Raw genomic sequence first — 62,530 nt, forward strand, 5'->3', positions numbered from 1 at the left:
ATGTGAAATAAATGAGTCTTCAACGAGTAATTGGACCGTGCCTATTAGAATTTACAACAACGTCATTGATTTTAAAGTAGATACAGGAGCGGATGTTACAGTTATACCAAAAACCTTAATTAAAGATTTCCAAAAGCTTAAATTGGTAAAACCTGACCAAAGGTTAGAAGGACCCGATGGACAAACATTGAACATTGTCGGATACTTCGACTACTACGTATCCTACAAAAAACGTGCGGCATGGCAAAAAATTTATGTTACATATTCAGGTAGCAGAGCCTTGCTCGGAAAACCTGCCATAGAGGAATTAAATGTAGTTAAATTTGTGGATAATCTCGACCTAGAGTCAGATAAATACAAAAAGGCATTCCCATACTTGTTCGGAAAATTGGGATATCTCGAGGGGGAGTACAACATAAAAATTTGTGACAATGCCGAACCTTACCAAGTGTCCGTAGCGAGAAGAGTCGCTATCCCTCTACTTCCAAAAGTTAAAGGTGAAATTGATCAAATGGTAAAAGATGGTGTCATATCGGAAGTTAATGAACCAACGGATTGGTGTTCAGGGATGGTCGTCGTCCCAAAGAAAAACGGCAAACTACGCATATGTGTCGATTACACTCAACTCAACAAATGTGTGAAACGTGAAAAACACCCGTTACCCTATGTAGATCAAGTTTTAGGCCAACTGGCAGGTGCAAAATATTTTTCTAAGTTAGATGCAAAATCGGGTTTCTGGCAAATCAAACTATCAACGCAGTCAAAACTGTTGACAACGTTTATTACACCGTTCGGACGATTCTTCTTTAATCGTTTGCCATTCGGGATATCAAGTGCCCCAGAGTATTTCCAACGACGAATGTCCCAAATCGTTGGAGATATTGAGGAAGTGGTTTGTGAAATGGACGATATTTTAGTTTTTGGAACCACCAAGAACGAACTTGACGACAGGCTGCGCAAAACAATGAGTAGAATACAAAAGTGTGGATTAACATTAAACGAAAAATGCGAGTTTTGTAAAACGTCGATAAAGTTTCTAGGTCACGTCATCGACAGCGAAGGAAACCGTGCCGATCCAGACAAGGTGAAAGCCATACGCGATATGGGTGCTCCAAAGAACGTAAGCGAAGTTCGAAGATTCCTCGGTATGGTCAATCAATTAGGGAAGTTTTCCTCAGAAATTTCAGAAGCAGCTAAGCCGCTGAGAGAATTACTTACCAAGAATTCTGTGTGGGCTTGGACAGAGGAGCAAGAGAAGTCCTTTGTTAAAGTGAAGCAGTTGTGCTGTTCCACAAAAGTATTGTGTTTTTACGATCCAACAAGAGAAACAATTGTTTCAGCAGATGCTAGTTCATTTGGATTAGGGGCAGTTTTGCTTCAGAAACAACAGAATGGTGATTGGCGCCCTGTATGCTTTGCTTCGCGTTCTTTGAGTACCACAGAACAGAACTATGCTCAAATCGAAAAGGAGGCCCTAGGTGTCACTTGGGCATGTGAGAGGTTTTCTGATTACGTCATAGGACTGAAGTTTGTTGTCCAAACTGATCACAAGCCATTAGTTGCAATCTTAGGAGCAAAGTCGTTAGCAGAATTGACGCCACGACTGCAACGGTTTCGGATTCGCCTAATGCGTTTTTTTTTATTCTGTTTTGCACATTCCAAGAAAAGACCTAATCCTTGCAGACGCACTCTCCAGAGCTCCGGTAGAGCCACCTTCCAAAACAGACGAAGATGACTGTCAGCAGGTCCACGCTTCCGTCTGTTCTCTTGTTGAATCGCTGCCAGCTACGGAGAGTCGTCTACAACAAATCAAAGAACGTCTGGCTGATGACCCAGTGTGCTGTGAGATTATGCATTATTGCACAAATGAATGGCCAACCTTAAGTAAGTTAGGCCCAAAAATAAAAGTATTTTATCCCTTTAGAAGCGAATTGTCCGTACACGATGGATTGCTACTTCGAGGAACAAGACTAGTGATTCCCGTTTCATTACGATTGGATATCCTGGAGAAAATCCACGAAGGCCACATGGGAATCGTCAAGTGTCGCCAACGAGCTCGCGATTCAATTTGGTGGCCAGGAATGAGTAAACAAGTCGAGGAAATGGTGAGGAGTTGTGTTTGTTGCGCGGAACATTCCCGCAATCGGTGTGAACCAATGCTGCCCGTGGAAAGACCGAGCAGCCATGGCAAAAAATAGCGAGTGATCTATTTGAGTTCAAAGGTAAGAAGTATCTTTTGCTGATAGACTATTTTTCGAGATGGATTGAATTATCCTTGTTATCGAGTACAACATCTCCTTCCATCATTAATCACATGAAGTCTATGTTTTCTCGTTATGGCATTCCCGAGATACTGGTTTCTGACAACGGCCCGCAGTATAAGAGCCGAGACTTTTCAAACTTTGTAGAAGATTTTAGCATAACTCATGTTACGTCTAGTCCTAGATATCCACAATCTAATGGCGAAGCCGAAAGAGCCGTCAGAACCATGAAGACATTTCTTGACAAATGTAAAGATCCGTACTTGGCAATGTTGGCTTATCGTTCGACGCCATTGAGGAATGGATTTTCTCCATCAGAGTTGATGATGGGCCGCAAGCTCCGGACAAAACTTCCATGTTTTCCCGACAACTTGCTGCCAAATTGGCCAGATTTTGCACTTGTTCGTAAACTTGACCTTGAGGATCAAATCAAACAAAAAAAAGACTTTGACCGTCACCATGGAGCGAGACCGCTACCCACCCTCCATCCAGGTGATGAGGTGTTTGTTAGAGACAGCAGTGACACGCAGAAGGGGGTCGTGAGAAACGAGTATGACGCCAAACGGTCATACATCATAGACACCAATCAAGGAACATCAGTTCGTAGAAACCGCAGAGCATTGGTAAAAATACCACAGGCTGGTGAATTTGATATAAGTAGTAGGCCTAGCGTGAAATGTGAAATCTCTCATCCTATTGACAATCACTTAGTTAACAACGAAGCAAATACGGAGACCAGCGACGTCCAATCTACAAGAACAAGATCCGGCAGGATCTCAAAACCACCTGAACGCTTGGCATATTAACTGCTTACGTCTTGTGTTTTTTTTTGGGGGGAGATAATGTAGGACTATAGTTGTGTCTTACTAGTGCATATTGTTTTGATTTACCATATTTCCTTGAAAGTGTCTTACGATAGGAAAGTTGACAACGTTCCGCGAAGTTTCATGATTGTTTAACTTGCATACATGAGACTTGCTCACAAAAGCTTAACTGATCTTATTTAATACCGTACCCTATTATCTTCCCATGAACCGTGTGAAAACTTATTCTGTTTATTGTACTGTATTTGCAATGTGTGGTTATTAGGCTGTACCAAATTTTGGTGACTTTCTCTGATTTCTTAGCAACTCTGCCAAAAGTTGTGGCTCAACCACCAAATCAAAATGCCATAATTATTTTTTGGTTAGATTTTGGTTTTGGGCCTCCTCAATGCTCGTTTCCATGACAACGTGTAAAAAATCACGAAATTGTTATAACTTCACAACCGCTTAAGCTAGATCTAAAATTTTTTTTTAAAAGCTGCAGAACAGCCAAGTTCCTATCTGTTGTCAATACATTATAAGAGCCTAACTATTGAATTTTTCAAGTAAAATGAAAAAAACATGTTTTTGCCTATTTTTACATTGAAAGGTGTTTGTGCAATGACAAAAATGCTATTAAGGTCAGTTTATATTCTTGATGCAATCATGAATAACACAAAAGCAGTTATACAACTTCCAAGACAATGACAGTTTTACATTATATGATAGTAAACAGATAAGACTTTTAAATTCATGTACTGTTGTCTACATGCTATAGCATGTTTTAACTATCATTCAATATGCATTAAAATAAATATTGCAATTACTTTAGACATGACTAACCACCTTGTGACAATCAAACCACTCACGCATGTATATCAACAATATGTTTACAACAGTGTCACAGCAATTTTTAATTTCAACACTTGGATATTGCTTTAATCTTGAAGAGACTCTTCTTCGTTACTCTTTCACTAGATGTGGCTGCATCACGTTGAGAACCTCTCTGTTCGGAAACCATTTTGAACAATATCTGTCGTTGTTGTGGATCTAAAGTGATTCTGCCAATGTTGAAGGTAGTCAATAACCCCAATGCACGTTCTGCTGCATCATTTACCACATTGAGGGATTGAACCAAGGCTTGAGCATGCTTGTATGGTGCGCTCAAGTACCAGCTGCTTGGATCGTTTTTCAAAAATGAACAGTCAACGTTTAAGAGATCAGATAGTGTCCAGGAATCAGGACCTATCAAGTCAGCCAATGTTGCCTTGTTGGAAAGTATTGGCATTTGCTGTAACGAAAGCTTGCTGTTGCTGTTCTTTTTGCATTTTAGAAGACCTTTTGCCATTGCATTTTTGTCGCTGATTGGGACAGCATTGCTGAAAAGAGCTAGAACAACAAGCCTCTCAGACAGATACCATAAATGGCAGTCTAATTTTTCTAGGTATGCTACTAACATTGGTGTCATCTGTGTACTAGCCAGTTTTGTAGAAGACCTTGCTTGCAGTGTGGCTAGGTCAGCCTTTAGGGTATGGTGCAATTCCAAATCCACTACTGGGACAAAAGTGGGATCTATAGAAGTAAACCAGGGCTTCAAATGGTACATAACAAGAAACAAAGCCAAACATCGAATCAGTTGCAAAATTTCCTTACCAAGTAAGTTATTGATGCATAGGGAAGAGGAAAACAAAGCAATTTTCAAAGTATAGATTACTTTGGACATCCAGCGTGCATGCGAGATGGCACCTGGAGCATTGACTGAAAATGACATGCTTGTAGGCAAGGATCCTCCTAAGAAAATAATACTTAAGCACAAGAATTCTTTGTAATCTTTCCTGACTAGGCGTGAGTGTTCACCACTTTTAAAATAATCTTCACCAAACTGTGACACCTGTTCACAACGGCGCTGTAAATTACGTGGCAATTTACTGATGTCGAAGAGGTCAAACTGGTGAACGTTAATTTTGTGCCAATTCATCTGCAACAGAGTGAAAGCCTTTTCAGAAGGAGATGTTGTTTCACCAAATACTTTTCTGCATGCTGCACCACGTCCACAGCACAATTCATACACATAATGTCTACATGCCAGCAAAAGTAGTTTCCTTCCCAGATATTGCTGAAGCCTGACTATAACACCGTTTCGAAGACCAGTGTTAACTGCAGTGGTATCAAAACAAAATCCAACTATTTTTTTTCAATCGCTGGATAATTCTGGAGTTCAGCTTGAATGAGTGAGGCCTCATTCTCAGCTGTACTTGCTTTTGATTGAGTTTCGCTTTTAGCAGCATGATCGTTGCTTACTTCACAAGGTAGATTTAAACGATCTGTCTTAGCCTGATGCTGCGAGTTTGCTGTGTCAATAGTAAGTTGCGCTAGCTTTCGGAACACAGTTCCCTGGTCATGTGCTATGATGAATGGTGTTGAAGTCAGTGAGTGTACTTGCTTTGTTATACATTCCTGTTATATAGTGTCATTGGTGGGATTGAGAAGTGAATGAAGGATGATAGCAACATGCTCATCACTTTTATTGACATGCTGAACACCTTCAAGCATTTTGCCATCCCACTGGAGCAAAAACAAAGAATTGGGATCCTCAGTTGATTGCTTAATGTTCTGTTGTATTTTAGAACCAGCAGCAGACCGCACAGCATCTCTTTGGCGTTTGCATGTCATAACTGAAAGAGTTACTTGATTTGAGTTTTCATGCAGCACTTTATTAGCAAATACAATTTCTGTTAGAGCTCTGTGGCTTACTTGATATTTGTCTGCTACTTAACTACTTAACCTTTAGTCTAGATGTTACTTGATCTTGACAGATGCTCATGCTGGAAACAGCACTTTGCACAATCTAGAAATCCATTACATGGCTGAATACTGATAATTCAGCTGTCCTTAAGTTTAAATAAACAAAGGCTATTATGACTCGTATCTTAATAGAAATTTACCAAACAAAACTGTAAAATTCCATGTACAAGAAATGCTATGACAGAGATTATGTTAACAGAAAAATGGGCAAAAACATGTTTTTTTCATTTTACTTGAAAAATTCAATAGTTAGGCTCTTATAATGTATTGACAACAGATAGGAACTTGGCTGTTCTGCAGCCTTTAAAAAAAAAATTTTAGATCTAGCTTAAGCGGTTGTGAAGTTATAACAATTTCGTGATTTTTTACACGTTGTCATGGAAACGAGCATTGAGGAGGCCCAAAACCAAAATCTGACCAAAAAATAATTATGAATGAAAGTCACCAAAATTTGGTACAGCCTAGTGGTTATACACCTGTTTCTGTATGATGTCTTTACAGTACCTCGATGCTTGGGCGGAGATGTAGTGTAAAGGCATAACACATGTTATGCCCTGAGACGCCACGCAATGGTAATTACGCAGCACTGTGCGCGTACCTGCCGTTGGGCGACGCAAGGACTGCTACGTGAGCGATGACTGAGGTTTTTGTGGTCATTCGAGACTAACACAACAGAAAGTGGTGGCCAAACTTGGCCGACTGAAGAGGAAGCACCGGCGGTCATTCAAGCACTACTTAGCGGTGCCGCTGGTTGTTTTAAGGCTTGCTTGCGATCACATTATTTGGACTATGGCATTAAGTCGCATGCCATTTTGCACATGTATTATGGCATAAACAGCTCACCATGAGATAAACAACAATTATTTTTTCAGATGGCTCAAAGTAATTCTGACAAATCAATGCTAGGTGGTTGTTGTATTTGCCTGGATGAGAGGGGCTGGGATGAAAACCCTCTTGTGTATTGTGATGGCCAGGGTTGTCCTATAGCTGTGCACCAAGCCTGTTATGGGATTGTTACTGTTCCATCTGGTCCCTGGTTTTGTCGGAGATGTGAAGTTTTTAAAAGGCCAGTTACTGTGCAGTGTGATCTATGTCCACATCAAGATGGTGCTTTGAAAAAAACTGATAGTAACAGTTGGGCACATGTTGTTTGTGCTTTGTACATTCCAGAAGTTGAATTTGGAAATGTTTCTACAATGGAACCAATAGTTTTGCAGAAAATTCCAGAAGATAGTTACAATAAGCCTTGTTGTGTGTGTGATGAAAGTGAAAAAAATGAAAAGAAACGAGGAGCTTGCATGACTTGTGCGAAGACTGGATGCTCCAAGAGTTTTCATGTTACATGTGCTCAAATGTCTGGTTTATTGTGTGAAGAGGCTGGAGGTAGCAATACCACTAAGTACTGTGGGTATTGCAGCCAGCATTTATCCAAGCATAAGAAAGCTAACCCTTTCAAAAACTTGACATTTTCAAAAGTGTACAAGTTGTCTTCAACAACATCTCAAGTAGTTTTAAATCAACCTAATTCTTCAATTCCAACAGATGATTCTGAATCACCTCATATATGTGCTGAAATTGAACACAGTGAAAACCATGAGAATAGTAAAAGATCTGAAGCCAACAAGAATGAAATACCTGTGAGCAAATTGGAAGAAGAGTCCAAAGCACATACCATGGTTCAAGAAAAATTAAGGGAAAAACCAGTTCCTTCAGCTTTGTGTTCTTTGGCTGAAGTGGCTTCATCAGCACTTAAAAAGGCACAGCAAACAATTGTGGATGATGAAGATAAACAGAAATCTCTATCTCAAAAGGAAGAAGGAAGCAAAAAAAACAAAAGAAAAAATATAAAAGCTAGTGACAAGGAAGGAAAAAAAATTAAACCTAAAAAAATGAAACTTGTCTCCCCCAACCACCCAATAAAAGCAGAAAAACCTAGACATGGTGTTGATTCATCTCTGCTTGAGGATGTTGGTTACGCAATGGCTCCTAAACATAGTGTTGTGTCTTTATCTTCATTTGGTGTTTCTAGCATTGAACCATCTCACCCTTCCGACATAGGTGAAACTAAGCCTGTTCCAACGACTCACTTTAAAAAGTGTGATGGATTGACAGCTATAGAAGAAATGATCGACCACCAAAAAAGAGATCTCATGAAATTTTTTCAAGATTTTGGAACTTCTCCTGATGTATCGCAGCTTTTACATTCTCTCCAAGATATGAAAGAGAAGAATAGCCAGTTAGAAAAAGCTGTGGAAAAAATGACACATCGTCGAGATCAGTTGCTTGCAATAAAGGCTCGTCTGTCTGTTCCACTTTAATCAGCTCAGTTTAATACAGTGTGCCAAAACACTTCAGACTCCAGCATGCCTGAAATAAGGCAGTTTGTTTCTTCTACCCATGATCAACAGTACTCTTCAACATACCCATATTTTCAAAACAATCAGTAAATTATGTTTTTTTAAAGACCTGTGTGCTGCGTTTAACACTAATCAAAAACACATTGGCCTAAAAGTATTCATATTTTTTTGATTAGATATATACAATATACATAGGCGTCGATTTTTTCTTAGAAGAGAGGAATTTTGGGTGGGCGAGAGTTTTCAAACAGATTTCATTGAATGTGTATCGATGTGGAGGCAGGGTGTGAAGACGATTGCGGCACTTGGAGGTGAATCCGGCCACCCTCGGTAACGGGGACATCACCGGATTAAAACTGGACTACTACTACTACTGTATGTTCACAAATTTGCAATGGCCAGTCTTTCTCACAAAGACTGCGTTTAGCGTCGCTGCAGCAATTAAGCTTTAATAGATTTGATGTTTGCTTTCTTGCGCCTTGCGATCTTATGAGCGCTGCTAAACTAAACAAACTTATTTTATGTTTTCCTTTGCTACCTAAAAAGCGTGACCTGTTATCTTTAAAGTGACGCTTTTGAATTTGCCGCAAAATGTTCGGACAGGTGACTGCTGACTGTGCGGATATTGCTGCTGTATAACTTCCGTTGGTCTGTGGCAGATAACTGATTGTTTTCCTAGGCCCACAAACAGCAGCTACAGTAACAAGTACCATCAGGGTTAAGACGCATCCACTGGAATTCGGAAAAAAGCTTCCTTTGCAACACACGACCTTCCCGAGCCGGAAGCTGATCTGGCAGCATGCTAACGTCAAATGGAGCAGGTAGAAATCCATGGCTCATGCTGTCTTCTGCAAACTACTGGACCGGTACATTGCCTGAGACATTGGCTTCACCACTGTCCATCCTTGAAGCACTGCTTTCTTCATCCTGGGTTTTTTTTCGGTCATTTATCGATCATTGACCAATTTTTTAGAAAAATGTCCGAAAAAAATATAGTCAATTCGGCCAAAATGTACGAAAAAAAAACAACCTTTCTCAGCGAAACTTAATGTTGTAGCTAGTCAGGAAGTGCAAATTTTGGTTTGTATCAGCTACTTGAAAGAAAATATTTTCATCAGAAACAATGACCAAAATTAATAAAAAATGACCGAATTTTTTCAAGTCATTTCGGACAAATGATGGAAAAGTCTCAGCGAAAAAAACAACAGTCTTCATCGATGTCATCTCTACGTTCATTCGTGCCGGACGTGGATTTTTCAGCGTTATCAGCTTGATGCCTTTTGGAAGCTGGTTTTAAGAATGCATGAATAGATATTTGACTTTGCTTCATGTTTAACTTTTCAAAATAAAATGACAACATCACGCCGTGCCCCAATTTGTACCCAGCAACAAGTTTGTGAGGAAAGATTTCATTTGTAAAAAGCAATTGTTTCAGTACGTCTTTAGTTTGTATCGGTGATTTTATTGTCATGTTCATTATGATGTCATATTCCCTTACGCTGATTCCGAACTGAAGTTTAATTGTGACGTAACCAAAGTGAAACCATTTGGAGAAAAGATGAAACGTGGCTTTCTCTCACCAGGAGTTGCCAGCGTGTGGCAGTTGCCGTAGCAACAACAATGCAGTGATTACCGCCTTTTTTTCAACGCAGCGTGTTGTGGAATTGCTTTGTTCTGACGGATACCTAGACATACATAGAGAGACATAGCATAAAACAAGAAGTTGCACTGCAGTTGGTTGGATAATTCAGCATTTAATAAAAACGGAAATATTTGTAACAACCACTTCATAAGTGTCATGAAAACAGGGTGGGCGAAACATATTTTGCCCACCCTCGTTTCATGGCAGGGCGGGCGCCGCCCACCCTATTTCGACGCCTATGGATATATACATACTGTATGATACTTTACATGTGAAGTTATGTTTTTACTTTGAAATCTGTTTTGTTCTGAGTCAAATTTATGTCATCACAAAACAGTTGTTTATAATGTTGTACAATATCTTTTAAATTCCTGTTTTGTCTCTGAAGCATATTTATCATAAAATACACATTACAACGTTAAAACACCTGATCCCCACGAATGGTGAGGAATCTATGCATGCACATTATTTAATTGTATGCAAGTGAGATGGGGTTCTTTTTCAGTTTGAATGCTTTTACTTTAGAAATAACATTTGTGAAGTTGTTAGACCATAAATACCGTTAAAAATATATTATATATACTACAAAAAAGTGCTCAACGCCAAGCAAAAAGTGAAGCAGAGCAAATTAATACATCAAATGCAGTTATTAGTCTTTAAAAACTTGTTTCATCTTTATTTGGGATTATCAGAAGGTTCTTATTTAAATAGAATTAAATATTTTCTATTTGATCAAAGAGATTCCATTTGAATAAAAAGCCATTGATGTTACTGAGGGACTTAGGATGAAACAGCCTGGAAAGGTTTTTAGAAACTATTAACTGCTTTTGAAATTATAAGAGAAGATAGGCATATCTGTTATTTTAAAGTTCTCACTCATAGTCATGACTCCTGTGTGATACCAGTATGTGATGTTGGGATAGGCAATTTAACATGATTAATGTCAATATGTCATCAAAAATTGGATGAGACTGTCAGTGTCACATGTCATTGAATTTAAAACCATAATACACTCTTCTGGTGTAAAGTAACCTGTTCGTACGACTGATCCATGTTGTTTCACCAGTCAAACGTGGCAAACTTATATAAGGACCTTGTTCATGTGATGACTATTAATGTAGAGGGAATCTCCTGCAACAAATCAGCTGTTCTGAAATGTCATAGACCTTGTTTTTGTGCGTTGTATTTTTGTGATGAATTTTAAAAGAGTTTATGCAGGATACAAAGTTATGTTTCTGCATGTTTCAGAAAGCTTACTTGAGATAATTTCAGCAGTACAAATTCTTCAAAAAGTACTTTCAAAAAGGGTAATTTTGGTATTTTTGCTAGTCAAAAAGTGTAATTTTCAATAAATCTCAATGTTAATTTTTTCTAAATTTTGTGTTACCTCTGTTAAAAGTAATTGATCTTGCTTTATCCCTGTTATATATAAGCCTAGTTCTCTACTTGTATATATAATTATTATTGACCAAATACGGTACTCAACACAATGAAGTCATAAATTTTCAAGCTTTTATTTCATGAATTCTCTATCTCTGGAGTTCACATTGATTGTTGATCATCAAGTTATCAAATTCGCTAAGCAAGATATCATTTTTTTATCATTTATTATTGTAATACTTTGCACCTGTGTTGATAACTAAGTTATGATAAACATTCAACATTTGCGTGAAAAAAATATCAAAGTTATAAATATATCAAAGAAATATGAACCATTTTGATATTTTATTGTGGAATGTCTAACATGATTCCATAACAGGCTACTGCTTACAAGTACTTGGTGTTTATTACAATTGTTTTTAAAGATTTAAAACTTGTATGTTGCAGATCAAATTTTTTATGTGTGCATTATTTTGGTAATTCTGTTGTAGACTGCAAATTTTTTTCTGTCATGGCTTCTGATGATCCTGTGGGTTTTAAACCGGAATTTATTGTAAAGTTATTACAAAGACATTTCAAAGACTCTGCATCTTTAAAGTTTTCAAGCAAAGACATATCAGCTAAAATGTGTGCAGAGCTATTACGTCTATTTGTGGCTGAAGCAGCTTCAAGAGCAGCCGAGCAAACTTTAAATGAAGATGCTTCTGTTTGCGAAGTTGAACACATTGAAAAAATATTACCTCAACTTTTGCTTGACTTTTAGAGTTATTTCAATCTATCTAAATTAGTGCTTGTATTTAGTCGACCTATCTTACACTTCCCTAATGTTTCACTAGTCATGCCAGGCCTCTAAGCTCCAGGTGGCCATGGTTGCCGAGAAGTCATTAAATGGCCTCCGAAACTACCACGCCGTAGGCTATGTTTAGTCACCAGCTTCTAGAAGCCAATACTTCTCCACTCCATCTGTATTATAGTTGAAACTTTTTGCTCTACACTTGAATTTGCAACCTTTTTTCATGAACAAAGCAAAGCCTCTCACATGTCGATGGGACATAATTGCTTCATAAATATTTTGCAAAAAGATTGAGCGTCGAACTATAAAAATTCAAAGACTAGCTCTACACCTACTTGGAAGCCATGCATTTAAACACAACTGTAAATAATGTTTCAGGGTTTTGTTTATGTTGTTCTTACCTTAGTGAACACAAAAACATGACATTAATTAACAAACTTTTGAAAACATGATTTTACTTTGGTTTTTTATTTATTCCCTTGTTACAATTAATAATATATTATAAACACTTTTTGTTCTGTCTTATCTTCTTTCATTGGTGTTGTTTGTAGTGGCCACTTAATTCATTCTCTAGCCCATATTAATCTTGACTTGTCTGAGCGTCTGTGTTGTCATTAGTCAGATTTCTATTTTATTATTGGGACTCACCATTGAGGAGGACACAACGTGAGTCCCAACTGGATTTCTTAAAAGTGTAAACGTGGTATGGAGAAGCATTATGTTGACAATTAGTGTCCTATGTGTAAGACATGAAATGTATGGCATTGCAGCACTGCCAGGGTACACAACATTCAACCAGGTGACAGACACAAGACGATGACGTTTCTTAACTAAAACTACGGTTCTAGCATCTCTTCGAGGGCATCACACATGCTTATTTTTGAACAGTTTCTAACCTACGTAAAGTACGTAGGCTATTAGCCACTGAGCGTATTGACCATTGTATCAACACAGTATATACATAGGCAATATTGCGACATCATTTTACTTTGAGTTGTATGTTGTTGTTTTTTATTTGTTGGTAGTTTGTTGTGTCTAATAAAAGTTGGATAACTTTTATACCACAAATAAAAAACAACAACATACAGCTCAAAGTAAAATGATGTCGCAAATGCAAGTGAAGAAAAAATAAATTTCACGCACAAACGCTAGTGGAAAAAAAGGGTTTCAAATGCTAACAGAGTGAAAAAATGTTGGCTTGAGGAAGCCGGCGACCAAATACCGTACAGTATGATGCAAAATTGTTGATGGCTAGTGTGGAGGCTACACCAGTAACAATACTTGTTGTTCTATAGTGAGTAGTCAGGTAGTTCTGACGTCAGCAAGATCGCTCCTTCTCAATAGTGACTGAACTGTTGTTGCATAAAACTTGCGTCCTTGACTTTTTGTTTTTAATCTGCCACTAGACTCGAAAAGTATTGCAATGAGGCATAGTATACGTTTAATTAACTTACGTGTGTACCATATTTTCGAAATTGACTTGTACTTGCTGTTACAACAAAATCTGGCACTGTCCATAGTGTCCAATTTCATACAATTTTTCAGAAAGTACGCTATAGTTCACCAGTATATTGCTTTCTCAATGTTTTGGTACTGTGAGATGAAAATTTCAAGAAGTTTAAGAATTCAACTGCTAATGGTTTTATACCTATATATAAGTTATATATACACAGTAATACCTTCTTGTGTTTTTGAGACTGACATACTTTCAACTATTTCCTTTAGTTGTGTTTCTGTCTAATACCGTATGATGTGACTTTAGCTGAATTAATTGAAGTGAAATTTACATCATTGCAAAAATAATGGCTAAAGTTCAGATTTTGCAAACTGGATATAACCGAGAAAACAAAGACGGAAAAACCTTCATTGCAGATTGCACTGTTTCCTTAATCACTGGAGATAATATTCCTACAATCCTTGTAGATACAAGCGGGCCTTGGAATGCTGAAAAATTACTTAAAGATTTGAAAGTCGTAGGCATGGAGACAAAAGACATTGACACAGTTGTTTGCACACATGGTCACTCTGATCATATAGGTAATTTAAATCTGTTTGTCAATGCTAAATTTGTTGTGGGAGAAGATATATTTCAAAGTAATGTTTATAAAAACTTCAATTTTCATGGTACTGGTCCCCATGGAAAGTGCAGATATTATTTGTCAGATAATCCTTCTGAGTCTACTCCCTATGTTGTTTCAACTCCAGGTCATACTTGCTCAGATGTGTCTGTAGTTGTCAGTGACCCTTCCAAAAACGAAGTGACAGTGATAGCTGGAGATATATTTGAAAATGATCATGATATGAAAGACCCTTCCATATGGCAAGACATTAGCTCAAACATTGTACAACAACAACATAGTCGTAACTATATACTTTCTATTGCTGATTGGATTATTCCTGGCCACGGGAATAAATTTCCTGTCACAAAAAAAATGAAATCATAGTGTACTGAATGAAACAAACCTACTTAGGTAGGTAGTATGTTATGTAGGCTATCTACCTCCAATGCGATCACTGGTGCAATATTTTAAAGTGTTTTGTGTTTTTGTTTGAATTTTGTTTTAGGTTTTACAGCAGCCGGGTTCTGAATATCTAGTAGGTTGATCAATTTTGATGTGTATCATAACTAATATGCCTAATTGCCTAACAAAATATTTGCTTATAACCAGGGCTGGATTTCAGCCCAAACGGCGTTCCGAAATCTCAAATATTTTAAGCTCTTATTATGCTTTTCCCTGTTCAGAGTAGCTTTAAGATGGTGTTCGTAATTTGTATCATTCATTTAATCCGTTATTGTGCAACCTTGAGGCAGCTTGACTGTCCTAGCGCCACACCCTGATGTTTACATTCCAATATTTTATAATTGCAGTAAATATAAACAACTGCAGAAATAGCCCGCCAATCAATCCCCACATCTTCTATCATCACTTAGGAAGTTCCATCCAAGATCGCTTGTTGAATTCAACAGACTCGTCATTTATTAACGCCTGCAAAATACTTGATCCACCTACTTGGCCAGAGGACACAGTAATGACACACGGAGAAAACGAAATCATTGAAGTGGCAAAGAGATTGAGCTTAGTAGGATTGCGAAGCTGTGAGGGGACTTTGTGAATATGTCATTACGAAAAAAATATTCCAGAGTCTTCAAAATTTGATACCTCACTAAAATCCAATGCAATTTCATTGAGCGAGTGTGAGCGTGGATTTTCACAAATGAATGTTTTTTATTTATGAAGGTTGAAGGGGTATGCTTTTTATGTAACGAGTACGATGGTTGTCTCTATTTTCTAGTCTGATGGTAACAAAACGTTGCTTACTCGAATTGCAGTTTTTCACAGAACAAGAATTAAGCAAAAATGCTGATCAATCTGCACAAAGGTCATTTGTGACTGGTTTGAAGAATGAAGAGTTTCTTGTGACCACATGAGATCCTTTTTTGCAGTGATCATCGAACCATTTATGTTGGTCACTTTGTAAGGATGCAATCCATAAGGGAGTGATATTTTACTTTCTCTTTAAACTTTTAACAAAACCAAGTCACCAATTGAAATATCACATTTTTTAGCATGTGTACGTTTGTCTGCATATTTTTGCATTTTGCACGAGTGTCTTTCTCAACGATTGGTCATTTACAGTAGTGAGCGCTTGAGGAATAGTAATATGAGCTTTCCTCTCAAACAAGAGTTCGGCGAGACTTGTTCTGATCGTGCAGTGTGGCGTAGCTCGATAATTTCTTAAAAGATTATTCAAGTTAGATTGCCATGAATTGTGTTGAACATTTGAAATGTGAACAGATTTGCTAAGCGTTCAGCTTCGCTGTTGCTTTTCGGCCACAAGGAAATTCGATGTTTGAAACCTAAGCGTTGGGCAAATTGCTTAAAATCGAAACTATTGAATGGCGGGCCATTATCTGATTTAAGCACAAGTGGAATTCCAAACATAGAGAAAATTTGTCTGTATCTGATGATTTATCTGTATCACAGATGAAGGTTTGGGAGAATTGACGAATTCTACAACAGGAAATCGCAAATACTCATCGACAATGACTAGCAAGTATTTACCAGTATTATACGATCCAGAAAATCAATACACAGTTCAGTCCATGGTGCAGTGACGGTCTTAGGGTATTTCGGGCCCTGTGCAGAATATACTTTGCGGGCCCCAATGACAATGATCCAATTCAGTAGCGTAGCTAGGTATTTTGAAAGGGGAAAGGGGGGTGGTTTAACGGTCGGCGGGCGAACTCTGGCAGTGTGTTTGTCAAAGGCGACCACTAGCGGCAGAGGGTCTGGGGGTCTCCACCAGAAAAATTACTTTGATTTTGGGGCATTTTGAGAGCATGTTCAACAAAAATTTGGGTATGAATATTACTGTAAAATGGTGCTGTCCGGTGGCATAGCAAAAGGATAAGATCATGTTTTTTTTGGCATTTTTCGGAAATAAAGCTATGTCTGTATGTCTATGTTGAGTCTGGATGCAACCTATTTCGTCCCCTGAACAATTCGCACCTCGATTTCGTACCCTAACCCTGGTACGAAATAGGTTGAATCCTTAAAGGGGTAGGCTACTAAAGGAAAAACCTGACTTGGCGATTTTCCACGTTCTTTGTATTTAACATGTTACCATAAAACAATTTTCAATAAAATTTTGCCCCATTGCGGTCTGACCACCATTGTGCGCGTGCTTTTGTCAGAGCTTTCAAAACGAGATTGAGCCTGAGCAACAAAGCGTGCGACTGTACAGTCTACGTCACAAAAGACTCGCAATCTGCTGATCACGCAATAATTGTTACTGCCGGCGATTTGACTGTAGGCTAAGTATGTATGTACATCAAAACAGCACATTTCAACGTCAAAACAGCAGACAGTTTGCTCAAAACATCAGATGTGGTATCGTGGCTTTTGTTATTGCTGTCTTTTGTTACGTATTCTCGAGCAGTGTTTGCACGTTTTGGTCATTTTGAAAATAAATGAAAGACTGGACTTTGGGCCTTGCCAGCGCCATTGAAAACAATTTTTTTTCGGTAATTGTTTTTGAAATTGTATTCTTGAATGTTCAGTTTACTCATTTTAATGCTTTATTCCGATTTGAAATTTTCATTTAGTAGGCCTTCAAACATTTCTAACCCTGACGTGATTGCATAGCACGAACAATTGTTGAGAGAATGTAATTTCCAGCACATTCTAGGGTGCATCTAGAAAATGTTAATACTGTATCCCTTAGCTTCCATTTAAGCAGAAAAGCTTTGGATTTTTAGGTTGCTTCAACGTTTGATGACATTAAATCAGCATAAAACGGTGAATTCTTCGCTAAGAATGGATGAGAGTAGGCCTACCTACTTCTACACTAATCAGCGCAATTTAGTTCAAGTTGCATCGCAATGTCTGTCTTTGATCTCCGAGTAATATTGATAAGGCAAGGTTGGTTACAAATCGAGGGTTAAATGACAGAACGAGCCAAGTCACCCAAAAGTAGTTTTGAGAAAATGGCATTTTAAATTTGAAGTCAAACCACTCTTTTACTGTGTGACTATATTTTGGACCTGTGACGGCAATGATGACAAAATGAGCTATGTCACATTAGCTCATTTTGTCAATAGAGATGGTATAGATGCAGAAGCGGCACAATGAGCTATGTAGCAGTAGCTCATTGTGTCGTATAGCCCTCTGGACTTAGTTTAAAATGAGCAGTCAGTTCTGAGAAACCTGTTCAGGCTAGAACTTAGCTCTTTCTGTCAGTAAAAATACGGGCTTGAGAAACACTTTTCAGTATCTAACCACAAAAAATGCAAAATGGACTTAGCTCGTTCTGTTATTTAGCCCTCGAAATTATACGAGTACCGGTAGGCTAAGTTTTGGTATTACAGTAAGAAAGAAAAGGCCCAGGAAAAATTTTATAAGTGAGAATGAATACGAGTGCGTTAGTGCAGAAGTTTTCCGACTCCTGCCCAGAGCATTGTGACGCAAGAAGCCACACGACCTCGTTCGGTGGAAGTTAATCAGTTATGTTGTGTATTGGGCAGCTACAGGACGCTTTGACTCTTTAATGGTTCAATGAAGGCCTTTCAGAGTGAAGAATTATCAACATAAAGTGATTAAACATGACGATCGAAGTTAAATCTCGTGTGTTCGCCGAGATAGCTGCTCAGACTGGACACGTTTATCCGCTGTCAACAAAATCGAATTCCAACCTATTTCGTCCCCTGAAAAGATCGAGAGAAATTTGAAATGTTTGCGGCAACTCCGATCAGCGATTTCGGCTAAAAGTTGTTCTTTTCTTGATCTTGTCAGGGGACGAAATAGGTTGTTTTTCTATGTTTTCTTGTTGCTAATTCCTTCGTTGAATTCACTTGTTGAATTTTTCCATTGCAAATGACAAAAATTACTGCATTTTCTGAGTAAATTGCGGGCCCCCTAATTTGCAGGCCCTGTGCGATCGCACGGTTCGCACACCCCAAAGACCGGCACTGCATGGTGCGTTAGGTAATGGTGACATTTTTAATGGTTCTACAGTGTTTTAAACAGTTGCAGCTTGGCAATAAATGCATTTTTAACAGCGTTTTCAACAGTTTTGTCAATGCCAGGAAACCAAACTTTTTCTCGAATCAATGCTTTTGTTTTCACGATGTCCTTGGTGTGCAACAGTTATGGCTTGTTTTTCCAACACTCGCGGCATAACAATTTTGTTTTGTTTAAGAAGTAAGTCTGAGTTTGTTAATGCCAGCTCGTTCCTGATGGGAATGTGTGGCTTGATGTCTTGATCTGGGTTCTTTATAGCTGATCTCCATGTGTTGCTTTTGATGATGTTAATGATTTTCTGCATTGTGTCGTCACCTTTGACAACATTTGTGACATCATCAATTGTCATTGCTAGTGGAATTGCTGATTGAGAAATAAAGTTCACAATCACATATTGTTCAATGTTCAGTCGCATCACACAATGGAGTGCAATGCGTGCTTCCCGCGGGATGTTGAGAGATGTAGTCAGCAGGGTTGTCTTTTTCCGGTTTATACGTCACAACGAAATTGTAGGGTTGCAATCTTAAATTCCAACGCTCAATTCTTGCTGGAGGCTTGGATGATGTACATCATCATGATGTACTTTATCAATCTTCATGTACAGCAGTCCATTTCCACTCTGTGTTCTGATGTGTCAACTCTCGGAACGGTTGAGGGATTGTTGAAAAGTTTCTGATTACCCTTGCACAATAGTTTTGTAATCCTAGTGGACTTGCCAAGAGCAAAAGAGCTGGTAAACATGAGTGCGCAGGACTTGTGGGCTTCATTTCAGAAAGGTGTCCTAGCAGCATGTGATGAAGTATGTGGGAAAAAGAAAGTGAGGAGGGATCGTGGAGACACATGGTGGTGGGATGAGGAGGTGAAGCATGCGATTTTCACAGAAAAGAGATGCATACAAGCAGTGGCGCAAAAATGGGTCAGAAGAGAATAAAAAGAAGTATAAGAGTATGAAAAAGAAGGCAAAGAGGGTTGTTGCAAGAGCTATGAAGAATGGTGCTGAGGAGGAACTTAATAAAATGGGGGAAAGCCAAAACAAAGTATTTAGACTCATAAAGCAAATGAAAAAGGATGGGAAAGATATTGTAGGGGGAAGATGTATAAGGAGTGGAGATGGGAAGTTGCATTTCAGCCCGGAAAGCAGAGGAGAAATGTGGAAGGAACATATGGAAAATGTTATGAATAAGGAGAATGTATGGGATCATATGACAGAGGTTGATCTAGTGGAGGGTCCAGTGGAAAAGGTTACTCGTGATGAAGTGGTGGAAGCAATGGGACAAATGAAACTGCATAAAGCAGCTGGTCCATCAGAAGTGAGCGTAGAGATGATAAAAGCAAGTGGAGAGTTGGGAATTGAAGTAATGCTACAACTTAGCCAAAGGGTATTAGATGGAGAGGGAATGCCGGAGGAGTGGAAGCATAGTATTGTTGTTCCACTGTTCAAGAGAAAAGGGGATGTGAGAAGTTGCAGTGCATATAGAGGTGTAAAACTACTAGAGCATGGAATGAAAATTGTGGAGCGAATACTAGAAAAGAGGTTAAGAACATTGGTGAAATTAAATGATATGCAGTTTGGATTTATGCCAGGAAAAGGTACAGTGGATGCTCTGTTTATATTGAAAAGAATGCAGGAGGAATACCGAGAGAAGCAGAGAAAACTATACATGTGTTTCGTCGACTTAGAAAAGGCATTTGACAGAGTACCAAGGAAAGTGATGGAATGGGCAATGAGGAAAAGAGGTATACCGGAGGTATTAGTGAGAGCTGTGATGTCTATGTATGAGGATGCAAGAACAAAAGTGAGAGTTGGATCAAATTATTCAAACGAGTTTTCTGTGAAGGTTGGTGTACACCAGGGATCAGTTTTGTCACCTCTGATATTTGCTATTGTGGTTGACGTTGTAACTGAAGGAGTGAGTGAGGGCTTATTGAGTGAAATTTTGTATGCAGACGACCTGGTCTTGACAAGTAATAGTAGCCTATGGAGGGAATGGAGAGAAAGTTTGAGAAATGGAAAGAAGCATTTGAAACCAAGGGTATGAAGGTGAATCTTGAAAAAACAAAAGTGATGGTGAGTGGAGCAGAAGGAACAGTTGTTGAGAGCAAAGTAGATCCCTGTGGAATATGTGGCAAGAGAGTGATGAGAAATTCAATGCAATGCAAGGAATGTGGAAAGTGGGTACATGCAAGATGTGCTAATGTCAAGAGAGCCGCAACAAGATTGGCGAAGTGTTTTGTTTGTGGGAAATGCAATAAAGGAAAGAATGAAGTGGAAGGCCATGATGATGAGTTCTGCCATGGCATCGAAACAGTGACAGACTTCTGTTATCTGGGTGATCGGATAAATGGAGGTGATGGATGTGAAGCAGCGGTGACAACAAGGGCAAGATTGGGGTGGGCAAAGTTCAGGGAATGTGGGGAAATGTTGTATGGCAGAAAATTTTCACTAAGGATGAAAGGAAAAGTATATCGGAGCTGTGTGCGCCTGCAATGCTATATGGTAGCGAGACATGGGTATTGAGAGAGAGTGCTGAGAAGAACGGAAAGGTCAATGGTGAGAGCAATGTGTGGGGTGAAAACGAGAAGGAAAAAAAGGACTGAAGAATTGTTGGATATGCTAGAGATGAGAGAGACCATAGACCAACTGGCAAGGGCAAATGGAGTAAGATGGTATGGACATGTGATAAGGAGGGAGGAAGGAAGTTTTCTTAGAAAGGCACTAGATCTAAAGGTGGATGGGATGAGGAAACGCGGTCGTCCAAGAAGAACGTGGAAACAACAAGTGAAGGATGAGTTTAAAAAAGTCGGACTGAAGGAGGAAGATGCAAGGGACAGGGTGAAATGGAGAGAAGGGATTAAGACAATTGCTGCGCGGAGACAATCGGCCACCCCCGCTAGTGGGGAACAAACCGACGATGGATTATGATGATAATGACTTCGCACTTCACTAACTGATTTTGGCGTTGCAGCATTTTTTATAGCATTTATTTTGGTGTCTTGTACAGAAATGCCTTTGTCAGAAAATGTTCCACAAAATTCCAATTTTGTTTTGTTAAATTCAATTTTTTTTCTTCAGAGTGAGATTCTTTTCTCACAATCGTTGCAATAAAAAGGCTACTCAACTGGCGGTCCGAATCCGGACCTTCTGAGTATTGATTTGGTGTGTATACCTAGAGCTTTTGGAAGAATAACTTTATTGCCACGTTTCAGAGCTTCTTTAAACATATTTCTACGTGGGCATTTTATGGTCATGCTGAAATTTATACCAGACAAACATACATTTATTCTTTCATTTCATGAAATAAAATCTTTGATTATCAAACTCCTTCACTATAAATTTTATGTCTTTAAAACGTAACATTTTTGGCAAATAATCTCCGTAATGTAGGTCAGAGAAAGTTCAACAATAATTTATCATGAAAGTGAAAATAAGTAGGTTCAGCATGACCATAAAATGCCTACTTGGTCATTTGGGGCTCTAAACAGAGGAGGTAAAAAGGGCCATTTTTGCCTGATAGTGTTTTCAGACCCTCGTAAGATCTCTGTTAACTGTTTTTTCGTTTGGTAGCCTAAGGCATAGTATGACAACTTTTCAGCAAAATCTGAGAGGTACCATGTACAAGATACCTTCATATTGGCTGTTTTGATATGGAATGACCCAATTATGAGAACATAAAAACGCTGTGAGAGGTCACTAAATGTTGGTGGATTCACTCAAAATTTTGTCAGAAAGTTTTTTTCAGGCAAATGCAAAGATTAAAGGGGTGTGCACAAATAAAAAAAAATTTCCAAAAAGTTAGACGGTTTAATCGGTAGGCCTATCGGCCTAAAAAAGTGATATCGGCCAAAATATTGGTATTGGTACATCTCTAATTTTACCTAAAAGTGGTTTGGTACAGATAGTTTAATTCGTGGTTGTGTGTAAAATAACTTATTCACCGGACCGCTAAAAATATTCTACTTGACAAACTGGACTTTTGTTAACATTAGTTGAGTAACCCTGCAATAAAGCATCAAGATTCTTGTGGTCTGCTTCAGTCTTTCCATAGACAATGTTGTCGTCACTAATATTGAGTGTAGGAGAAGAAGTTCTTTTATTTTGCATCATCAGCACATGTGAAAAAAACAATAAGATTACACTGTGAGTTAGGTTGTTTGCTGATGATGATGGGTGTGGCAGAAGGACCGAACTGGTCATCAAGTCTGCCACACCCGTGTGGTGTCATAGCTTATTTGACATGGAACGGTGTCGGAGTTGAACGCAAGTATAATAGGCAATTATATAGGCTACAACGTCAACATAAAAAACAATATGCATACCAAATTTAACAGTAAGCTACAGTACGAAAACAGGAATGCAGTAAGGGACCGTTCAAATATTACGTAACGCTATCGAGGGGGAGGGGGGTTTATGAAAAGCGTTACGTTAGCGTCACATCGGGGGGGGGGTCAAGCAAAGCGTTGCGTAACGCTACGGTACGGTAGTTTATTTGTACTGGCTGGTATCGTCGTTTGGATACTAAATTAAGCTGAAATCATATCCAACAACACCAATTCAGCACCAACTACGCACCCTGTCTTTTTATTACTTTCAGGAGAAATCACCAGAGCACATTTACTGGCAGTGACGCACAAAGCCTGGTTCGATTCGGAAAGCTCGAAACGCCACAGAACACTATAAGTTTTTCTTTCTTTTACTAAAGTAAACTACTTTAACTTAAATTTATTTCCTAGTGTTTCTGTAATTTTCCATGTAAACTGCTCCCGAAGAAAAGAAGAACACAAAATAAAATGGTTTGTTCGTCCTTTGACGCGAGCTCACATCAAACCAGTCCAGTTAGACCAGTTCAGCTCTCAGAAAACATTAAATTTATTGTTTAGTTAAAAATGTAATAATTCGTAATAGCTTAATGTTTCCCTGTTCTACAATTTCACTATTCTGTAATGTTTAAATTCAATTTGTGTTATAGACCTACAATATTATACGAACAGTCGAACACCTTCTGATAACTTAAAATTATAATTCGAATAACAATAATTGTGTGGAAATTATTTCATGGAGTCAGATAGTCCGACAGCATTAATTTTAATTCAACTGATAAACAAAACATTCTTATACGTTAAATGTAACCTAAATAAATATCACCACACTTTCAGTAATGCGAACGGGGTCTGAGGAGCGACCTTACGGAAGTATATGTGATAATCCAATAAGCCCTCGTCGATGTCAAAAGATTGTTCCCGTCCCTGCTTAAATTACCCCCCCACTCTCAGGAAGTGTCCGGAGCCCCTGGGTTAAGCTTCTGGTTGTGTGAAGAGTATTGGAAGGAAAATAAGTGCAAAGCAAGAATGCATGTCTGCAATGAAAAGGCAGTGAAATTTGTTGGAGAACATAACCACGCTCCAAATGGTCAGCGTAAGCAGGTTTTGGACGTTTGTGCCCAGGTTAAGTTGCAAGCAGCAACGTCTTACGCTACAACTCAGCAAATCATTACGGCGGCAACAGCAGATTTGAGATTTGCATCCAAATGCAGCAGCTCAAATTCCTGAGGAACGTGTTTTGACACGCAGCATTCAGCGAGCCAGAAGGCAGGTACAAAATATTCCTGTGGAGCCGTCAAATGCTGAAGAACTGGTAATTCCATTAGAATTCAAGAAATTGGATGATGGTAGGCTACTGTGTTTCTGCTTTATGATTCTGGGCCTGGAAATGATAGCATATGCATCTTCAGTACCCAGCGTAGGCTAACCTTGAACTTCTCTCTCAGAGTCAAAGCTATTTCTCTGATGGAGCGTTTAGCACAGCTCCAAGCCATCTCTTTCAACAGCTATATACCATCCATGCTATTGAATTAGGCACAATTGTACCTCTTGTCTATGCTCTTCTTCCGAACAAAGCTGCTCAAACCTATTGTCGACTTTTGCAGGCTATAAAAAACCTTCGACCTCAAATAAATCCAATGTTCTGGATGACAGACTTTGAGAAGGCTGCAATCAATGCCATTTAAGACAATTTTCCCGCAACTTCACTGACGGGCTGCTTTTTCCATTTACAGCAATGTGTTTGGCGTAAAATACAGCAATTTGGATTGGTAGCAGCTTATAAAGAAGATGATGGAAAGTTTGCAATGAGTGCGCGGAGCCTGGCCGCACTAGCTTTTGTACCAGAACAAGACGTTGAGAACGCATTACAAGCCCTAGTGATAGATGAAGAATTTGATCACCGAATTCAACCTGTAGCTGATTACTTTGAGGACACTTGGATTGGTCGACCAACTCGCCACGGGCATCGAAGACCTGCTGTGTTCCCAAATAAACTTTGGAATGTTTATCAGCGCACTTTGCGTGGAGAGCATCGTACCAACAATAGCATTGAAGGGTGGCATAAACGTTTTCAATCAACTGTCGGTTGCTTTCGTCCGTCCATCTCTCGCTGCATCAACGCTCCGCAAAAACATAACGAAGTCCTAATGGAACGTCTTGTGGCAGGCCACAATCCTCCATCTCGAAAAAGGAAATATGAACAACTAAATGAACGGATCCTTCGCATTGTGCAACAGCATGATGCTCGAACAACGGCTCAGTATCTGCGTGGAATTGCTCACAACTTTGGCATGTAGTTTTCTTGCGAACTATTTTCTGTTAGAATTGTCGGCTTTTGGTATGTAGCCTAATTAAATTGAAACTGTTTTCTTATGAACTATTTTAGGTTTGAATTGTCGGCTTTTCTCTGTTTTGTTTTTTGTCGTTAATTTCAGCTTTGAATTATCGGCTTTTAATTGACGGCTTTGAATTTTCGTCTTTGAATCGTCGTCTTTGAATCAACCGCTTTGAATTTTCGTCTTTGAATCATCAGCTTTGAATAAACGGCTTTGAATTTTCGGCTTTGAATTGTCTGCTTTAAATTGTCGTGCTACCGAAATAACCTATCAAGGATTTTTCAGTCCGAGGATAAAGATTTGAAACCAAGTCAAACTTGCAGCTTTGTATTCAGCTCATTCATAGCCTACGGTAGCCTATATGTGATAATATGTCCACATCAAAAGCAAAATCACAGAGCCAACTTCTGTCTTCTAGTTCAGGAAATTTATCAGCTGTCCCAATTAACTTTGAAAATGAGCTAATGGCATCCTCAAGATTCCACATACATTGATATGCTTTACCTAAACTTACCAGCGAACATGAGAATGGCAAAGCAAGTCTTGATGATCGGAATCGGTTTTCTCAAGATAGGCTACCGTAGGTACTTTATAAATTGTCGAAGGTGAAGTCCTCTTCTGTAGCTGTAATTGATCGGTTTTACCACTGCCTTCACTACATGATTAAGCTGCAATACAGACATACATAGTGCCCCCTGATGGATAATGCAGTGCAAAAAATTTGTAGCCTATCTATCCCGGGATTTTCCTCTTCCATCTTGTCTTGAAGTCTTTTCAGCAGTCCAATCAGATTTGGCGATCCATCCTTGGTGACATTCGCAAGTATATTTCAAGGTAGTTTCAGCCTGTTAATCACTCAGAAACTTTGCTAAATAGGTCCTCTTCTCTTGTTTTTCCCTTTAAGGATTCCATCGCCTAAAGTTCTTCCATTATTTTAAAATTGTCACTTATCCCTCTGACAAAAACCAACAGCTCGGCGTGTCCTTTGTGTCATTACTTTTGTCCAACGCCAAAGAATAAAATACAAATAAATATTTTTTTCTAATGGTTGAGAATATCACGTGTTGTCCATACCAGCACCATGTATTCCGTTATTCAGTTGGTGGATAGGCTTTTCCATTTTTTTGTCGGCTGTCACTCCCTTTATAAAAAAATTGTTTTGTCGCCAATTTTGAGGCACTACTGCTCCATGATTGGTTGACAGGAGACAGGCTGCCAAGCTGGAGGTCAGCAGCAGCAGAGCGTCATTGAAAAATTAAGTGTTTGAAAATTAAAATTCACATATTTGCATGACTGATTTGGGTATAAGAAAAACCAGTTAAGTTTGCTGTATGAACAGTCGTTATTTTTAGTGTATATGTTTATCTATTTTCGGCTAGTTCATTTTCAGTATGCAATCTAATAAAAAGGTTTCTTTTTAAATAGAATGTTTCTCTATCTTATTGCTTATTGTGTTGCATTTGAAAAAAGCAATTTTATTACAAACTTGTGTTAAAAAAAGTTCATAAATTTTAAGTTGCAAACATTGTTAGTAATTTATACCACGCTCACTTACCGTACCTGTCAACTTGCAAGCAAAAGTGAAGGTTGCTTAGTTTGACTATACAAAATAGAAACAACAAAACGTAAAGAAATAGCGAGACTAAAATATAATCTTAAATAAAAGATTATTGGAAGTGGCTATAGTTACGCTTGCCAGATGTTTCGTCCCTGAAATCTTTTGCCCCGACGTTTCGACCCTTAAGCGTTAGATTGTTCACCCATCAATAGAGAACGTAAGCTGGGTTTAGACCGTCGTGAGACAGGTTAGTTTTACCTTACTGGTGAACGCTCGTTTCCCGACCAAGGGTCGCCGCGAGAGCAACTCTGCTCAGTAAGAGAGGAACCACAGATTTGGTACATGCGCTTGGTCGATCGGCCAGCGGCACAAAGCTACTGTCCGTGGGCTTACGACTGAACGCCTGTAAGTCGGAATCCTTCCGACAAGCGGCGATTTGTTCGTGCCCGGTAGGGTGTTTTATTTGCTCCCTTTATTTGAATTTTAGTCTGTCCCCAAGTTAATTCTGTTCCATTTGGGAAAAAAACTAACCTTAAAAGAATTTTTAATTTTATGGTCCCCCATTTACCTTCCCCCCCCACCGCAACTTCGAAATTTCTGCTTACTGTAATCGCCATAACTCAAAAACCGCTTTAGATAGACGTGGGTTGTTGGGTATCAAAGTTATTGGCATACCCCACTGTAATTCAAAAATGCTGCCAAAATAACAATCTGAGCAAAAAAAAATTATTTTTTATTTTTGCACAACATAAGAAAAGCAGTTAGCATGAATATTGAATAGCCAAACATACGATGTGAACAACCAAACATAAGTGGCAACTGACACAACACCAAAATTAATCACATGACACAATATTATCAAAAACCATTTATGAAGTAATTGGACATCACAATAAGTAATAGCACAGCAGGGGCTCACACAATCTCTATTAAGCAGGCAGCAACGTGGTGTGTTCTGCTTAGAGCATTGGTCTTCGCACCAAAGAGTGTTTACATTAATTTCAGCTACTGAAACCACTATGTTGCTGTTTTCTTGTGCAAGAAAGGTCAAAATGATTGCCGCCATCCAGTAATGGGTATTGGGTTACTTGGATAGATCCAAATTCAACTCATACTAATGTAAGTCACTGACAGTGTATTACAGGTAACTCCAAAGCGAGTGCTGCAAAAATTGCCTGTACTAAATTTCCATCCTGGAGGATAAAAATTCAAGGCAGTGGCTATTAATCCTCTTATGACGAACGGAAAATTATCCAGAGAAATTCTTAAATGCAAGAAAATTAAAAAACTCTAACTTTATTACTCATATTTGAAAAGACATAAAAAATTAGGCTGTAGGCTACTCAAATTAAAAATTGACCACAAGAATGCGGAAGCCTAACGATCGAGTCACTTCCGGTCAAAATTTAGTTAAAAATTAAAAAAAAAAACGCTTCCGCGCAGTATCGAATTCATTCCCTCTGGAGCACCAGCCCGATACGTATCCTACGCGCCACAGAATCAGTTGAACTTAAACGTTGAATTTAGAACTTATGTAGGCACTCTTCTTGTCTTTTGCTTTGAAAGAGAAAAAGAAAAAAATGCCTATATAGTGACGTCATGACCGGTCAAATAGTGTTTCAGATTCAAAGACCGGCGCCGGTCAAATAGCCACTGCTAAAATTCAATGACGACAATACAAGTGGGACATGAATCATGAATAGTAACACAGCAACAGCTAACGCTGATTAAGTAGGGTCTGCTACTATTCGGTGAGTCCGATTCGGTGAGTCCGATTCGGTGAGAGCCTTTTTCGGTGAGAGCCCTATTCGGTGATTTTTTTGAATTTTTTTTTGAAAATTATCGGGTACCGTAGCCTAATTAAAACCCCTAACCCTAACCTAAAACCCCAAACCCCAAAACCCCCAAAAAACCCCAAACCCCCTAAAAAACCCCAAACCCCCAAAAAACCCCAAACCCCCAAAAAAAACCAAAAAAAACCAAAACCCACAAAAAACCCCAAACCCCCCAAAAAAACCCCAAAACCCCAACCCCCCAAAAAACCCCAACCCCCCCAAAAAAACCAAACCCCCCAAAAACCCAACCCCCCAAAAAAAACCTAAACCCCAAACCCCCAAAAAACCCCATCCCCCAAAAAACCCCATCCCCAAACCCCCAAAAAACCCCATCCCCCAACCCCCAAAAAACCCCATCCCCAAACAACCCCAAACCTCATCCACCAAAAAACCCAACCCCCCAAAAAACCCCATCCCCCAACCTCCAAAAAACCCCATCCCCAACCCCCAAAAAACCCCATCCCCAACACCCAACCCCCAAAGAACCCCATCCCCCAACCCCCAAAAAACCCCATCCCCCAACCCCCAAAAACCCCCTTCCCCCAAAAAACCCCATCCCCCGAAAACCCCCATCCCCCAAAAAAACCCCATCCCCCAACCCCAAAAAAACCCCATCCCCCAACCCCCAAAAAACCCCATCCCCCAACCCCAAAAAAAAACCATCCCCCAACCCTAAAAAAAACCATCCCCCAACCCCTAACCACCATCCCCTAACCCCCATCTCCTAACCCCCATCCCCTAACCCCCATCCCCTAACCTCTAACCCTATAACGGCAATGATAATTAGGCTACGGTACCCAATAATTTAAAAAAAAATCACCGAATAGGGCTCTCACCGAAAAGGGCTCTCACCGAAAAAGGCTCTCACCGAATCGGACTCACCGAATCGGACTCACCGAATCGGACACCGAATCGGGCCATTCCGGATTAAGTAGGACATGGATAGGATACTAATGCCCATATTCTAAGAGGGTCATTCCATTATATTTCAGGTCAAAATTAGAGGAAATGCCACACTCTCCGATTTGGTTTATTTTGACATATGTCAACTAGAGTTGTAAATGCAAAAAAACCTTGGGCCAAAAAACACGCGTTTTTTTGTTTTTATTCTTTTTTTTGTTTTTTTCATATTTTTTTGAAAAAGTTGCAAATTTTTTACAATTTGCAGCTTAGTTTCATTATAGTGCTCTTGAAAAACATTAAACTAGTAAAAATGGTTTTATGGTTGTGCTGAAATTCCTAAGTGTTTGTGCTTGGCAGCAACATATGTTTTCTGAATAGCCCTATGTTGTTTCACTTTCTTCTTCATTCTCAGGCATGTGCTTGTGGGCTGTGGCAGTAGACCTGACAAACGTTGAATTAATGCAATTTGATACATGACATAATGCACATGAGTTAATTTCTTTTTCCTTTTATGGAAGCGCCCTTTTTGGAAGGTAGCCTACGGTGTTAGTAGGCTATATCGGTAGGCTACTTGTTATATATAAATTGTACACACTTAATGGGTTGACGAAAATTTGGCAAAAACAAGATGGCATTTGCAGTGGCGTAGCCAGGAAGTTTGAAAGGGTGGGTTTTGACGGCCGGCGGGCAAAGCCCGTCGGCGTGTTTGCTTAAGACCACACCCAGCGGTGGGGGTCTGGGGAGCCTCCCCCAGAAAATCTTGAAAAATTACTTTGAATTTGGTGCATTCTGAGAGCATTTTCAACAAAAATGTGGGTATGAATATTCCTGTAAAATATTGCTGTGCGGTGGCATAGCAAAAGGATAAGATCATGTTTTCTTCGTCATTTTTCAGAAATATAGCTAAGTCTCTGTTTTCTTCTGATATTTGAATGTTTGGTATTGGCAAAACTCGCTCTTTTAATGCAGCTTTAGAGACTAAAAGCATCATTCTCAATATCGTGAGGTCAAACACGTGCCAAAAGGATGGTTGAAACCCCCAAAACCCCCCTTGGCTACGCCACTGGATGGCAGTATTCAGAACACACATTACCTTGTTTGTGGTAATTTACTAATGCAAGCTATTGCCAATAGCTCGTTTAAACATTTTTTTAACTGATAGCTTAGCAACGATGTATAATTGTATATGCTTTATAATTCGTTTGTTGTAAGGTCTTAGACACTTTGTCATTGATGCTTCTTGCAGATCCTTTGTGACATAATGCAAGAGATCTTATCACTGATATTTTTAGCTGTCAGAAGTAGCTAAGTGCATTTGTCAGAAAAGGTTTAAGTTAATGTTCCTTTTAAATGCCCACCACCCATGTTGACTATTGCTAATAACTACCAATCCGAATGAAGAAATTTTCCCTTTAAAGTGGAGTTTTTCAGCACTGCTCAGTGTTTACAGAGTGAATAAATGCTTCATAATACTTTTCCTGACAATTATAAAGTTTTACCCATATTCCCACAATGCAGGAGAAAGATACAAAACAAACATCAAAGATGAAAGCTTATTTTATTTGGGAACAAGAACAAATTTAATGAAACTAACAAAAATCTGATGTAGTAAGAGTCTATTTGTCTGCTACAAAGTAGTTATGCAAAATCAGAGTCCTCAGATGAAATAATTAGGCTACGGTACGCGACAATTTAAAAAAAAATTGAAAAAATCCCCCGTTCAGGGATCGGACTCACCGAAACGGGCCATTCCGAAGTTTTGCATAAACCAAAATATTCAACTTAGAAAATATCAACTCATACATTTCAAAAAAATGAAAATAATTGAAACATAATTGATGCTTTGTCACAATATTTGCAGGGTTCAGCCATATTATGGCCCATTTCTTTAAGAATTGTTTTATGTGTCAAACTACCAATGTTTTATTATTCAGCTGATATCACACAGCTAGTCTGATCAAGATTTTAGTACCGTTTCTTATCAAACCAGCACCCTGCACCCTTATCATTTCTGAACTAACTTTTCATTGAACTAACTTTTCATTGAAGTTTCATAAACTGCCTGGCTATGATGTTTTTATTATTCAGCAGAAAAGGAGTTGTTAAACAGTTTGGTTTGGAAAAGACGGTATATACTGATTGCTGGATGCCACCCACTTGTGCACTTTTGAAACTAACTCCAGCTTCTACATCCAATGGTAGAAGTTACACTTTTAGCTCGCAAGAACTGAACAAACTTGAAAAACTTTTTAAGGGAGCAAGTCTTTTAGGCGCTGACAGTTAGGCGCTGGTCTAATAGGCGCGCACACTGTGGCGTCTGGATATTTAGGTGCAGAGCACTGTGGCGCCCGGTCATTTAGGTGCTATTCCTAGTAAAGTCTGTAGATTGTAATACAATTGTATCAGCTTGCCAGAAAATTATATCCTGGCTTCCGTGAGTGAAGCTGCTTAAACCGGCAATGCTTTTCACACAAAATGTTATATTGAACAGAAAATATATATTGTTGTTTTATTGATTTATTACTGTTTTATTTGTTGTTAGTCCAATAGCCTACCTGAATACACTATTACTCAGCGCTGTCTACTCCTAATAGGCAATTTCGCATTCCGTAACCTACTACTAGAAATCCTTGTAGCCTACGATTGCAACATGTCTTCTTGCTAATAGGCTAATCTATGTTCACAGCAATTTATTTAGTGGTACTGCTTAGCTTAAAATATCTTTGTTGATACGAATCAACTTTCAGTGTCTTTTCAAGAATAATTTCTAGCGAGAAAATTGCAACATCGACAAGACTTTGTTTAATAATAGTTACGTAGCCCATGCCATATTACCTCGTTTGTTGTAGTATCCTTGTGAATTCGAACTTTGCATCCCTCGTTTCGACCAACACAACGCCAAAACTTCTTAGTTTTATCGACACTCGTTTTTTCAAATGTATATATACATGAAGCCATCAGCAGCAATTTTTTCACGATTATGTGAAGTTGAAATAGTCGAAGCTGCCATATCAATCTTTGCTTTATGATGTAGCAAACTTACCAAACTTTTCGGTGCAAATGAAGTGCTCAGATCCAACATCGGCCTATATGCAGGGCAATTAGAAGAGCAGTAGACCACCTGATCTCCACAGGATACGTACTTCTGGAGTAGAAGTTGCCGGTTTATAGGCGCAGCTTTGTGCAATCTGACGTTTAATAATTACTTCTACTTGAGACGGATAGATCGTGTGGAGATGAGGTGCGGGAAAACGCTCTACTACTCTTGATATTAGCACATCTCTACAGGACATTTGCAATGCATCCTGAACACAAGTTGCAGCCAGATGGAACTTTACTTAATCTGTTATCTTTCGCAATTACTTTTGTTCGGGATGGATTGGCCACGTGACGAGAACGCGTAAGACGCTCTACTACTGTTCACATGAATACATTTCTACAGGGCATATAGGCTACACCTTGGCTACAAGTTGCAAGCATAATGGTGAGACTTCGCTCGTTATTAAATCTAGTCAGGGTTTTGACGGAAAACTAAGTTACTCTTCACTCTTGAATACAGGCTACGGTACATTTTTTACTGATGTTTAGTGTAGTTATTATTTGACCTAACTAAAAGTGAACTGAAAATTGAATGAGGCTGTTCACCAGGCATTAAATTAAATAATATGAGATGTTCTACTGGTGCAAATTAAGCTAAACTATCACAAAATGTATATATACAGTGACAATCTGCTTTTATTCCGACGTTTCGTCAATCAGACACGACTGACTTTTTCAGGGGGCTAGACCAGGTAGTGACTACCTGTCTAGCATGGCAAAACACAGGACATATTGCTGAAAACAACTAAACATGCAAAATGAAAATTCAACTTCTGGACAAAAACTTATCGCGTGCAAAGTTTGAAATAAGTTCGAAAAAAGGAGAGACTTAATTGTTAACGATCAACAAGAAACTTAAATAACAAGATAGGAGAGTGAACGGCATGAGTCATGGAATTAACATGGAACAGTAGTGCGTACAATTCGGCTAATCCGATTCGGCGAGTTCCCTATTCGGCGAGAGCCCTTTTCGGCAAGTGCCCTATTCGGCAAGTTTTTGAAATTTTATTTTTGAAAGGGAATTATCGGGTACCGTAGCCTAATTATAATTGCCGTTTTTACATCGTTAAACGTTGAAATCGTGCAGAAAGGAAGAAAAATAAAATGTTTGAACTATTAAATTAAAATTCGTTATGTCAGTTCAGTTGGGTTGTTTTTATTTCTGACCATCATATCAAAAACAATACACGTCAACATAGCAAAGGTAGAAGCGACAAAACGCGAACGTTAAAACTAGAGATGTACCGATACCAATATTTTGGCCGATACCGGTATCACTTTTTTAGGCCAATACCGATATTTTGGCCGATACTTTAGTGTTACAAAAAGAAGCAATTTTGGTATTTGCAAGTAATTATATCAAATGCTAAGTTTTACCTTATTTACATATATATTACTATTAAAAAAAGCTTTGAATTGGCATATTATACCAATTCAAAGTTTTTTTTAATAGTTTTATGCAAATGTAAATGGACAAAACAATGGACACAAACAATGGACAAACATTCTTTCAAAATTGTTCGGACAAACATTCTTTCAAAATTGTTCGTAAGTGTTTGTCCGAATTCGACACCAAGATTCACGAGGCATTGATCATCAAATCTTTAAACCCAGGGCTCAACAGGCAATTATTTGCTTGCGGAGCTTCTTACCTTTTAGCAGTTTTTGATTGAATTATCACGTCTTGTGCTTCTCGCATTTACTTTGTTTTGTGCCACTATCTCTTGTGCTTCTGTCCTTCTTGCATAATCTGCCTGAGTCCTTGTCTGAACAGTTAATTAATTTTACCTCTGAAATACTTGACCCGTTGTGCTGTGTAATTTTCAGTTATCATTTGTGTGAGCGAGGCAGTTTCTCATCATCATCATCATAATCCATCGTCGGTTTGTTCCCCACTAGTGGGGGTGGCCGATTGTTTCCGCGCAGCAATTGTTTTAATCCCTTGCATCTTCCTCCTTCAGTCCGACTTTTTTAAATTCATCCTTCACTTGTTGTTTCCACGTTCTTCTTGGACGACCGCGTTTCCTCTTCCCATCCACCTTTAGATCTAGTGCCTTTCTAAGAAAACTTCCTTCCTCCCTCCTTATCACATGTCCATACCATCTTACTCCATTTGCCCTTGCCAGTTGGTCTATGGTCTCTCTCATCTCTAGCATATCCAACAATTCTTCAGTCCTTTTTTCCCTTCTCGTTTTCACCCCACACATTGCTCTCACCATTGACCTTTCCGTTCTTCTCAGGATTGCCAGTTCACTCTCTCTCAATATCAATGTCTCAAATGTTTACATTTGACCATATTTTTGCTGTGATACTATATGATTCTTTAGCATTTCTTTTAAAAATGTATTTTCTTATAGGCTTGAAAAGGGCTATATGACTAGCCGAAAACGTTCGCTTTTTGTTTTTTGTTTTTATAATGTTAAATGTAGTGTTGTTGCTGAGTTATGTCTGTTTACAATAAATAAATTCCAAAATACGCCACAAAACCAACCAAATTTGGAAATTTATAGAGCAGCAAGGGGAACTTCAAATGGGCAACATTAGTTGCCAAAGGGGGAATTATTACGTCATTATGAGTGACAATGAACGGATTTGGAAGTCTTTGGCACTTGAAGATTCAAGAATCCAATCCCAACTCAATGTTGTGTCGTAATAGTAGGTTTTAGTAATGAAAGGCCACCGTGATTGAGAACTGGGGTATAAGGGAAGAAACATGATATCATAATTGGGGTTTCTGAAAAATTAATAAAGGGTTTGCGCAAACTCTCCAAATAGGCAATCATAATTGATAATAAGATGTAAAATGTAAACCAAGTCATTTGTGTAGTCGTACAAAAACTATTCGACAAGTAATTTGCAACCTAAGGGCGGTAGGCACTTTAACATACTGATATCCCATTGAATCACGAACCATCAACCAATCAGAAGCTACGCTGTTCATGACGTCATCAAGGTTGCGTTTCTCGGAACAAAGGAAAAATGCAACTTCCCACCACTGCTATTGCTCTTGTTTGTTGTGTAATTACCAAAAAAAGTTTAAAGTAATAATCAACTCTCTGGCTGAATGCTGAAATGGCCACAATTGGACGGACAACCTAACATCTGATGGTTCGGGTTCGTTCAATTGGATATCAGTATGTCCAAGGTTCTACCCCTAAGGGCGCTTGTCGTTTGGTTGAGAAGCTTTTGCCAGGCCAAGACTACTAAGGTAGCAAAAATGTATAATTTTGCATCATTTTTACTAAACGTTGCCAAACGTTTAAAAAAAACATGTAACTTGGTTGTTTTTAGTAAGCTGGTTCTATCAGTTTGTGATTTATTTTCCACCTTTCGTTGTAATAAACTCATCAAGCTTAAACAATGTCAGAGTAGGCTAAGTAGGCTGCGCAACAAACTCCCACAGCCACAGTTATCACCACTTGCTGCTGACAAGTCAAAGAACATCTATGTCTTTTGATGTTGCCTATTTGCGTTGCATTTTTGTGTTTTTTTTTATAGTGATACTTGCTCTTCGCTATTTCTGTTACGTTTAGATGATGTCACGTTATTATGCCGATTTGAGATATAATAATTTAATTCATGACGTTGTATGGATGCAAAACTTTTACAAGTTTTATACTCTGCTGAGAGTAAAAAAGAAACACAAATGATGAATATTGGAGAAATTGAGTCTCCTTACACAAATTAAGAACCGAACAACGCAAAACCGCTGAAACAAAATGTTTTGTTTAAGTGAAAGAATCACTCTAAGCAACCAATGTTAAAACTTGCGCGCAAGAAGTCATGGGAGTGTGACGTAGCAAAAATTTGAACATGTTGTTATTTTTCTACATCAATGTGACGTTAGTTACTACTTTAAAAAAATTATATCTTTGCTTCTGTAGAAAATCCGCAGCAAACCCTTTTTTTTACGATTTTAGTATCGGCCAAATTTTGCCGATACCGATACTCAAAAAATGGCCGATATCACCGATACCAATATATCGGTACATCTCTAGTTAAAATGTGCTTGAATTTGTCATGTCAGTTCAGTTGTTTTAATTTTTAACCCGTTAAGTGCGTAATTAATTTTTCGAAACTCTCCTTACTGTGCGTATTTAAATTGATCACTCGCAGTATTTTTCGTCGCATTATTGTTTGCTAGAATATTGGGGAACCCCCATGACGCAGCACAATACGTTTTTGTTCAATTTCCTTTCGTGTCTATTGCTTTACTTTTTCATCGACTATTGCGGAGAAGTCTCCGGCTGGACTATTGTTTTCTGGTGTAATCGCATTACTCTCAAGTGATTATATCTTTCACCATTGTGAAATTATTTAACTAGCTGTTTATTATGAAGAAAAAAAATACATCAGTTTACAGAACAAAATATTTTCTAAGCATTTATAGGACACTAAATAAAGTACACGTAAGTTTAGTTTGGAAATATTCAAACTGTATCATTTTCTGACGCTTGTTCTAACATTAGCGGCAACACAAAACCCTGTTGTTTTGTTGACTATATGTTACAAAATATGTTTTCGAACACAACAAAATATTTCTGAAACTGCTTGCATCAAAATGACTTCACACTAACTGAACGCGCATGATGTGGTTCAAATTTTATACACCGGAAGGAAGCCATTTCAGAAAAAAAAATATTTAGGATGAAACCTTTTTATTCTTGCAATTGTGGTTACATTGTAGGTGAGTGCAGAAGCTAACTAATATTGTAATAGAGTGATTTAGGGATTAATGATTTCCGTCAGGCTGCAATTGTTATTGTAGTGTAAACAATGCATCTATGTTTCTTCACACGTCATAATTGCGCCTTCCAGACAAAGCGAATAGAGGAAAGCGAAATTAAAAGTGCCATGAATAGCTGCGATCACAAAAACGACAATTGTCGTCTTACGCACAGCAAGAGCGACTGTCTCGGACGACAATTGTCGTTATACGCACTTAACAGGTTAAATCATGATATCAAAAACAATTCACGTCAACATAGCAAAGGTGTAGAAAAAGGTAGAAGCGACAAAACGCGAACGTTAAAACGTGCTTGTGACCAAAGTAAGTTATTGACTTGAAAGAAATTTGGCACAGTCGCAACACCTTCAGAAAAATTTAAGAAATGCAGGGAAAATAAAAAAAAGAAACTGTTTCAAAAAAAAAAACATGTTTAATGTCCATAAGTTAGTACTTTTGAATAGTTAAAATGATTAGTTTGGATCAACAAATGTGTGGCCTACAGCTTGGATTGAAAGGCAATTATCGGGTACCGTAGCCTAGTTATCCCGACCAGCAGAAATTGCCGTTTTTACATCGTTTTAACGTCGCTAAACGTTGAAATCGTGTAGAAAAGAGAACTTTGCTGACTAGGATACGTTGAGAGTGGGAAACATTCACAGAAGCCCTTCGATTTGTTCCGAGAACCCATTTAGCCTAACAGTTCATTTGTACATTGATTCAACGTCTGAATACATTATCTTAAAAATGCATAATCTTAAAAATGCAACGTATCAAAGGGTTTCTGTGAATGTTTCTCAGTTTCAACGCAGGCCTTAAAACTCGTGTTTTTTTCCGGCAGTCATCGTGGCCTACCGAGAGCTCCTTCTCGGTGGCCGAATATGCGTGCTTGGAGGCCAAAATACAATAACGATAGCACAAGTAAACAGCATTAAACTTGCAACAATGTTAAAATGATCACTTAGCGTTGTTGAAGTCTGGGCGACGTCCTGCAATAGAATCGTTGTACCACGCATTAAATGCTTTATCGAGATTGTAATCCGGTATTGCGGAACCATCTAAAGACCCTAAATTGTTTTCACTACTTGCAGCTCAGTAAATTGTTTCAACTGCATACCGCCTTTCATAAAACCTGACCATTTATTCCGTTACGATGTCACCATTCAGGGTGTGAAGTCACTAACTCACAGCGTTCTCAACTATGAAGACACGTGTTTTACCCACGGAGTCAACTTTGAACCTAGTTCTCCTTTTTAACAACGATCCAATATCCGACAACATTGAATCGATATAAAAACGACAATATTGCCAGCTGATGTAAATTAGCACTTCGGATTAACACTTCGTTAAAATAAACATCGGGAATTGCAAACAAGACTTACAGCGCTGGTGATCGCAGCTGGATATATTCAATACAACAGTAGTGACTATGATGCGCTGACCTAATTCTGCGTCACTCTTTGATACTACATATTTTCATTAAATAATTGTCTAGAAGAGACCGGCGGCCAAACTTGGCCGACGGAGGAGGTAGCACAGGCGGTCATTCAAGCACTACTTAGCGGCCATGGCCACGATGGCCGCCGGCTGCTTTAAGGCTTGCAACGTATCCTCGTCATCAAAATTCTCTTTTCTACACGATTTCAACGTTTAGCGACGTTAAAACGATAGGCCACACACACATTTGGTTAGCCTTTTCATTCTGTTACTACAATGTAAAAATGAACTGTTAGGCTAAATGGGTTCTTGGAACAAATTTTTGCTGGTAGGGATAACTAGGCTACGGTACCCGATAATTTCCTTTCAATCCAAGCTGTAGGCCACACATTTGTTGATCCAAACTAATCATTTTAACTATTCAAAAGTGCTAACTTATAGATATAAACATGATTTTTTTTTGTAACATTTTCTTTTTTTTATTTTCCCTTCACATCTTAAATTTTTCTGAAGGTGTTGCGACCGTGCCACTTTCTTTCAAGTCAATAACTTACTTTGGTCACAAGCACGTTTTAACGTTCGCGTTTTGTCGCTTCTACCTTAAAAACAACTTCTTCTTCTTGCGTTTGAGGCCGCCACAGATCACGTTGTTACATCCAGGCACAGCAGCCAATGGATTGTGTATTCATCGAGCATTGTTAGGTCCACATGTCTATCTTGTGGTCGGTATACAGGACATTGATAGATAATGTGGTGTGCAGTTTGAAAAACTGAGCCACACGCACAAGATGGTGAATCGGCGAGGCCCCACTGGAACATGTTGCTGCTGAAACGGCCCACTCCAGTCCGCAGGCGATTGAGCTTCACCCATTCCTTCCGGGGTAGTTCTGCTCCAGGTGGGGTGTTGGTATTGGGAAGGACTGTGAGTTGGGTTGGTCTCGCAACTTCTCTCCATTCACGGTTCCAAACTTCGAAAATGTGGAAGTTCGATTTGCAGATAGCTGCAGCATGTCGGGAGAACGGGCGTCGAGATTTCAAGCGCTGGGGCTTTTGGGAGTGCGAGTTTAGGACAATCTGGTTGAGGAGGTGGTCATCCCTTGACATAGCTTGTAGGACCAGGCTATGTACGTGGTTTTCCCTACGAAGTCTACCTGGGGCGATGCCTGATAGTACCGGCAGAAAGTCAGTGGGAGTTGGAAGCAGGCAACCGGTGATTATTCTCATGGTGGTGTTGAGGGCAGTGTCAATTTTGGAAGTGTGTACGCTGCGACACCAAGTGGGGGAAGCATATTCGGAGGTGCTGTAAACAAGTGCAAGAGCACTTGTACGGAGTGTGGATGTACTAGCACCCCAGGATGTTCCAGCTAGGCATCTCAGCAAGTTGTTGCGTGCTGATAGCTTAGCATGAAGGGCTTCAGCATGGTGTTTGTAGGTTAATTGTCGGTCGAGCTTCACTCCTAGGTAGGTGGGACACGGGTTGTGTGGGAGTGGGTTTCCGTTGAGAGAGACTGACAATTGGCGCGTTGATTCCATGTTGCAAAGGTGAAAAGGTGTGACGGTGGTCTTTGCCAGGCTCAGTTTCAGCATCCACAGCTTCAGGTAGTCTGCGATTTGGGCCATGTCATCTGTAAGTGCTTCCTCTACCACATGCCAGGACTTGTCAGAATTGAGTAGTGCCAGATCATCAGCATAGCCGTACTGGCGTGACCTGGTCTCTGGCATGTCACTAATGTAGATGTTAAATAGTAGGGGTGATAAGCATGATCCTTGCGGAACACCGTTTTTTAAGCGACGAGGCCGGCTGCACTGCCCGTCACTCGTCTTAAGCAGAAAGGTCCGATTTGCCAGAATATTTGCGAGAAATCGCACTACCTTTTTGTCTGGGATCATGCGGAGGAGCTTTAGGGTTAGCCCTTGGTGCTACACAGTGTCATAGGCAGCAGTGAGGTCTACCAAGATTACTCCTGCTTTGTTGCCCTTCTCGAAACTTTCCTCAATATCCTCAGTCAGCTTGACTGCTTGATGAGTCGTACAGCGTCCGTGCCGAAATCCAGCTTGTTCTTTTGGTAGCTGGGGATCAACAACTGGCTCGAGTCTAGTTAGCAGGAGCCGTTCCAGGATCTTGTATGGGACGCAGAGTAGTGATATTGGGCGATAGCTCTTGGGATCATCAGCTGGCTTGTTTGGTTTAGGTACTGCCACTACAGTTGCTTTTCGCCAGATTTTAGGTATGGCCTGGAGGGTCAGGCAAGCAGAGTAGAACCTTTTCAACCATGCCAGACATTTGGAGCCACAGTGCCTCAAGAATTCTGGAGGGATGTTATCGGGCCCTTGTGCTTTCCCGCTTTTAACTTGTTTGATGGCAGACGCAAGTTCTCCGGTGCTGAAGGGGGCTGACAGATGGCCATCTGCGCTTGGGGCGTTCCAGAGCCTGCTGCATTCCTGCTTCACTGCAAGGGCGTGCTTCTTGTTTGCCACTTTACATTTGCCATTGGCTAGGAGCTGTTGTGCTATGGCGTTAGCGGTTACAGGGCATCGTTTAGGATTGGAGGTACGGCCTGTAAGACGATTGAAGGTTTTCCATGCAGCTCGGCTTGAGTGGGTGAAGTCGATGCCTTGCACTGTATCTTCCCAACGCTGCTTGCGTTTTACGTTGAACGGACATGACGAATTCAAGCACGTTTTAGCGTTCGCGTTTTGTCGCTTCTACCTTTGCTATGTTGACGTGTATTGTTTTTGATATATGGTCAGAAATAAAAACAACTGAACTGACATGACGAATTTTAATTTAATAGTTCAAACATTCTTTTTATTCCTTTCTGCACGTTCAGCGACGTTAAAACGATGTGAAAACAGTTAGGCTGCGGTACCCGATAATTCCCTTTTAAAAATAAAATTTCAAAAACTCGCCGAATAAGGCACTCGCCGAAAAAGGCTCTCGCCGAATAGGGAACTTGCCGAAATCGACTCGCTGAAACCGGCCATTCCGCATCATCCAAGAAGATATTTGGATACGATACTACTGTGTGATGTGCAGTCTGACCATAGAAAGAGCTCAACACCTCCTCTCCTGGGCCACATCGAAACAGGCTTTTGCCTGAGGATGGATTTCTTTATGACCGGGTTTTTTTCTCCATCCTGTTATTATTATTAGGCAGTGGCTATTTGACCGGCTCCAGTCTTTTAATCTAAAACACTATTTGACCGGCATGACGTAATGTATTTTTTCTTTCACCTTCACTTTTAAAGCAAAAGACAAGACTTTTGTGTTCTATGAGAAACAACTTAGGTTTGTTGTACGTAAATAGAGCAAAATCCCCAAAGCGGATTAAGCTGTTCCATGCCACACATTCACGTAAACAGCTTAAAACCATCTATTTTCTGCCAAAGTTGTTATGCTTTCAAAATAGTATTAACAAAAAAACAAAGGAGCCCAGACATATCTCGCCTCTATCTCAGACTCAAGGGAGCACCGCCCCATGTATTCGCACTTCGCAGCCTATGCCACCACACATGTGTATAAGTAATTATAGCATTGAAGATTAAAGGTGTATCTACACGAAAAGGTGTTCTTGCTTGGAAATTCTTCCTTAAGCTCGTTTTGTCTACACTCACAATCTCGAAAAAGATTTTGCAATGTTGAACCGCGGTCACATGAGTATTTCAACCGCAATGGCGTCACGCTTCAAAAAGTTTACGCCAAAGCAAGAAGTAAACCAACTGTTTTTTAATATAGTCGGAGTAAGCTGACACTTTGAGTTGTTCCAGTCATGCAATAATGGCTTTCAAATGTTAACATGTATTATTTTTGTTGTGATGGTCATGGTCAGAAATAAAAGCAACTGAACTTCTGTAAAAAATGCTGCAAAAAGATAAGGTTGCAAACATGCAATTTGCTTCAGAAAGAAATGTTCAGACACCTTAGTGAAGTTAAAAAGTTAGAAACAGGTGTGGCCAGAGAACACTGGGTGCATCAAATACAAAACAACTACAAACTTCCCAGTTGCTTGACTAGCAGCCAGACAGGTGCAACCTAAGTTCATACCCTGAACAATCCGTACCCTGAAAAGATCAAGAGAAAAAATAGCACAAAGTTGAAGTCGCTAATCAGAGTTTCCGCAAACATTTTAAAGTTAGGGTTAAGCAAAAAATCCGATCCGTGTGCTATTTTGGCTTTTTCAATTTTTTTCTCGATTTTTTCGGGGTACGAAATGAGGGTACGAATTGTTCAAGGTACGAATTAGGTTGCATCCCAGCCAGACTACTGAGTGTAGATCTGAGGTTTTAACATGAAACTATTTCTAAGCAAGAGAACTTTTAAGCGAGTACGCGAGAAAAAATATGCTCCAGTTCGAAAAACTAAGCGAGAACCCTCACTTAAGCGAGTTCTCTTGCTTAGAAGTATTTTGATTAGATTAACCAGGTGTTTTAATCGTTTTGCACCATTGGTTCGCATTACTTCTGTTACAAATAAGCATTTTAATGGCTCTATGTGTGATAATGACAGGTTGCACTTAAAGAAACTCTTTATATTTTTTTAGACTGTACAGCTATATTTTTTGTAGAATAAGATAGAATCACAGATATTCAGGATGTTCCAAGCAACTACAAGAGTTGTACTTTATGCACCACAATGGTAAGAAGTTAATTGGAGATGTCTCTTGATGTTGTGGATTGGTCTTTCAATGAATTGAAAAAGTTTTACTACTTCATGTTTATTAGCGATGCACGACTTTATGCCGCAGTCCAAATGACACAATCCCTTGGCCGCAGGTCCCGGATACTGCAATGTATGAATGATGCAAAGCTCGAATGACGCGACATTTGATTATATATTTCAAACTAAAATTAATTGTTATATATTTCATTTGCCACTGCAGCAATTTCAAGTTTCTTTTTTTATACAAACAAAAATATAAAAATTGTTTTTTGCATTTAACAAAATAAAGATGATACTTGGCTATTGGATATACTCGAGTATAGGTCGATCTCATGATAAGTCGAACCCCTAGCCTACTTTTGAGTTAAAGCTTGGTGATATTTCCTTCTCCCGTGTATAAGTCGAAAAGCTTACTCCCGACCCTACCATTCGATCGTTCATCTAAGTATTGACATTTGGATATTTCAAAGTAGAGCATAGACTAAGTTATGCTACAAAAGCCAAAACACTATTCACGGCAATAAAATAAGTAAGCCAACTAAATTAGTCGCATTATTTTCAACGAGGTCTTCCCGCTGAGAGATTATGATTCAACAGAACGCATTATTTTGTTATTAGACGCATGAGAATCGAAATCCACTCATTAACACATGAAAATTAGCATTTGGCCTTTACTAATGACGTCTCTTACCACCATGATCACCTAGCCAACCTGACATCATTGTTTTATGTGGCCACTGAGGGTTGACATCGACTTCAACGATCATGGAATGTTACGTAATAAGAACAATTATATCCTACATGCAAAAATGAAAAAAAATGATCGCTTAAAACAGCTCTGTTTGCTGCTTTGTCTCATGAGCTTTGGGTATTGCTAATGCCCATTTGCAATGCAAAAATAAAGTACCGAGCACCTCTCTTGCAAATCTCAGGAAAAATTTGTAGACTATCTTTTGACTCTAAGTCAGTGATTCCCAACCTGGGGTCCGCGGACCCCTTGGGGGTCCGTGAGAAAGCATTTGGGGGTTTGCGATTACCTTGATGAATTTTAAAGAAAAAAAACAAAAAGCAATCTTTTTACCTTCATTTCTCATTAAATTTGCTTACGTTGAAAAAGTTTCGGCATGGCACTTTGGGTCACCTTAACAATTAATATTCAAAATATCCTACTGACATTTTTTGAACAATTCATTCATTTTCTTATTTGAGCAACTGTTTAATTTACCTGATATGTGTTAATATGCAGTGCTTTGTGCAAAATTTGTATACTTTCTACGACCCCCAAAGTTCGTTACACGACCCCTCAAGGGGTCACGACCCCCAGTTTGGGAAGCCCTGTTTTAGAGCATCCATTGATTTTGTCAATTTCTTGAATATCGAATGTACAGTGTAGAAACTTATTAGTTATCTTTTACTGTCATTTCATAAAAGTCGTAGACTCTTTTGGTTTTCATGCTATTTAATTTTACATATGTTACGTTTCTTCTAGAGCTCGACCGATATATCGGTCAGCCGATATGTATCGGCCGATATCAGGTGTAGCCGATATATCGTATCGGCTATTTTTTGCCGATAAACATCGGCCAGCAAGAGCACACTCAAAACCAGCCATACATGCCTTTAGAAGAAACACAAGTTGCTCAAACGTGCTTGCATAGCACAAACAATTGCTGTGAGAATATAATTTCCCGCCCATTCTAGTGTGCGCATCTAGAAAATGTTAATGCTGTATCCCTTAGCTTCCATTCAAGCAGGAAAAATTTCGAGTTTTACGTTGCTTCAACGATTGATGACATTTAATCAGTGTAACAAAGGTGAATTTTTCGCTAAGAATCGATGGGAGTGCGGGTGTACTTCTACACTAACCACGCACAGCTTATTTCAAGTCTTACGTCACAATGACTGGCTTTGATCTCCGAGTGATATTGATAACACAAGATTCGTTACAAAATTAGATTATACGAGTAGGCTATCGCAGCAAGATGCAGCAAAATTTGTCAAGTTTTGGTATTACAGTAAGAAAGAAAAGGTCCAGGGAAAATTAACTTTCGTTCACATGACATGCAAAAATAAACCCAAAGAAAAAATCCTACTGAAACTTTGCACAGAAGAAAATAGTAGCGTCATTGTAGAAGTTGCAAAAATAAAGAAAAAAATCCTGGTGAAACTTTGCACAGAAGAAAATAGTGGCGTCATTGTAGAAGTTGCAAAAATAAACCCAAAGAAAAAAGCCTAGTGAAACTTTGCACAGAAGAAAATAGTAGCGTCATTGTAGAAGTTTTCCGATTTGTGCCCAGAGCATTGTGACGCAAGAAGCCACAGGACCTCTTTCGGTGGAAGTTATGCGGCGTAATTAAGCAAGCAACCACCTGCGCCGAGTCCCGGGCGGGTGGGCCGCGCCCGCCGGACATTTCAGGAATTAAAAAAAAAATTAATTCACTTTTAAGTCCAAAAATTTCTGTAACCATCTGCCACCTTCTAATACTAGCCTACTTACCTTATTCGCAAGGTTTTGTCGCCATATGATAGGCCCTACTAGACCTACTAATTAAGCGATTAGTTTTCGTCAATTATTGCCATGTTACATTCATGCAACGTTAATCAACGTTGATTCGCCGTTAAACGAGCAAAAGTGTCCAGCCGCGCGGTTTGTCTCCACTCTGCCACTCGTAAGCCCAGTGCTATAAATCAAGTAAATTGCGCACACCTGTGAGGAACTTCATTCGCAGCAAAAGTCTGACCGCAATTTCCACTGCTGTTACATCGTTTTAACATCGCCAGATGTTAAATCGGTTTAAAAACTGTAGCATTGTTCTTCAAAGGAGTAATTTTCTCTCAAACGACGTCATCAATTAACTCTGCTGCTAAAATGCTCTATTTTGTCGTCTCAACCATGACAGTTGCGTCTGTTACGTCACTGATACTAAACTGTGCACTACTGCACAGTGCACACGTGTTGGTTTGGCCGGATGAAACCGTTGGTTGTCATTAGTTGCAATTCAGCTCCTTCGTTATATAACTGTTCTAATTGTAGAATATCGGTTCAATAGCGCAGTTTATCGCTAGATATTTGCAATTTATAGTAGTAGGAACTAGGAAGCCTAGATCTTGGACCTTGGTGGTAGGAAAACAACAGTGGGGTTCTACATTATTATTGGTGATCACGACGTGACGTGCAGTATGTGTTCGCCCGCCCAGCTATTTTGAAAACTCGGCGCCTATGACAGCAACCAATGCATAAACTTTCTTGGACTGGTTTGTTGCTTAATAACCTTGTTGGTAACAAATTTTTCGTAGTTCATATATATCGGCCGATATATATCGGTATCGGCCTAAAAATTTCATAAATATCGGTATCGGCCTGAAAAAGTGATATCGGTCGAGCTCTAGTTTCTTCATTAGTAATTACGTAGTAATAGATCATATAATTTGTTTCATTGTTTCCATGGTGGCGCAACATGCATTATTACGTCATAATATCTAAACTTTTTTAAGCTTTGAAGAATTTTTTATTATTATTTTGCTCTTGACAATATCAAACTGAAGATGCTTTAAAAGCGAAATCGATATATGATACAAAAATGAGGCTGGTACACTGTTCGTTGTTGAGCAACAGGACGAGACTAAGGATAAGAGACAGTCAACCGCTTCAAGTGGACAGTTTGCTGGGTGGTTCACTAAAAACAGAAAAGTTTTATTAGTCAATAGCAAGTGATATTCCAAGAATACGTCATTAATGAAGTTGGTGTTTCTCAATGATTGTTACCGACCAAGCATTTACAAATGCGTTTATGACATCATCATTGTCTTTCGGTCACATCCAAGTTTGGTCGTTTTTCATCTTTTAGTTGTCAACTGAAATTAGTAAGATCAAAACCAGTTGCTATGTACAAAATTAATTAATTTAAAAAAAGCATTTTTGTGCATGTGTTTCTGCATTGCTAAAATTTTTATACTTGGTTGTAACAGGTGAACTGCTTCCATTAAGGGAATATCTGAACTTTTTTATCCTTCTATTGACATGATGGCTTTCTTTCATGATGTATTATCTATTTTTATTGATCACTCATCAGCGCAAATTATACCTAATCAATAATCATTTTGTCTAGGCCAAGGTTTAAAAAAGACAAAGTTTTATTTTGACAAGGCCAACAGCAATTATCTAGACGGAATATAAGTAAAAAATGACTAGATAATATTGAAATTTCAAAATTTTGTGGCCATTTTCAGCTTAGTTGGGCTGCATGAAGCAAAACTAGGCCAACATCAACCCATGCAAGCCACCAGTTTGAATAACCGTTCCATTTTTTACTGGTGGCTAATCTAATTTTTAATAGGCTCGTTTTGAGTACCGGTAGCTATATTGGGATCACTCGCTTCAATTTTAACATGAAAAATTTGACTGTTTGATAAGATCTGATTTTGGTGAAGTAATTATTGCTTTTATGTTAAAGTGCAACTGCACGATAACTTTGACCGCACTTTATCTGAAAGAGCATGTTTCAATCTATAAATACCAACTTCGCCCTTACATTTTAAGGCTATATTTATCTCAATAAAAATTATCAAAACTATGATTTTCCACGCGCTTGTATTTTTGCCCACGTTTCTGCCATAGCGGATTGCATTGCGCAACACGCGGATTATGACGTCACTTGTAGTCAGACCTCGCAGCGACTATCGGTTTTGCAAGTTCTTTTGTTGTATTCGCCCTGTAGACCAGGAGCCAGGTCGATATATTTGACTGTCTGAGTCAGTAAGGTTTGACAAGTGTTTCTAGACTGAAGTTTTACGTAGATTTCAATTATAAAGTTCTTACTTGCACTGGTCTGACCGTTTTTGTTGTATTAAGCATTTTCTGAGATGATATCTGGCAATATCGCTATATCCGTCTGTTATGTGTCTGAATGCTTATCAAGATGGTATAAGTCTACATCAGGGGTGCGCGGCCCGCAAGGATGTGCCAATTTTAAATTGTGTGGGGCCGCGAAACGTGTTTATAATTTAGTTTAGTCTGGTACGTGTGAACAATTTATTGTGGAGTGGATTATTATAGATTTCACACCTTTTCTTAACGATTTTAGAAATCTCCCACCGGCCACTGCTAATCCATTGTGTTTAAATATTTGGAACGTAAAAATGCAAAGTCACATAAAAGGCTTTATGAACAAATTACGACTTTGGAAAGCTCACATACAGATAGAAAATCTTTTCCATTTTCTAACTTTGAGACACTATGGAATATGACACTCCATTACATGACATTCCATTACTAATGGACATTCCATTCCAATGACATTCCATTACTATGGAATGAGACACTGCATCCTGAGAAGAAAACTAAATTTGAAAAATTGTTGTATGAACTTTTGGCTCGTTTCAAGGACTTCAAATCTCATGAATATTTGTTTGGTATATTCTCTTCGCCATTCGACACAGACATTGACAAAGCACCAGTTGATATCCAACTTGAACTGATTGATCTTCAAGAGAAAACGGATTTGAAAGCAAAGTATTTAGAAATGAATCTTGGCGATTTTTACCGAAAACATCTCAACCAAGATGACTTTCCACATTTGAAAAAATCCATTGCTTCAAAAATGGCTCTTTTTGGCTCAACGTATTTGTGCAAACAATTTTTTTTTCTAAAATGGGCGTCATGAAATCTCCCTATCGATCGGTTCTGACAGACAAATAGCCTACCTGGAAAATAGACTTTGAATTGCGAGCACTTCCACTAAAGTAAATTTGGAAAAGGCCGTCGGGAAAAGAAGCTAGCTGCAAGCTTCTCACTGAACTCGTTTAAAAACGGTGTGACAATAAATTTGAATAGCAGTTTTCTTCAGAAATTTATGCGTCTTAACTTATTATTTCTGCAAGGAAATCTGTAATAATGCCATAAGAATAACATGTATAACAAAAAACTACTTTTTTGTGCCTGCAACTACTAGAAATCATATGTTAACTAAACGTGCGGCCGAGGTTTCACCCAGTTATTTATATCTGGCCCTCTTGTTATAAAGGTTGCATGCCCCTGGCCTACCTCACAGGAAATAGTAAGAGGCAATAAAAGGTGATTTTAATAAAAGATAAATTATAAACTAAAGATATAGGAACAACATGACTTAATATTATGATCAAACTGAACGCTTTTTGTTTGATTATACGGAACATGGTAACATGCAAAAAGTTTCAATCACCAGACAAAATCATTTTTACATAGGCTACCGGATAGCCTATCTAGTACATTCAGTAACTACGAAAGGTAAATATAAAGTTTATATTGTATTATCCTAGATAGAACATATGAACATACTAATGCTAGCAAAGTTCCAAGTGCTGAAGCAAAACAACCCCATCTGCCCCAACGAATGTTGAAGCGTTATTTGCTCATTATTGTACAATACAAAATCTTTTCGATGTAACCAAGTTTGCCTGTTCCAATCTAAGAAACTAGCCCTGGGCGATGGGCATCGTAGACCACCCCTGGCACACAGGCATCAACAACTAAATTTGTATAATATACTGGCTAAAAGATGCGTTTTCATTATAGATGCCTTATACATTTGCGCATTCACTAGCAACCAAGCCTATCTCGTCTAGTTTAGTCTCCACTAAGTTCGACTACAAGTGATGTCATATCACTAGGTGGCGTAGATGAGTTTGCCACTTCCAGGTAGCGTGAGAGAGAAGCGCTAGAGAGTGTGGGAAAAAGGTCGGTTTCTTGGCTGTGGGCCTCAATTGTGAGGAATGGAGTTTTTCAATCCGTATCGGATGTCTTGGCAATGGATTCTAGCCAATGTTAATTCAATCGTGCAGTTGCACTTTAAAAAGTTTTTTACAAAGTTTTGTTCATTTTGACAAAAAAATCATTGTGTTCCATTCAGAAATCGTAGCAGTTTGGTTTTAAGTGCTTGAAAAATTGGAAAATGCAAGAGAATGTTATAAGCAGAAAAAGTCGTGAGGCGCAAATTAAGCAAGCAACTGCATAAGTACTTGATCCAGATATATGAACTATATATAGTCAATTAACATTTGAAAAAATATATTGACAATTGAAAAAATATATAGTCAATTAACTATATATGACCAATAATGACTAAAAATGACCGAAATAAATAAAAATAGCCGAAATTTTTCAAGTCATTTCGGACAAATGACCGAAAAGTCTCAGCAAAAAAAAAAACAGAAATTATGAGTATATATATGCTCTACAGTAGAATTCGCCTATAACGGCTTCGTTTATAACGTCAATTCGCCTATTAGGTCACATTTCGCTCGGTCCCGGCAGAATTCCTATCTTTTACGTACATTGTAGTTCGGCTACAACAGCATCGCCTATAACGTCAATTCGCATGTAACAGCACCCTTTATTGGTCCCCAGACGACTTTTGTTCGTTTATAACGTCACTTTAAGGCTTAAGCCATCACCTTCACCACAAACGGTCAGTCTTTTAATCCAGTTACCGCTGCTGCTTGCAAAATGTCTTCGCTTTATTTTGCTATGTCGTTTGCAGCAGGGACTTTAATTAACTGAATTAACCTTTTTCCCGCGTGAAAAACTATCACGTGTAAAAAGCAGCTCTACTACTGTATGTAACGAGCTGTATTGCGCAAATTTCCTGTACTTTTCGCTGTAGGTTATTTTTTTTTTAAACGATTTTTTTTTACTGTATTTTCTGGGTGACTTTTGTCAGTTTGGTGGTACACAGTAAACCACTAAACCTGGCTGGATTATACGGGTCTGCTACTATTCGGTGAGTCCGAGTCGGTGAGTTCCTAACCCCAAACCTCTAACCCTAAAATGGTAATGATAATTAGGCTACGGTACCCAATAATTTAAAAAAAAAATCAATTAAAAAAATCCCCCGTTAAAGGATCGGACTCACCGAAACGAGCCATTCCGGGATTATACACCTCTTTCTTTAATCAAAAGACGGTTTTCGAATAGTTTCCGGTAGTTCGTCTATAACGTCAATTCGGCTATAACGTTAGTTTTTGCAATCCCCTAGAGGTGCCGTTATAGGCGAATTCTACTGTATTTTGTAAAAGTACTTTTATTGTAATGTCCATTAGAGTAACTATTTCTAACTTAAGTCTAATCTTTTCTGCACTTTATCACTGGTAGTAGGAAATATATATATAATACATAAATCAAATATAGTTATTACTATCTGAAGCCTTTACAAATTGTTTCACCTAACGGATCATCAGAAGGTCTTATTCAAATAGAAGGCTTCAGATAGTAATAACTATATTTGATTTAATTTGCTCTGCTTTGCTTTTTTGCTTAGCATTGAGCACTTTTTTGTAGTATTGATAGTTTTCATTGTTTTTTTATATAATACATTACATATATATAATATTTATCTTGATATTACAGTATAACATCTTAATAATCATTTAACATTTGTTGGAAAGTTTTGTGTTTTATCATTGATGTAATATATATTTCATGAGTTAGAAATACCTGTAATGTGTGTGGAATGTCCTTGCTAGTTTATGGACAGTTTATGATGTGTTAAGTGTCGCTGTTGTCACTCCATTATTGCTTTTCGACTAATACACTATTTTGCAATTTCTTTGTAGCTCCCAAGTGCGACATTCATCAGGGAAACTGAAGGAATGTAAGTAGCCTAATTTGTTATATGCTGTATAGTGTATATTGCTGTAATAAATATGTATCAATCATTAATTTTGGTCAGCAACAATTTGGATCCTCCAATTTGAGGATACCGCTTTTAGAGAATGGTAGAGACATTTAGGTTGGCAGATGGCAGTGTTCATGTTTAACTTCTCATGCCCATGAAAACGAAACGGTTTATTTTGTAATTGTATCACAGTGAGGTAAGTGTGAATTAGCTGTTGTCTTGTGAGTGTATGAATGAGTGGTGAATTATGCTAGTAATGTTCAAGGTGGGTGGAGGAGACGATTTTATATCATACACTTGAGAAAGTAAAGTAATAACATTGACATAGTTATTGTGTTCTAAGGAGGTGATTGCTACTTTACCACTGATATGTTGACCTTGGTGGGTGACTCATGCTTAACAAGTAACATAGTTAAATCCAACTGACGCTTACTACCATTGTGCTTCAATACGAAGATGATCATGAGATGTTGTTTGATAGTAACACAATGGAACTAGGTTTTAACTCTTTTGATCACTCTTCTGAATAATCTTTATTGTAAATTTTGTAAATGAATAGATGCCGCCATGGGATTTTAAGGAACATCTGTTTTTGTATTTTAACATTGAAATGCTATTTGACAACGCGTCTGCACTGAATCGGTTGTCTCCAAAACGAGATCTCCAAATCGATGGCATGGAATCGTGCCATTCCGTCAATCAAACTGCAACTATCAATCAGTTTGCAAAAGTCCAAACATGATTTTTGTATCACAACAGAAAATTAATGGTTCAATGTGATGAGTGATGACTGATTAGATAAATTGTTCTAAGTATTTTATGCCAAATTTGTACTTGATAGTTCTCAATTAGATTTGCTTTCCTCTACATTGTTAGTTGTAAAGGTTGTTTTTATCTATTGTCTTGTTAAATTTTACTTCACTTTTCAAATTTTCATCACTGCTTGTTAAATTTTATTGCGGTTGTTATCTTGTCGGTCATTATTGCTTCAAAGGTTTGATCCAGTGATCATATTAACTTTTTGTGAGAGAAGATGTCTTGTTCTTTTTTGAAACATTTAACGAACAATTCATTCAATAAATATATACTTAACATATTACTCAATACTTAAACATATGTGTTTTTTCAGTGGCCATTCGGCTTAAAGCAATCAAGAACATTCAAAAAATTACAAAGACCATGAAGATGATCTCGGCTGCTAAGTTTGCCCAGGCATCAAAGGCCATTGTGCCTGCACGTGCATATGGTGTTGGTGCTTTAGGTAATCAAATAATAACTGATGTGTTTTTTTATAAATTGAATGTTTAACGGATGCTTCATAATAATATTATTAGATACCTAGGACCTAGGTCACTGTCTTGCGTTGTGTTTGATGTGAGCAACATTTCACTTCATACATGACCATAGGCGTAGCCAGAGGGGGCGAAAGGGGCCATGGCCCCCCCCCAAATTTTCAAAGTTTGGATTCCGAAGTTGAGCCCTTTGTTGAAAATATAATAAAATTTGTAGAAATTTATAACGTTTTCCAAGACATCTGGCTATTAACACCCCCAAGGACTTGTTTTAGACACACAGAAAGACACCAATAAATTTTGAAAATCGTAAATCGCACAAAATTTACTCGATTTACGCTTCTTTTAAATAATTTGTGGAAGCAATTTCAGAATGGCTTACTCTGTTGGGTTTTTGTGTAGCTGAGTTTTTTGTGTTCTCTAATTTTAGCCGCAGATTTTGCCCGTTTGTGTGTAAGAGCTACCTTTAATAAGTTAATAGCTGTTTATCTGCTAATAAATTTCATACAAATATTACCCTAAAAGTGTTTCCAGAAAGCGCTGTAATCCATTATTTAAGTGTAATTTTGCAAAAATTTTCCGGGGGAGCATGCCCCCGGACCCCCCTAGAATACGCGTGCCTTCGGCACGCTCCAACCCCCACCAGTTTCATTGTTTCCCCTTGCTCAAGCCACCAGATACGCCACTACACATCAAGTGGCGATGTCTTAAATCAAACACTTTGTCGTTCACTTCAATTCATCAAATATTTGCCCCCCCAAATTTTTTTCCTGGCTACGCCACTGTACATGACCTGTTTGATATGAAGCAGTTGACTGCAGACCATGCAACACAAGCTCCTGCAAGACTCAACCAGTTCAAATACTTTTAACTACTCTTCTGGATGTATGCAGAGTCATGTTTATGTGGAAGACCATGTTGTGTAAACAGTAAAGTTGTTCAAAAAAATTTGGAAATAATAATTTCTTTTTATGTAAAATTGCTTCACCTTGTGTTGGTTTTGTTTCAAGTAAGTTTTCAGGTGCAAAAGTTGCTTTATTTTGAAATGAAATCAAGTTTGATGTAAGTATGAAGTACTTGAAAATCTTAGAATGTGGTGAGCACATGAAACTTTAAATTTGGTGGCTTTGGATTTGCTTATTTGCATTTTTTACTTTTGTTCGGAGGCAAAACAAACTGTACAGACAACGAAAACATACAGAGTAGACCTCCCCAATCCCCGGACTTTCTTTTGTTTTCATCTATATTGTGACTTTTCTGCATGGGTTTTCAATGCTGATTTCAAAAATATGCATAAATTTTTTTTTCGATCAACGTCTGGGAAGTTATTCCCTGTTGCTTAGCAACAACTTTTCAAAAAAATTACAAAAATCCCCTTTAAAACCCCTTTACTTTTAACCCAGTGTGCTGATATCTGGATTATCTGAAAGCATTTCTTCTGCTGATGAATTGAAAAAAATTTATTAAAATTGGACAATCGGTACCAGAGTTATGACCGTTTAAGTACCCAGATTACGTAGTCACGCATGACTGATTTTTGTTAATTTATTGCCAAATGATACTAGAAAAATGGTGAAAGTTGCTTTCAAGGGGTTTTTGGGGGTAAGGAGTTCAAAAAATATATTAAAAAGTGTCTCAGAGCAACAGAAAAAAAGTTATTAAAAAATTGATACGAACAGTCATGCATGAATGATTTTGTCGCAGTCGCGTCATTCCTACAACAAGATGTATTCCTTGGCACCACAAACGTTAAATGCCTGGAGTCATATACAGTATAACGTGGAACCGATCATCTCAATGTAGCTAACATCTGGGTACCCCCATTGCACTTGATGTTAGAATACACGCTTCATTGCTCGGAAAGAGCTCTGATCAAGTGCAAGATGGTCACGGTCCGCCACAATTTCAATAGCATCTCTCAACCAGCATAATGTAGTCTATGCATCTAAATCATGTGGCAAAAAATGGATTAAGTCAGCTGAACTTAACGATAACCTTCTGTAATGCATTTCAGGTTTCACTATTGATCAGTTAGCATTTTCTACTTGTATTTTGTATGATTATATAACGTATTGTATACACTTCTACTGTCTAATATTCCGTGTGTATTCATGTATTGATCATGGAGCTGAGGAAGAGTAAAATGAACCATGGTGGTTTGCTTGGTAATTTGCAGCCTTTAAAACATTTTAAGGAAGGACAATTTAGACCAACTACTGGAGATGTTCTTCAGAAATACATATATCATCTTCAATTAAATCCTTGTAACCACCAGAGTGGGAAGCTTGCAGCTTGTGATACAGCAGTATGTCTAGCAAAAGTATGGCAGCCTGCTTGCATTCTACTGATGACAAAACAAAATATCCAAAACAAAATTATTCGTTTGGTTGATGAATACAAGAAATACAAACATGCCAAAAAGGAATCTGCTGCCTTAATTAAATTTCGAGAAACACTGACAACACGATTTATGATATCTGCTAAGAATGCCGAAAATCTTATTAACAAAATCAAAACATTGCTACCAGAAGATAAGGCATAAGATATACAGTTTCTTAAATTACTTGAAACAAACCAACCAACCAACATCTCTTGGACCCCTTGATAGAAAGAGGTTGAAACGCTTCAAGAATTATGTATTGAAAAATCAAATGAAGGCAATAAAGTATGATGTATGTTTGTTCCCAGTATGCTTAACAGCCCAGTGATTTTTAAAATAACATACCTATTAATTTTTTATACGGATGCATAAACAAGACGTTTTTTACAGATAAATGCAGATTCTCAGCCATCTACCTCAGGACTTAATTTACTCTCCTCGTCATCTTCCCAGTAAATTAAGTCGAATCTGCACTGGGAATCTGCATTGATCTGTAAAAAATGTCTTGTTTATGCATCTGTATCAAAAATTAATAGGTATGTTACTTTAAAAATCATTGGGCTGTTAAGCATACTGGGAACAAACATACATCATACTTTATTACCTCTATTCGATTTTTCAATGCATAAATCTTGAAGCGTTTCAACTTCTTTCTATCAAGGGGTCCAAGAGATGTTGGTTGGTTTGTTTCTAGTAATTTAAGAAACTGTATATCTTCTGCCTTATCTTCTGGTAGCAATGTTTTGTTTTTGTTAATAAGATTTTCGGCATTCTTAGCAGATATCATAAATCGTGTTGTCAGTGTTTTTCGAAATTTAATTAAGGCAGCAGATTCCTTTTTGTCATGTTTGTAATTCTTGTATTCATCAACCAAACGAATAATTTTGTTTTGGATATTTTGTTTTGTCATCAGTAGAATGCAAGCAGGCTGCCATACTTTTGCTAGACATACTGCTGTATCCCAAGCTGCGAGCTTCCCACTCTGGTGGTTACGAGGATTTAATTGAAGATGATATATGCATTTCTGAAGAACATCTCCAGTAGTTGGTCTAAATTGTCCTTCTTTAAAATGTTTTAAAGGCTGCAAATTACCAAGCAAACCACCATTGTTCATTTTACTCTTCCTCAGCTCCATGATGGATACATGAATACACACGGAATATTAGACAGTAGAAGTGTATACAATACGTTATATAATGATACAAGATACAAGTAGAAAATGCTAACTGATCAATAGTGAAACCTGAAATGCATTACAGAAGGTTATCGTTAAGTTCAGCTGACTTAATCCATTTTTTGCCACATGATTTAGATACATAGACTACATTATGCTGGTTGAGAGATGCTATTGAAATTGTGGCGGACCGTGACCATCTTGCACTTAAACAGAGCTCTTTCTGAGCAATGAAGCGTGTATTCTAACATCAAGTGCAATGGGTACCCAGATGTTAGCTACATTGAGATGATCGATTCCACGTTATACTGTATATGACTCCAGGCATTTAACGTTTGTGGTGCCTAAGGAATACATCTTGTTGTAGGAATGACGCGACTGCGACAAAATCATTCATGCATGACTGTTCGTATCAATTTTTTAATAACTTTTTTTCTGTTGCTCTGAGACACTTTTTAATATATTTTTTGAACTCCTTACCCCCAAAAACCCCTTGAAAGCAACTTCCACCATTTTTCTAGTATCATTTGGCAATAAATTAACAAAAATCAGTCATGCATGACTGCGTAATCTCGGTACTTAAACGGTCATAACTCTGGTACCGATTGTCCAATTTTAATAATTTTTTTTTAATTCATCAGCAGAAGAAATGCTTTCAGATAATCTAGATATCAGCATACTAGGTTAAAAGTAAAGGGGTTTTAAAGGAGACGTTTGTAATTTTTTTGAAAAGTTGTTGCTAAGCAACAGGGAATAACTTCCCAGACGTTGATTGAAAAAAAAATTTATGCATATTTTTGAAATCAGCATTGAAAACCCATGCAGAAAAGTCACAATATAAATGAAAACAAAAGAAAGTCCGGGGATTGGGGAGGTCTAATGCAGAGTGCATCTAATGACAAAGTCCGAAAGAATGTCAAACGGCAGAAGAAGAAAAAAACAAACTAAAAATCCATAAAATAACAGTGATACTTAGACAACATGTTTGATTGTGTACAAAACAGATTTTCTAGGCCTATTAAAATTGTTTCACTGAAAATATTTTGGATCATTTGCTTCAAGCTTTAAAATTCTTTTTTTATATTTGAACAGCTATTTTTGACAAAACTGAGTTGGATACAACGGACAAGAAAGCCACGCTCTATGTGGCTATTTCTTCAGACAGAGGTTTGTGTGGTGCCCTTCATTCCAACATTGGCCGAGCCCTCAAGTCAGAATATGAAAACAAGGCTAGCGACGACAATGTCAAAGTCATAACCGTTGGAGAAAAAGCCAAGGCATTTCTGCAGACGTAAGCTGCTACATAAGGTTGTTGCATAGCATCTCACTAACCACCATAGGCCAATCGTTTCTGTACTACCGTAATTATCCCAATAATTTACAAGAACCACCGATGAAAAATTTCGGTCTGACGATGTTCAAAACGAAAACATTTCAAAACAAAGTTTTACTTCGTCACAAGTTTATTTATTTTAATTTTGTTACCTTCTTTTTTCACCATGTACGTCTACTATAAAAAAAAAAGTAATAATAATTCAACTAACATGGAAATTGCAGTGTTTTCATGAGCGAGGTACACGCGCTTTCTCCACCAATAAATCATCGGCCTTGTATTAAATTTATATCTAATTAGAACTTCTCCTTTTTGCCTATGTTGTGTTAACTGTTGTGAGATAGTGATTATATCTTCTTTTATTCACAACCAAATCACCGTCTGTGCAGGACCGGCGTTGTTAAGGCATTGATGATGGAGTGCAAGGAGTTAGGTCGAGTTCCTCCAAGCTTCAACGACTCGGCAGCCATCGCCAACGAACTGTTGAACAGCGGTTTTCAGTTCGATCACGGCAAAGTCTTCTACAATTGGTTTAAGTAAGCGCCAATATCACTCCTATTATAATTTATTGCTGCTTCAACAGACTGTTCTATCCCAGTCTGCAAACTAGCCTCTTTTTTACATTGGCCTCTGTTACAACGTCTGCAGACGTTAAATCATTGTAAACAGGGACTGATTTGCTAGCTATGATGATGACAAATGAGATCTGCTGACGTCGATTTGTTTACGTTGATTCTACGTTGTTTATTCCAACAGTAATTCGGCTGCGCTTTCATACGCACTGCATTACAAAACGGCACATGAAGTTGCAGTTGAGTAAATATATACGCCCCATTTGTATGGGGGTATTTGAGATGAAATTGGATCGTCTATTTATAACTCATTTTAATTGTTGAACTACTTCAGATCGGCAATGACTCAAATTATCAAACAACAGCCCTTCTACTCGACTGAGATGGTATCCGGTTCCGGTGAGTTGTGCTTTCTAACCATTGTCAGCTTTTGAAACTAAAGAAAGCAGCAAAAAAAATTGTTGGTGTTACATTTTCTGCAAATTTTCTGTTCCGTACTTTGTGCAAAACAAGTCAAGCTTTTTCAGTTTCATGCAAGTTTTCTTCAATTTGCTTTCAGCTTCCATGAGCGTATACGATTCATTGGATGATGACGTTTTGCTCAGCTACCAAGAGTTCCAGTTGGCCAACACGCTCTACTACACCATGAAGGAAAACTACACCAGCGAGCAGGGGGCGAGGATGGTGTCCATGGACGGGGCCACCAAGAACGCAGGTAAGTGCCAATAGAATGTAGTAACCAGGGTAATGTGTGGCATCTTTCTACATATTGTAGATCAGGTCGTGTTGGAATTGCTTGTGTTTTTGATGTGTATACTGTGAAGATATTTGAGTCAGTTTGCTCTGGTTGAGAAGTTTTGAAAACTTCTTAAATTCGTTCCTGGCAGTTTCGAAGACTTTTCACCTTGGCGCAAGCTCGCACACCGAGGTTGACAGCTGTGTAGTTGCAATTTGCAATAGATGGACTGACGCCAGAAACAAGGCATTTTCAGTGTTTCTAGCTCAAGTGATTATCCAAATTAACCAACCAAACATGCTGTGGTTTCGGCTCCGGCAAGAAATAATTTTGTTTCCTGTCAGAGCATGCACATTGCACAACGGTTTGACGTTTCCGCTTCGAAAGCTCAGTTGGCTAAGCGCCTGAGTTCATGAACGAAGAAACATTAAGATGAAGCAGCGCTGGTTTTACTCTCGGTGTGTGCGCTTAAACAACGCATTTCAGGGACAGCTTGTGGATAGAATAATTTAAAGACAATGCTTCAACAACAAGCGGAAACTTCACCCTGTCAATCTCGGTGACCACCGCGCCTGCGGCGTCAATGGTTCAAAGCCCAGCTACAAGTGTGCGACACTGCCAGGATTAATCTCTTAAAGAAGCTTTTTCAGTGTGACTGTAAAGAATCCCACTTTTGGTACAATGCAATCGCATGCTGCAATGCTTGTCCACTTGTGTTATCTGACATGTATCTGCCGTTATGATTTGTAGCTTTCAAGTTTATTTTGAGTCTTTTTCTTATCCAGGCGACATGATTGACCGAATGTCATTGTTATACAACCGCACCCGACAAGCTGTCATCACAACGGAATTGACGGAAATTATTTCGGGAATGACCGCTTTGTGAAGAGCTTTGCGCTACGTTGTATTGAGAGGAAACAGAATCACAAGAACTTTTTAAACACGTCCTTGATTTACGTTGTTTCAACACACGATGATGTTGGATCGACGTAGACATATTGGAATATTTTGCGAATTTGTGTGGTTGGTCATTTCAGCATTTCATCCGTGATTATGATGAAGACAAATAACTTCGTAAAACGTTTTCGGAAATAGTATTTTTTGTTGATTCTCTTCCTAAAACCGTTCAATAAATCACCATTATTTACTTGAGCCGTAGTTGGTGAATATCTTCGGACAAGCAAGCATGTGAAGCATCAGAAGGCCACGTGTCAAACACACTGTAGAATTAGCCCAACATCGGTCACGTCAGAGAGTTAAAAAAGTGACGAATTAAGAAAACTAACCAGTTGTGCAAACAGGTGAAAAAATTATGATTATGGCTTAAAAAAATAAGTTTCATTTACACCATCATAAAAGGATTGCTCAGATTCAATTCAAAGGTTGTTTTTCTCTAACAGTGCGGCATCAAAGGTGAATTTGGAACTTGAAAGTCATTTGCTAACTTCAAAATATTATTATTTTTTATTTACGGGGCAGCTTGCATCTTTTGTTATTCGCTTCGGTACCGATGAGAGAAGGGTTGCCTGCTTTATTTTGCCGCCAGCTGACTACATTTGTACTTGTCAATTTTCCTCAAGAAAGTAAGCATCTACAGTTTATGTCTCTTTGAATACAAACTGTATTTCATTTATCACAAAAATTTTATCTGGGATATAAAATTCAAGCAATAATATAAATTTATACAAAATCGAAATAAAAAGTTGATAATTTGAAAGTCACTTGACGAATTGAACCAACCTCTGAGTTGCGACTGACTCGAATGTTTATCTCACCATTGTGGGCTGGCAATGTTATATTGAATGTTCGTAGGCTATAGGTAATTCATCGTATTATGACGTTGTACTTCTTTAAAGCAATGGATCACGGTTTTACTTAGTCAACAACTTTGTGCAATTTTAAACCACAAATTAATTCTTTTAGTTTTGATATTTTACTAACGCCTAAAGCAAAACTCTGCTGTTTAGTTTCAGCTTGGTTAAGATAATCCGGTTAATTAGTTTTTCGGTTTAAAGTGCAATGGTCGAACTTTCATATCAACACTTTTAAACGAGTAATGGTCTTTTGTTTGTTGTCCTGATAGTTTGTACCAAGTCCCCCAGTAAATCCCTTTTCGTCGGCCTTTGTATTGACGTTTGTGGTAGACCCCATTCAGATTGGCAGCAAAGCAACTGTTGAACCACCAGCCGGACCCGTAATATTCTCCACAGTTTCCTTGAGTGTAGTCGTCGTTGTCTCGGTCGAAGGTCGTGAAAGGTTGCATGTCGTGGTTGTATTTGTCACTGAAAATAATCAATCATTGTGACTTTGACAATTTGTGACATATCACTGAAAATAATCACTAAATTTGCGTCTTGGTGGACTCTGCCACGATTAATTGTTATAACCTACATAACAGTAAATATTTTGGTTTTAGGACATTTTTTTATAGCTGTTGCTCTTATCAGATAGTTTTCTCCACATTTCTCGTCGTACAATGAAAAAGTAACCTACTCTTTGCTAATTCTTTCTTACCCATAATTCAAAGCGTCTCCAGCCGTTCCTGAATACTTTTTAGCGATGAGTTGATAATTTCTCGTTTCTCCTTTTACTTTGAACACGTCATACTGTGCGCAGTGTGTGACGTTGTCCCAATCAGTCAAATCTATTCGAAGCCGCAGTTTTCCTATTCTGCAACACACAAAATAACATTTTGATGGAAAGGTGTAACGTACTGCAGGCTACATTTTGTTTTTAATCTTAATACGATAATAACACAGAATTTGAAACCCTAAATAGTCAACTCATTTCGAGATTTATTGCATATAAAATGAAAACAAATCATGCAATAAAATGATTTAAAAGTAAAATAAATTCTGTATGGTAACTGCAGCCAGTAAGAAGAACACTGGTCTACAAAAAAAGATTTTTTTTTCAGGTAATTTTTGGGTGCTGAATCCGCATCTGAACTCAGATT

At 38.4% G+C, this 62,530-nt stretch overlaps 4 protein-coding genes across 4 annotated transcripts; all 4 read left to right on the forward strand.

Annotated features, from left to right (window-relative positions):
• Window positions 1-5,207: 5,207 nt before the first annotated feature.
• LOC145767565 (uncharacterized) lies at window positions 5,208-11,701 on the forward strand. Its single transcript, XM_082579411.1, has one exon. The coding sequence runs from the start codon at window positions 6,742-6,744 to the stop codon at window positions 8,185-8,187; it is 1,446 nt and encodes a 481-aa protein (XP_082435537.1). The 5' UTR covers window positions 5,208-6,741; the 3' UTR covers window positions 8,188-11,701.
• A 313-nt stretch (window positions 11,702-12,014) lies between these two features.
• LOC145767566 (metallo-beta-lactamase domain-containing protein 1-like) lies at window positions 12,015-16,710 on the forward strand. The gene has a single exon (XM_082579412.1). The coding sequence runs from the start codon at window positions 13,844-13,846 to the stop codon at window positions 14,483-14,485; it is 642 nt and encodes a 213-aa protein (XP_082435538.1). The 5' UTR covers window positions 12,015-13,843; the 3' UTR covers window positions 14,486-16,710.
• A 7,977-nt stretch (window positions 16,711-24,687) lies between these two features.
• LOC145766594 (uncharacterized) lies at window positions 24,688-25,179 on the forward strand. The gene has a single exon (XM_082578312.1). The coding sequence runs from the start codon at window positions 24,688-24,690 to the stop codon at window positions 25,177-25,179; it is 492 nt and encodes a 163-aa protein (XP_082434438.1).
• Window positions 25,180-43,296: 18,117 nt separating this feature from the next.
• LOC145766480 (ATP synthase F(1) complex subunit gamma, mitochondrial-like) lies at window positions 43,297-60,726 on the forward strand. The gene is made up of 8 exons (XM_082578203.1): window positions 43,297-43,412; window positions 52,026-52,063; window positions 53,217-53,348; window positions 58,026-58,224; window positions 58,656-58,802; window positions 59,173-59,237; window positions 59,398-59,553; window positions 60,360-60,726. Exons 1-8 carry the CDS (start codon window positions 43,369-43,371, stop codon window positions 60,458-60,460), a joined length of 882 nt encoding a protein of 293 aa, XP_082434329.1. The 5' UTR covers window positions 43,297-43,368; the 3' UTR covers window positions 60,461-60,726.
• The last annotated feature ends 1,804 nt before the right edge of the window (window positions 60,727-62,530 follow it).

This window comes from Aplidium turbinatum, chromosome 3 (genome assembly GCF_918807975.1).
Source record: "Aplidium turbinatum chromosome 3, kaAplTurb1.1, whole genome shotgun sequence".
Taxonomy (NCBI): Eukaryota; Metazoa; Chordata; class Ascidiacea; order Aplousobranchia; family Polyclinidae; genus Aplidium; species Aplidium turbinatum.

What these genes read in the sequence shown, in the direction of transcription:
- LOC145767566 (XM_082579412.1), top strand. Translation starts at nt 13,844, where the DNA reads ATGGCTAAAGTTCAGATTTTGCAAACTGGATATAACCGAGAAAACAAA.
- LOC145767565 (XM_082579411.1), top strand. Translation starts at nt 6,742, where the DNA reads ATGGCTCAAAGTAATTCTGACAAATCAATGCTAGGTGGTTGTTGTATT.
- LOC145766480 (XM_082578203.1), top strand. Translation starts at nt 43,369, where the DNA reads ATGTTCCAAGCAACTACAAGAGTTGTACTTTATGCACCACAATG. An exon ending in GTACTTTATGCACCACAATG is followed by an intron (nt 43,413 to 52,025) that starts GTAAGAAGTTAA and finishes ATTTCTTTGTAG; the next exon opens with CTCCCAAGTGCGACATTCAT. An exon ending in TGAGATGGTATCCGGTTCCG is followed by an intron (nt 59,238 to 59,397) that starts GTGAGTTGTGCT and finishes ATTTGCTTTCAG; the next exon opens with CTTCCATGAGCGTATACGAT.
- LOC145766594 (XM_082578312.1), top strand. Translation starts at nt 24,688, where the DNA reads ATGAGTGCGCGGAGCCTGGCCGCACTAGCTTTTGTACCAGAACAAGAC.